A 65383-nucleotide genomic window follows, 5' to 3' on the forward strand; every position below is an offset into this window, starting at 1 on the left:
GCGTAGGGGTACCGAAATCGAGGTACGATATACCAAAAAATGTGGGGTTTCGGTTAAACTGTGTTTATTCTAAAACTTCTCAATATTTTCAGCTAAAACCTTGGATATCACCGTGTTTAAGACAGATCTATCTGTGTTTAAAATTTAAAAAAAAATCGATTGACCCATGGTGACATGAGTGGTCGAAATCGTAAGGAATGATCCCCTATTAAGAACTTGCCTCTTTCGACTTCAGCGTACAACTGGGCAAGAGACAAAAGCCGACATTAAGTTAAGAGTAGAAAAAATGGATACAAAGGGGTGACTTCTTTTATTCCCGCAACTGGTCAAAAGCCTTTATCAAAAGTCGATATTGACAAATACTTAACCATGACATCTGGAATCACTTGGAAGAAATTTGACAGGTATCGTACATGCAAAACGAGATTGTGGGTGGTGATTTATGACGACGAAATTTGGACAAATTCAATTTGTAATTGTCCACTATTTATGAAGGAACATATTTGCAAGCACGTAATTGGAATCGCGATTACAAGAAACCACTTCGTTGTTCCAGACGTAGGTAAAATGGTCTCGGTAGGAACAAAGCGAAAGCGTGGACGTCCCTCAAAATCTAAAAGCGATTTACTTGTAGAATAAATTAATTAAAAAAATCTTTTTGGTATATGTACACGTATAAAACCATTTTATTTAATAAGATGTGGCTTCATTCGATTAAACACGAAGGCCTTTTGGTAAAATGGAACAATAGCCCCGACACCCCCTTTGCCCCTTTCTCGACCCCCTTAAAGTACTTTTTAAGGAGATTCCAATGGTGCAAAAATTATTCCCCGCAAAGCATTATTTAAAATGTTAATTAAAAAATGTCCAAAGACTATACCTTGGCGGCTGACGACGCCGCGCACTCGTGTTGGATTTTAATACTTTTTGGATAACGTAAGACTGATGAATAAAAAGAAGGCTGAAATGCAAGATAATACTAACTTTTAAGGGTTGGGACTTTTCCCCGTATTTCAGCGCATTTAAGGCTTTTTTAATCATACTATGTCATATTATATGTCTTCTGTGTGATGTTGACTTATACAACGTCGAATGCATTCTAAGTAATGGCGCCTGACGGCGCCGCACACTCACTTCTTTCGAGCGCTGGGGGCGCGCGGCGCCTCCCCAACCCCATACTAAAAAAAGCTATGGGCCATCTATAACGCAACCTAGAGGACAGCACCAAGCCTGACGCAACAAGTATCGTCAACCCGATATTAATACAACTAACCTAACCTATTTTGCCCACCAAAACCCCTAAAATTCGTTGAAATACCGCGAAAATACCGAAAATAGTAAGTTAGTAATGTTTTGCATGTCCAAATTTTTCTTTTTCGTCATCAGCCCCACGTTATCCAAAACGCATTAAAATCTAGGAATTTAAAGAATCGTTGAATACGGTTTGGGAAATGTTTCTTTCCTACCTATATAGTAGCCCACCGTCATTTTAATCCTTTAACCCCACGTCTACTACAGCAGCATATTTCGAAAATATTGTGGTCCTACTGGCGCCATCAGCATATATCGCGAATATTGCAGTCCTACTGGCTCCATTACCACTCCCAATAAATAAAGAAAGGCTGATTTTCGACCGGGAAAAAACGAGTGAATTCTACGCCCCGAACCGTTCGGTTCGTACATCTTTAAATTAGAATATCTTCAAAATTAATTTTTTGTGGCTTATAATTTTTGTACCATTAGATTCCCCTTAATAAGTACGTTGGTATGATGTAACTAAAAAGTGGAAACTAGGTGGCGGGGCTATTGTTCAAAATAGCCAGCTTTTTCTTGTGAACATTAGGCATATTGAATTTAGTCCCATTCGATTGAAATGTTCAGGAAATTTCGATTAAACTTGAGGCCCATTAAATACAAGCCATTAAATATTAGTTTGAGCTACCTTGCCCACATTAAACCCTTCAATGTCAGAAAAATATTATTAATTTGAATTTAATGAAGAAAGTCATAACCATTTTAAAGGAAAGCTTAAAGTAAAAACCAATATGCAGTTTTTCCTCAAAATAGTTTGCTTGATGAAAAACAAGACTTTATGATATTTTCAGGTACAAATTAAAGCTCGACGAAGAAACCAATCGCTTTGGAAACTCCGAACGAGATTGAGAATGGAATATAATAGAACAATAGAAAATGAAATTACTCGAATAATTTTGTAAATCATCACAGCTATGTGATAGTAAAATAGTAATATAATAAAGTTGTTTTGCAATTTATTTTTATGTATCTACGGTTTTTCAAAATTAGTCGTTTAGCAATATTTAAATTTTTTGGTTTTCTTGACAAGCTAGAACATAAGCCATATTTAACTCTGAATAAATAATCCAGATAGCAGTACAAAATAAAGATATTAAATAGAAATTACTGCAAAAAATTGTTGTGACTCTAATATTGCTCTATACAAACCTGTATATCAGTGTGGGGTAAAATACTTTGTTTTCAGGATTATCTGCAATAAGATGATATGTTTAAGTTTTAACTTAGAAATGTTTTCAATAAAAATGTTCCAATTTAAGCTATTCTGAATAATTTATAAGCCAAGTAGCTCCGTAGAATTTAGCCCTCAACTAAAAATTTAAAATTAAAAATCCTGGTTGAATTAAGTTTACTAGGTTTATAGTTAAATTTTCCATACCAGTTTTATTTAATTTCCAGCCGACCATCCTTTGATTTTCGCGGGTAGCACTTACTGTACTATATAAGTGCTCAAAATATACTGTTTGGAATTTGGTTTCCGGTTAAATTCCTTCTCAAAATTTGGAACCAGCGCATAGATGGCGGTAACACTTTTTTAATCGTAACACGCCGGTTTAGTAAGAGAACGGTATATAAAGGGTGTTCGAAATTTCGCGTTGCAGGCATTTTTATCGAAATCCATTTACTATAGAAGACTGAAATTTACAAGATTTACTTGGTACGTAGAGCAGGCGCTATTTCGTAAATTTCAGAAAAATCGCAAACATTTTCAAGGTTTTAAAAAAATTCCGATAGGTGCTAGTTGAAAAGTTTCAATACGAATCTGGTTAAGCATACTCGAACACCTACTAGTAACGTTGGTTCAGCCGGAAAAGGCCAAAATATCACTTTCAAATTGACTTCTCTCGAGCGCTCTAGATCGCTCTGATCAACATTTTATAATCCATTTGCGTGCTCGGCTCTGCTCAGATAAAGTTTCCTGATTCCATTTCCAGCTTTTCGAGCTCCGAGATCGCCCAAAACCGATCTGCCGATTTCAACAGATCAACGGATCGAGATCGGAGAAAATTTTTGCGTGTTCCATTTATATATTTTGCAAAATGGCAGACCAAGACGCGAAAATTGAAATCACTAGCAGACGCAAAACAACAAACGGCGGAATATGATAATGGGATGTTCCATTTCCGGTTTTACTCTAGTCGATTGGTGCGAGATCTATGACGTCAGAGACAGATTCGAAGCAAATCGCGAGCAATCAAATGGAAAATGCTATTAGATATGAGATCTTGGAGAAAAACAAGTTGGTAGAAGGAGGCAATAGCTATTTTGTCATAAAACTAAGCATAATGGTCTGTTCTTGATAATGATTGTTTGAAAAAATTAAATTGAGGTTGAGTTTTGAAATAATAAAATATTTAAGATTACCTTGATCATAGAATAGCTCCACCGTGAAGGCACGCTGATAGCGAGAGTAAGGCATACTAGAATTGCATTAACATCTTGAAGAATTAGTTAAAATAAGTAAGGGTATCACTTCAAATACTACCTGAAATAATAATCAGTGTTCGTAGTAAACAGTAAAGAAACCACTACTTTAGAATCGAGGTTTTAAGGGGTAATTCATAAAATTTGAACGCCAAATATGCGTTCATCGTTTCTTGCATACAACAAAAAAATATGATGCACGAAGCGAATTCATAAAACCAAAATATGCGATCCGCAAATTTGTTCCTTATAAAGGACAGTAACAGAAAGAAAAAATTAATGTAACGGATAGCTCGCTCACCGACACCTTCAATACTGGCAGAACGAACCGATTAGACAAACTGCTGACCTAAACGGCAGGCATTACGAACATGGCAAAAACCTTGCGGTCACGCACGATGATTACGGAAACCCCTAGGTGTCAAACTTCGACACGAGTCAGCAAACGCCTTGGAATTAACGTAATGACAATGATTCCTCATCACCCAAAACTGTTTTCCTGATCTCCCACGACCGAATGGATACCTTGCTCCTGGTCAACCTGCTCAATGATTCTCCGATCACTTGCGGTAACAGCCATCATTGGCTGAACGAAATTCTGGTGTGCTTTACCCAACATCACACTCAGATACCGATTTCAATTAACAAGTCAAGGCGTTGCAATAGACTAAAACGGCGTGGCTACATTTAAAAAACTCTTTCAAGGGTTCTATACGAAATTGCCCTAAGGGGAAGTCTACCTCAAACCTATTCGGGCTAGCGTAGGCTGGTCGAACACGATTTTAAGGGGGAACAAGTCTTCTTGCACACAAGAATTTTAATACCAAATCTCGATTAGGCCAAAACAATTTGTGTTGTAGATAAGACACGTTATCGGCTTTTCCCGTTTCGTTTTTTTAACAGGTTAATCGGGGGTATTCTGCAGACTTTCCTAGGAAAGTTGTGACACGCCTTCTTTCTTTCAACTTTCTTCTTGAGATTTCATTGGGCGCGAAATCACATGTCGCATTACGTCCCCAGGGACCGTACAAATTCGACCCCTTCGCTCCGATTGGTTGTCGTTACGTCATAGAATGACACCACGTGATTGTGAGGCAATAATCGCCATCTATTCGACTCCGAAGGACCAAGTTCAGTTTAGTTCCGCAGCCAGATTCAGTGGGCCCGTGGTTAAGAGTTCTCATAGGCTGAAGTGGTCGTGACGTATGCCTATTGTAATTGGCTACAGAAAATTGAAGGGGGAAAGATTTCCCCCGGGAATTTGCCGTTATCTCTGACGCAATTCCGGGGAAAAGAACTTTTAGCTTGGAGGCGCCTTCTGTCTTTGAGCGCGAAAACTAATATCATGAAATTTCGAACGGAAGTGAGTTTATCAAAAGGTCACGGTCAACCGGAAAGAGTGCTGAAGGTCACTTTAAATTTCAAAATGGCGTGTGAAGCTGTGGAAAAGGTCCCCCGAACGTGTGTGCTAGTGTCGTGTATAATTTGTAAAAATGTCGATAAAAATTATATGTAAACCGTAATTTACGCGATCTGGAAGTTGAAAAATTAGGTATGGAGTGCAAATTTTTACGAAGAAGGTATATTTGAAGGTTTCAGGTTACTGGAAGTCGTGCATTGGTGTAGGCCTGTAACCCTTGCCTTATTTTAAACAAATTAAGATCCTTTTTTGCAAGCCGAAGAGGTTTCATCTGCAAAAGTACGTAACTTGTTATAACGTATAATTCTTAGACTAATTAAGTACTTTTAGATATCATTCGTGACAATGTACAGCGATTCGATTCCAAAAATATGTATGAACATTTTCATGTTGAAAAGTAATTTTATTTTAACATTTGTAATAATGGTACTAAAATGTAGAAGGTAGCTTGATGGTTTGGGTTTCATACAATGGCCTCATCTCATTCGCTATGGAAGAAGGAAGAGGAAGAGTTTTTAGAAGTAATGGTAAAAAAGTTCATCGTCTAATAATAATAATTACACATTTTGAGACTTCTTTCTTGCAGAGTTACAAACTGCCAGAACAACAATTGACTTTTTGCGTGTCAATATCAAATCCTCCGCAGTAAATATTAACAAAGATGTATAAGAGAGGCGACTTATTCAGCATTTTCTTTGGTGCACAATGTTTTAGAAAATAACCAATTTTTTTTATGTTAGGAGTTGATAGGCTACTGATATCGTTATTTTTGTTGAGAATTGGTTCAAGTCTTCGATACGGATATTTTTAAACTTATTTTATCAAAAACAAGGCAGATGGCGCCACTTAACTTGATATCGGAAAAAAATCACTTAAATATTGGTTATAATAGTATTGTAAATTTTTAAAATCAGTATAGGTTAAATTACGATATCGGCTAACATTTATTTCTGTAATATTGCGGACAATTAAATTAATTGAACCCTTAATACTATGTTGAGTTGAAATATAACTAATTTACATAAATGTTGGTAGCATTTGGTTCTGTTGGTAGAAAATTCTTAATTCTGCAAATTGTTTCAAAAACCAATGTTTTGGCAATTAGGTTTAAAAAATTCACAATATTGCATAAGTATGTATTTTGGTAACGCAGCCCGGTGTATCTTTTGTAAAACGTTCGCATATGAATAGGTAGTGTCATACTTAAATAAATCTTATAGACGTAGGATATTATCAATTAAGTCACTGAAGAGAAACCTTTCCCGCTGTTAAATCGGTAGCATTAAAGTTTTTCAGTTTATTACTGATATTTTACGATGAATAACGTTAGAACCTGAACATTGCTTGAAAAAAACGTAACTCTTGGTTCATACAAACTTTCTAGGAAACTACGCCAACTACCCCGTATTTGAAAAAATAAAATAAAACTAAGCAAAATCTTATCAGTTAAGAGTCAAAAAATACACTTCATATATTTTTAAAATACTAATTGACATTTTAGATCTTCGTTGATTAATAGCAATATATATTATTTTTAAAGGAAATTCTAATAAAAATAATTCCAAATAATGATTATGTAAATAAACAGAGTTCAGCTGGTCATTTCTTTTATCTTAATGCTTTATAATCACATTCTGGACGAATTGCGAAAATTCAAACAATACTTAATACTATTTTACCAATTGAACAAGCCATAAGAATCTCCAGTTAATTGAGCCTCACCATCCATAAAATATGACTGGGAGCTATTGACACTCCTTACTCTAAAGAGCCTTTCGGTTAATTAAATTGTAGTGTCAATGGAGATTGAAACATTTATATCAATTGTAGCCCCAAGGAATTCCATTCCAATAACCTTGACATGGTTGCAACAGTTGAACGACTCGTAGATACTTTTAGAGCTCTGAACTGGCAAGTTTGCACCTTTACTTGCTTTATTGCTGTAAACAAGAAAAAGGTTGTCCTTTACCGTCATTTGTTAAAATAGGTATCTTCAAAGGAGAATGAGAAGTGGTCACTCTTTGAAAATGGTGAGACCAACAGGACTGTAAGAAGAAAATTGGTTACTTTTTCACATAGAGTTACGAAAAAGATGGACATCATACTTAAGCTCGTTGTATAACGTGACATTTTCTGTCTCGAAGCGTGTCAAGTTTTGATAGAATCAACAATGAAGTTGTTGGGTAATCACAAACCATCAAGCCACCTTCTAAATTTTGCGACCATTATTACAAAAGTTAAAATAAAAATTATTCTCAACATGAAAATGTTCGTACCAGCTCTTCGTGTATTGAGTAAATTCCATTCTTATCCATATCGCAGTACCTTGTCACGAACGATATCTAAAAGTACTTAATTAGTCTAAGAATTTAACGTTATAACAAGTGTACTTCTCTTACTTTTGCAGATGAAACCTCTTCGGCTTGCAAAAAAGGATCTTAATTTGTTTAAAATAAGGCAAGGGTTACAGGCCTACACCAAAGCACGACTTCCAGTAACCTGAAACCTTCAAATATACCTTCTTCGTAAAAATTTGCACTCCATACCTAATTTTTCAACGTCCAGATCGTGTAAATTACGGTTTACATATAATTTTTATCGACATTTTTACAAATTATACACGACACTAGCACACACGTTCGGTGGACCTTTTCCACAGCTTCACACGCCATTTTGAAATTTAAAGTGACCTTCAGCACTCTTTCCGGTTGACCGTGACCTTTTGATAAACTCACTTCCGTTCGAAATTTCATGATGTTAGTTTTCGCGCTCAAAGATAGAAGGCGCCTCCAAGCTAAAAGTTCTTTCGCCGGAATTGCGTCAGAGATAACGGCAAATTCCCGGGGGAAATCTTTCCCCTTCAATTTTCTGTAGCCAATTACAATAGGCATACGTCACGACCACTTCAGCCTATGAGAACTCTTAACCACGGGCCCACTGAATCTGGCTGCGGAACTAAACTGAACTTGGTCCTTCGGAGTCGAATAGATGGCAATTATTGCCTCACAATCACGTGGTGTCATTCTATGACGTAACGACAACCAATCGGAGCGAAGGGGTCGAATTTGTACGGTCCCTGGGGACGTAATGCGACATGTGATTTCGCGCCCAATGAAATCTCAAGAAGAAAGTTGAAAGAAAGAAGGCGTGTCACAACTTTCCTAGGAAAGTCTGCAGAATACCCCCGTATATGTTAAATGTAAATAAGATATTCTTTTTAGTTATTGCTAATCTTTGTTTACTATTTTTTAACCTAGTATATATATATCCGCTTATGGCGTTTATTGTGTGTCATTATATTATGTCATTCCATCTTGTACCGTATTCATTATTAATATGTTTTAATTAATAAACGTTTGTTAATTTAATTAATGTATTATGACTTCTTATTAGTTCGTCAGTTTAGTGTAGTGTAGGCTTTGCTGTCATTATTGGTTCTTAAAAACTCTAATAGGCTATGGGCCCAGCACGCTTCCACTGCGCCACAACAACACTAATGGATTAGTCTACTGCCTGCTGTATCCGGTATCCTGATCCCAGTTACCATCACCGTAATCCGTGTCCTGGTCAACAGTTCCCGAAAGTAACCATGGATAGTCTACTTCGCCAAGACATTGTAAAGCTATATGGTTCGGAGAATTGGAGGAGTTTGAAACGACAAATAGTCGACATCCTCACCGTACGAGACGTTTACGAGATACGGCCTGGTGAATGGGTTGAACCCACGGGGCCGTTGTTATCAGCAATAGCAGAAGAGAAGTCTGAATACACCTTAAACAAGAAAAAATACCGAGTGGCATTCATTACAGTCCGGGGTATCATCTGGTCAGCCTTGTCCAAGAAGGTCCAAAACATTATTACAAATTGCGAGACACCAAAGGAGATGTGGGACAAACTACTTGAAATTTTCGAGCAGAAGTCGTCTAACCGTCTGCGTAAGCTTCTGGCGCAACTTATGCGAACTACGAAGTCACCAGACGTCGACATGGCCACCCACATTGCCCAGTTGTGTTCTCTCTGGACAGACATCTTGTCAACGGCACAGACAGAGAAGAACGTAACATTCGACGACTGCATCCTTATTGCCTGCATCTTCGAGTCTCTACCTCAGGATGAGTATCGAGAATTCGGTATGCTCTGGGACACGCTGCCAACAGAAAAACAGACGGTCGCAGAATTGGAACGTCTGTTGATTGGCCGTGAAACTCGAGAAAGGTGACGCTTTCCGAGATTCCTCTGGTCCGATGGCGAAACGCAATACCGGAAGTCATCACGGTCACTCATCAAATGAGACGAAAGGCATGAGACGTAAGCGAAAATGCACCAATTGCCAAAAGACTGTCGAGGAAAAAAAAGAGCTCCTAGAAAGACGAACGTTGATGGAAGTAATCGCACCAGCATTGGGGGTCTGATTACAGCAAACGGTCTCGTTGCTTGCTCATCATCTGAAGCAGCATGGTACTTTGACTCGGGTGCTACACAGCATATCACGAACGACGCCACGAAGTTCCTAAATTTCCGCAAGTTCGCTACTCCAGCGACTCTTCAGATTGGAAACAAGACGCAGATGACAGCGGATGGTGAAGGAGACATAAGGATTCAGTTCCGGATCGGAAAGAAACTCTATCAAGAGGTCGTCCACAATGTCTGGCACATCGGTGACTTTGCGTGCAACGTTTTCTCGCTGAAAAGCGCAATGAAGAGAAACAAGAATCGGGAGTTCAAGGTCACAGACAATTCTTGTGGTCTCTATGAAGTCGTCGGAGGCAAAAGGAACCTCGAGAGTCTGTATCGTCAGGGTATCAAAGTCGAGCAACCATGGCCAATCCCACAGTTGCTGACTGGAACTGGGTTAAAAGAATCTTTCGATATCTCAGAGGGACCACAACACTTGGCCTCCTATTCAAGGCAGGCGACTCCATGACGACAAACCCTTACAGCGACGCTGACTATGCTGGCTGCGAAAAGACGAGACGTTCAACGTCTGCAGTCGTATGCTTAATTGGTACAACTCCCGTCATTTGGGCGAGCAATAAGCAACAATCCGTTGCCCTATCAACCACAGAGGCCGAGCTGGTAGCTGCCAGTGAAGCAGTGAAAGATGTCGTCTGGCTTGAACGGGTTAAGTCAATCCTGGGTGTCATAGACGATAATGTCCCGACACTTCGAGTCGACAACGCAGGAGGCATCAAACTCATAAAACTCCAGAGTTTCACCGCCAAACGAAACATATATCAGTATTCGTCAATACTACGTTCGTGAACTGGTTGAAGAGGGCATCATCAACGTCATGTATATCCCAAGTGAAGAACAACTAGCGGACATATTCACCAAGTCTCTATCCGCAGAAGTTTTCATGCGTCTTCGTCAAAAACTCAGCCTACGTCACCTTGATAAAGTCTTCATCGAGGGCGAGTGTTGAAGATAAGAAAGGTTATCAGCTTTTCCTGCTTCGTTTTTTTAACAGGTTAAAATGTTAAATGTAAATAAGATATTCTTTTTAATTATATATACATGTATATCCGCCTATGGCGTTTTATTGTGTGTTATTATATTCTGTCATTCCATCTTGTACAGTATTCATTATTATTATGTTTTAATTAATAAACGTTTGTTATTTCAATTAATATATTATGACTTCTTACTAGTTCGTCGGTTTAGTGTAGTGTACGCTTTGCTGTCATTATTGGTTCTTAAAAACTCCAACAAAAGTTCCAATACGCTCAAAACATGGTAACGAACACTCAAACAGAAAGAATAATTCTAGAGATCGAAGAAAAGGCTAATTTTACTGGCACTTCCTTCAGTCAGCCTGGTTCCAATAAAAGTACGGGAACGAGAGGAAACGCGTCCTGGAAAAAGAAAGAAAACAAATGCTACAAAAACGATTTGGTTTGCCCACCATCCGAACAAATTCCTTAAAAATTGGGTTTTCTTTCCAATCCAAAAATTATCTATAGCAAGTTTAGATCTAGTTTAATAGCCAAATCTATCTCCACATCATAAAGAGACCCGAGGACCACCATATTACCAACCTCACCAGCTCTTAAGGAATAAATTACGTTAATCATATAATTATAATTGTAAAAGGAAAAAATAATGGGCTTGAAACGCCTGAAAGAGACCGTTCCCCTTTCATAATCCAATCGAGGACTGTATCCAATTGACATTCGAGATCTATTCTTAAGGAATTTCCCGTTCAAGGTTTATCGTCCTGTAAGAGGGCTGCTACTTATGTCCGTTGTACTCGCATCAACGCCAATACGACATGGGCGGCGAAGATGAAATATCGCCAAGACTGGTACAATTGATATCAGAGATTTTATTGCATCATAGATGGTCTGCATGTTCAAGACCAAATGAAAGGCGGCATCCTTCGTGTGGCCCAGGTATTTTATTCGCTGTAAGGCAAGTTGTATCTTCTTTGAACTGAAGGTCGGGTCATTTGCACGAGTAGTCTGTAAAACCAGTGTAAATAAATCATTATGACTCGGAATACCCTTTGCTGCGAGTACGGAGTCATTAGTTGCGATGTAGGAGTTCTTAAATTTATCCAACGGAAAAAGTAATGACATTACTTGTTGGAATAGCTCGGAGACGGTACAGATTCCATAAGATAGTCGTAGAAATCAAAAACTACCAAATAGGGTTGGACATGTATAGAGGAATGAGCTTTCCTGCGTCAGCTCAATTTGCCCAATAGCATTCTTGGCATCCAAGACTGAGAAGACAGTGCAGCCGTTCGTCTAAAAAGATGTCCTGAGCCGTTGGTGATATGCTGATGGACTACCTTGGGAGAAGCTGATGAGTACTCGTCGACAAAGGTCTGGTGTTTAGGGTAGCAAGGGTTTGGAGTGTGTTGCAGTTTCACCGTTTGCTTTTTATTAACAATATCTGTTTATTTTACCATTTGGCAATCATATTTTTATAAAACAATTTAGAATCCCTAATTTCCAAAAACATTAGAAATTCAACGGGAAACCTATTTTTTCCAATAGGATTGATAGGATTTACTTTCAAATTTGTTTTCAGTGGTGAAGGCAATGAGGGGGTTTCCGTTTGTCCACCCTTTTGTGTAACTTTGGCTGTACTAATTTAACCCCCTTCTCGACCCCTCTCAAGTATTTTACATAGTTTGAACCCCTCTTTTAACCATTTCTGGCTACGCCCCTGAAGGTACTAAGATTAATAGGTTTTCCATTTGTTTTGCTTACTGGAGTTGAATAGAAATTATACTCAATACTTCTTTCCATAAAACCCTCAGCTATTTTCTTGCCTACCTGCCGAACATTGCTGCCAGAACTTTAACAACAGCTTTGGCAGTATAAAGAAAAACCAGTAGTAAGTCCAGTTGTGGTAACACAAACTCTAAATTTGACATTGATAGGGATGTTTTGGAAATTTCTATTGGAAACCAATGGGGATCCTATATGTCCTTTAATAGAAAGAACCCTACAATGTATATTTAATAGGAATTAAATCAAATGCGGACCCATTAGTCCCTAACAGTCCCTTATTGTCTAGCACGCTGTGTTGTCTATTGGAAATGAATAGAAACGAAATTCAATTGGGATGCTATCAGTTCCATATCGATGAGCGCACCATTTTACCTATTGGAAATGAACAGTAATGAAATCTTTTTGGGATCCAATAGTGACCTCCACAGTCTTTTATCGTGTTATTGATTAGGAATGAATATGACCAAATTCCAAATGGGATCCAATGGAAATTCTAGGCTTGAGCTGCAATTGATTACCCATTGGGATCAAACTCCAATCAATACCCTATAGCCCTTCTCAATGAGGGAAAATTATATACTACATTTCATCGAGGTAAAGTTTCATGTTACCTATTGGAGAACATATACAGGATGTTTTTGTTTGCTCGAAAAAGTGATTTTTTTCAAAAACTATGTTTTCTACAAAGTTGCAATTTGTACTGCACATTATACGTGCCGGGGGACACTTTCTACCAAAATTGCATCTAATTCTAAAAATAATTTCACGTTTTTTGAAAATTTAAATTTTAACCGCTAGGTGCTATGCGACAATTGTCAATGAGAAAATTGTAGAGCGTCACCGAAAACGTACAAATAGCGTTGGCGCGAAAAAAATAGACGTCTTTTTCACTGACAAAATACGACTTGAAAAAGTGACAAGTTGGGCAAGCTAAAATAACTTTTTTTGAATTCCTTTGGGAGAGTAGTGTAACTTTATGAAAGTCAGAAATTTGTTAATCAGGTGTTTATAGCAATAAACACCGCTAAAAAATCAAGGAGACAATGGCAAAGAAATTAAATTAATTAATTAAATTATTAATGGCTATTGAAATTACGTAAGATCTGGCGACCTTGCTGGCCAATGTGTAGAACCGTTTCACCCTATTCATCGTTTTGAAATACAGTATTTCACATTTCGGGGGTCATGAGGCGTGGCACTCTTTTTGAAACCACAATCTGGCTCATTTAGCTATTGACTTTTCCTATTAGTTTTTTAATCTAATAGGCCTGTGTTTGCATCTAGTCGAATTCGAAACCTATTTTAACCCTGATAGGCGATAAAATAAATAGACCACAGGTTTAAAGGTCAGTAAAAACCTTAAATTCATTTATTATTTAAACAACTGTAATACAAACTGTTTAACATTATTGTCGTAATCAATCTTAACAATCATGCCTCAATATTCTAGAGCTGATCGTACTGAACTAGTGTCCATTTACTACGCGGAAGGTGGAAGAAATCTACGACGAGTGAGTGAGATCTTTGAGTAACTAGATCCAGATAGAAGACCATCCATAACTACCGTAAGGCGAGCTGTAAATGACTTTCACCAGTGTGGTAACGTACAACCTCGATATCGTGGGCCTGGTCAGCGGGATTTGGACTTTGAAAACATCGTTTTAGCCTATTTTTCCGCATACCCACGTAGTAGTTGTGCCGCGGCGAGTAAGGATTTGGCTTGCAGTAAAACTCGCATTTGGGAAATTTTATATAGACATAAGTACCATCCTTACAGAGCAACGCTTCACCACAGTTTACGAGATGGAGACGCTCAACAACGGCTGAATTTTTGCAACTGGCTGCTAAATTCCGTGCACGACGACCCACAATTCCTCCGCAACATGCTATTCTCGGATGAATCTTCGTTTGCAAGAGACGGCCCTTACAATCACCAAAATAATCATGTTTGAGAAGACACAAATCCACACTGGGGATATGAACACCGTCACCGATTTCAATTTGGGCGCTTGAATGTTTGGCTTGGTCTTGTTGGAAACCGGTTAATTGGTCCAGTATTCTTACCGCAAAATCTAAATGGCCAGAGTTATTTAGATTTCTTGAGAAATGAGCTAGAACAACCACTAGACGAACTGCCGTTGGCGAAACGTGCAAGACTGTGGTTTCAGCAAGATGGTGCCCCGCCTCATTAATACAGAGCCGTGAGAGATTACCTAAACAACGAATTTCCACAACGCTGGATAGGGAGAAACGGTCCCGTACACTGGCCAGCAAGGTCGCCCGATCTGACTCCGTTGGATTTCTTTCTTTGGGGCTTCGTCAAGGACAAGGTGTACGCCACTTCGGTTGAGACCCTGGAAGAGCTGCGTCAACGAATTGTAAGCGCTTGCCGCCGGGAAGTAACCCCGGAAATGATTCAAGCCGCCTTCGACAATATGATTGTTCGCGCCCAAGCCTGCATCGCAGCCGAAAATGGTATTTTCAAAACGTACCTTTAAATTTTTTAGATAAATAAAATGTCTTTGTTTTTTTCAAAAAATTTGCATTTTTCATCATACGATTTTTTTTTATTTTTTAAAAATAGAGCTAATCCTACGAAATTAAATCGTGTAATACCTTCTTCGCCATTGTCTCCTCGATTTTTCAGCGGTGTTTATTGCTATAAACACCTGATTAACAAATTTCTGTATTTCATAAAGTTACACTACTCTCCCAATGGAATTAAAAAAAAGTTATTTTAGCTTGCCCAACTTGTCACTTTTTCAAGTCGTATTTTTTCAGTGAAAAATATGTTTTTTTTTTCGCGCTAACGCTATTTGTATGTTTTCGGTGACGCTCTACAATTTTCTCTTTGACAATTTTCTTATAGCACCTAGCGGTTAAAATTTCAAAAAACGTGAAATTATTTTTAGAATTAGATGCAATTTTGGTAGAAAGTGTCCCCCAGCACGTATAAGGTACAGTACAAATTTCAATTTTTTAGAAAACATAGTTTTTGAAAAAAATTACTTTTTCGAGCAAAAAGCACCCTGTATTGCATAATATAATAGTTAATAACAATTATCATTAATTTGGAATATGATTTTGAGTAAAATAGTTTTTATCACGCCTTATCTAGAAGCCACAATCGTTACAATATTAATACCAATTGAAGGAAAATGTATACTTGAGAATTAAATTAAATAAAAAACATTTCTCAAAAATAATTTATGGGCGGATTGTATTTTAAAGTTTAAGTCAAAAATACTAAACTTCGTGTATCCTTCATGCTCTATCCTAATTGGTTTCAACAGTCCATATATCTTAAATAGCTCACTTTTTTGCTTTAAAAATTAACCATATTAAGTTATCTAATTCACTCAGGCACCATGATTACATTTTGGTCACAAAATTATTAAGTAAGACGATAAAAGAGTCGAGTTCACTGCGATATTGTTGTAACTGTTGGTTCTTTTTGACTAGAAGATCCTGAGTATGATACAAATCCTCTTCAAGATGCGAGGCTGTGTGTTCCTCAAGTTGATGACACAATCCAGAGAGTTGAGCTTGTCTCTCATCATACCTAATAGTTAAAAAAAATCAAACTTTAATTAATACTGTAAATTAATCGTGCTTTTTCTTCGAAAAAATACGCTCAACTCGTGTAATTTATAAGAATTTGCTTCCCTGTTGATGATCAGGCTTCTCTACTAGGTTCAGTGATGATGGTTCATAAGAATAACCTCAACCCGGACTGCATCAATTTGGATGACCCATCTGACACCCATTCTACCACTTTTGTTATGTATCTATTGTCAATAAATGTACTACAAACTTTTTTTACCTATAATGGTTCCAGAGGTATTAAAAGCCTAAACTTATGGATCCTTGTTTGCCTATTTTGATCTACTGCTACTGAATTAGGACACTGGCATGGTTGGATAAAGGGAACTATTAAGTGTCATTGATGGGAAATCTATGTTTCATGAAGACTTAAATTTGGCATTTTATTAAAACCCCCTTTGATTACTAACAGCAGGGTCATTCCACACATAACCGGTCAGGTGAAATGAGGCGTCATACAATTGGTGTTAGTTTTCTATATCTAACCATACCAGTGCCGCACTGCTGGGTCATTCCACACAGAATGGGTCAACGAGTTAATATGTATCAACAGATTTCAAAGAAAATTGGCACAAATGATACTATGCCAATACAAACACTGCATAAAGTGATTTCTCAAAATATTTTACGGTTAATGTTTTATTTCAAATTTTCTTACACCCCAGAAAAATCACTCTTGAAGGCTCATATTGGTATCCTCCGGAAAATGACTAGTAAACAGCTCATTTCATTTGATTCCTTAGAGTCGAAAATTAATTTAAAAAAATACAAAATTTCAGTACTTAAAAAAAACATTTATTCGGTATGGTATAACGAGCATCGTTTATCTTAAAGTAAGCGTCGGCTCGATGTGTACTAGCTATTTTTCAACAGATGTGGCTAGCTTCGACATAAAAACAAGATGGTTTAGCTAAAGTTTTACCCAAAAGGAGGGACATAAAAGTACCCCTCACTTTGATTGGCTTTTTTTTGTAAACTTGACGATAACTTAAATTAGTATTTTTAACAATATATTTTATATGGGATATAAAATTATGTTAAAGTCCACAAAGTTGTCTATGTATAATATTCTACAATGCTTCTCTGACGACGTTATCGTTTCGCACCACGCTCTCAAGTAAAGTCGTTTTTTCGAAGAATCGGATAGATTCATTGCCATCTCTAATAACAATGACCTAATCACAATATAGTTGGCAATGATAGAGCCGAGTTGTTTTAAATTCCTTTTGAATAATTCTTGTATGTACTTAAGGCAATATCTGCAAGTCTTACGGGCCGGAGTGGGGGCTTTGGGGAAATATAAGCTAAGTGACGTCACATTCGGAGACCAATTAGGCAACCGATAAGGTACACGATCAAAACGAGGTCCATATATTAGCCATTTGTATATACAAGGTGAAATTATAAAGAAAGTGGGGCCATACGTCATATAAGACTGATGACGTCATCACCCAAAACCACCAATAAGCAACCTCTAAGGTACAAAGCTGAAAATAGCGCCATTCGATAGCTCTGAACCTGTTCTTTCAGAAACATATCAGTCTTACGACATAAATGGGGGCAAACGGCGTATAAGACTGATTTTGTCACACCCCACCCATTAAAATGAATTTAACGCGCCGTGCCCGGAATAGCCCGGAACTTGCGTGAAGATACTTAGGGAAAAAGTATCTCGTGTCGTTTCTACTATACCAGAAGACGCTGATTACGAATATATGGGTTTAAGCACTCTAAATTGTGTTTTTGATTAGAAATTCGGCGTTTCAAAATGCTTGCAAAGAGTATTTACCAATTTAGTTTTTCAGATAGTATACCGTTATCAATTTAATTGTATGAAAACGACTTAAATAATTGAAAAATGCAAAATACAACTCATTTATATACTGCACACAAATAATTCGTACACGCTTAAACCGATTTAAAATGCATTTGGAATATCGAAGTTCCAGCCATCGGGCTTATTTCGACGTTAAGCAAAAAATCTGTTTCACATTTCGTTGTCGCTATCGTCGCTGCTACTCACTTCTATGTTCAATTCGTCTTCTAACTCCGTATCGGTACTATCAAATGTCACAGCTTCTAGATTCGGGGGGACTTGTTCGCTGTCAAACCATTTTGGGTTAAATAGACCACGTTCCAAATTCCATCCGTGACGAAGGGGGTCCTCAGATAAAGCAATTGCTTCCGTAGCTCTATTCCATAGCCCACAAACAAAGATTGTGCGCAGGCTTCCCGCCAGCAATAGGCACAAGTGAGCACGTGCCTACGTTGAAAAAGTGTAGGCCTACTTGGGGGCCTCCAAATTTTTAAAAAGGTGCCTATGACTGGGCCTCCAAAATCGAAATAAACTTTCAGTTCGTAAGATTTTTACATTTGGGCCTTCTAAAAATGCTTATTTAGAAAGCAGGTTTCTTTGCCAATTTCAAGAGGGTTAGAATGAATGACCGCGATTCCAGATTTTTCCCTTAAAAACTTGATCTTTTGAATCGACTGAAATACTACATGCTATGCAGAAAGGTGCACCTGACACCTGTTTGCCGTGGTGTCAGTGAGAAGCTACAACACACTATGTTACACCGATAAGCAACAAACACAGCACCCCACAAAAGGATAACGCAAAAGTCGCGCATTTCCTTTTTCAAGACTACTAAGCTATTACAAACAGTCTTTTTCAAGACACATTGGATTTTGAGGTGTTGAAGGATAAACCAGAATTTTTGGCCAAGATTCAACTTTAGAGAGATCCTGTTGTAACTCGGCGTTAGATGTGTTTGTACTAAGAATTTTGATAAGTTTTGTGTCATCTGCAAAGAGACTGGGGAAAGAATGGTCGACAGCTGAAGGTAAACTATTGATGTATATTGCAAATAAGAATGGTTAACATTAGGAGCGCACAGCTATGAAATTAGATATAAGAAAGGTATAAATCATTCTAACGCCGATGGACTAAGTCGTTTACCTTTATTATCAAAACCAATAACACCACCAATACCATCCGAGTATGTCTTCGCAATTAGCCAACTCAATCAAGGACCTCTCGACTGAAGAAACAGCAAAAGACCATATTTTTAAGCAAATCTACAAATTTGTTCAACAAGGGTGGCCAAACAAATTAGAAGAATATTTCAAGCCATACTGGAAGAGAAGATATGACTTGACTATTCATGAAGGAGTCTTATTAGCTACCGATCAGATGTCATACCGAAAACTTGCCAAGAAGTTATTCTGGATGAACTGCATAGTTCACACCAGGGAATGGTGCAAACAAAGCGATTAGCCAGGAGCAAAGTTTGGTGGCCAGAATTGAACACCAACATTGAGGACAGAATTAGAGCACGTTCAAGTTGTTAGCAAAATGCAACCATGCCAAAGGCTGAATACTTGAAGTGGCCCGAGGAGATCCAACCGTGGACTCGTGTCCATATAGACTTTGCCAGACCGGTAAATGGGAAATATTTATTAATATTAGTGGACTCTACCTCGAAATGGATGGAAATCGGAGTCACTTCAACAACCAGTTCAGCCGTAGTCATCACATTCTTACGATAAAATTTGGCACGTTATGGAATTATGAAGACCTTGGTGAGTGATAATGCCTGTAATATCATCGGTTTTTTAAATTTAAAAAGAAAACACGCGGGATTCGTTACGTGGCTCGCGCTACGCTTTTGAAATAAAAATAGGATAATTAAAAACGGTTCGGGCCTAACATTTGTAACGGAAGGCAATAAAATCTCTTAAGCTAACCGAATCAAAAAGTTTCATTTATTAATATATCGTAAGACACTACAATGCCACTTGTTTCACAAGTAACGAGTTTCAAATCTTCACGCAGAATAACGGCTTCAAGCATTTGACTATTGCACCGTATCACCCTGCTTCAAATGGTCAGGCTGAAAGGGTGGTGCGTACCGTGTAGACATCATTAAAAAAAAATAGATGGTACTTCTAACTCTGCCATTGATGACGAAGGTTAAAAAAAATTCTCAAATGGATCTCTCGACGTAAGACTAGCAAGATTTCTCATAAACTATCGCCGCACTCCGCAAATTAGTGGTAAATCTCCAGCGGAAATCATGTTTGGAAGAGAAATCCGCACCAAACTTGACATGGTCCATCCAACGAACTTTAAAGAGGAGAGAGGTAATGAGAATATCAACATCGATAAACCTATAATTGAAATGCTAGAAGTAAATAATAATAGCGATAAAACCATTAGTAAAAATTAGTGATGTTACCTATAAGTTTCATCCTAATCAAAAAGTCTTTGTAAAAAACTATGGTAAGGGAGAAAAATGGATAGAGGGAACTGTAAAAAATCTATCGGAAATATGATGTATGGGATTGATATTGGGAGAGGTATTATTAGAAAACATCAGAACCAATTGAGACTAAGGAGTGAGAAGTTATTAAAACCAACCGTGTCTGAGATATCAAAAACTGGAGCCAGTAAAATGAATCCAAATCCAGATGCAGGGTACAGATCAGTATTACAACCACTGATCCAGAGTCATCAACAACCACCGATCCAGAGTCATCAACAACCACCGATCCAGAGTCATCAGCAACCACCAATCCAGAGTCATCAGCAACCACCAATCCTGAGTCCTGACAATGAATCTCCAAGCTGGAGTAGCAAATCATCACCAAGTCGATCACCGAGTCGCAATCCTATCTTATTACCACGACAAAACTCGAGACCAGAGCAACAGCCTACCACAAGCATCTCTATTCCTAGTGTAGCCACATCATCAGAAGGAGCCCGATCAAGGATACTTATTAGACAAGATTTCGACAAAGAGCCTCAGTCGAGTAGACACAGACCACACGTACGAAGATCCAGTCGAAGACGTAAATCAATTAAAAGACTTAATTTATGAACTGAAATGTTTAATCGTTAATGTAGTTAAAATACACTATAATCAGTCTATTTAAAAAAGAGGTGATGTTATGAACTATAATAGCCAGGGGGCGCCACTGGGTGGGGAAGCTGAGGGAGCTCTAGTTTTATGACCACCTAAACAGTGGTCTACCGGCTGCCGACATGTTCGGTACTCTTACTTAAAACTTCATATGTAAAAATCATCATCATCATGGAAATAAATCTTATAGCTTCAATAGAGAGTGTTTAATTAACAAGAACAAACACACCAGATTGATTAAATCTAGATTAGATTTTTTAATCACGATTACCCTGATTTAATCATTTTACTATGATTAAGACGCAGCCAAAATGGAAGTGACCTGCCCCTCGGAAAAATCTAATCGACGAATGTCATTCCTTGATTAAAATGCCTATAAAAAAATCCATTGCAGGGGAAACTTTTAGAAATCATGTCAAAATTTAAAAACAATCGTTAAAAGTCAGGAAATTTTTTAAATAAACATTATAGATGGGGCCTCTAAATCAGGCTGGGCCTATGTGCAGAAACTTCTTGGCGGGGCTACTGATTGTGCGCAATAGCTTTTGCTTCAACACGGCTTTACAGGGGGGAAAAGTACTTTCGTCAGTGTCTTTGATCATAGAGAGAGGTGCTCCAGATTTAGGTTTGTAGGTTTTTATGAATTTTTGAAACCTTGCCTCATTTATATTACTCATTTATGAAAACCATGTATATCACAAACATATTTTTCCAAAGTCGCCGACGTTTCATCAGATACAAAATCGGAAATCCCAAAGACGAGAATGTGTTTTGAAATTCTTCGTTTTCCTCTAAAATCTTCAAAGGCTGAATTTTGCCTTTTCTCGAAAACGACGCTGTGTAGTCACACCCGCTGAAGCGGTGAAATCCAGGAAGCGAGTTAGACAGAGTAAGTCCCAGTTTCTCAAATAAAGCGCTGACGTTGACGTATCTTAAAGTGTTTTTGGTTTGGAGTCCCACTTCCATAAAAACATGAACGCACTCTTTCAAATGTGTGTAGTTCCCGAGAAGAATGATTAAAACGTCAGTATCGTTAGACCGAACAACCACGTTGCATGGCTCAAAGCACGTCATCGATATGTGATACAACAAGCGAGTATCGGCTTCTTCGTGGCAGCACGTAAACTTTGTATCTTCTCTGCATTGTGTTTTTCCGTTTAAAGAAGAATAAACGTAACATTTCTCCTGGTTCGTCACGTATATCGTTTTGGTTCCTAAAACATGCGCGAAGTCATCTGACATCCAAACACTGATCAGAAAATTATCTAACTCTTCCTTAAATTGATCGCTTCTTAATGATCCTACAAAGTCAGAGGGTCTTTTCATGTCTGTTCCACTAATGTTCCATCTTTGCGCTCTACAGGCGGATGAAGTAGCGGCTCGCTTGTCTCTTTCACAATCTTTAATTGAAGGTGAAATGGTTCGATCAAAGATGACGTGAATTTCTCGTCCTGCCAGCTTGCATAGTTTAACTAATATGGTTCTAGCAACACCGCCGAATGTAAGGGGTAGGTCGACCAAGGTATGAAGAAAGAACATACCATCGACAAAAGTGTAGTCAATGGTACGTGGTGTCAAAGACGTAATTCGACTCTCCAGATTTCGTAAGAGGACCGACTTCTCTGTACAATTCATTCTTCCATCTACGTGAACGAGAGATAGTGGAACCGGGGTAAGCGGGTACGATAGAACTAGCTCCAAGTCAATCTTGTGTTCGATGGCCAAATATAGAAGTCTTCCTAATAGATCTCTTTCCATTTTCGCTTCCACCATTTTGCCGTCCTTCTGTATTTTTTAATATTTACTTCCTTCCGAAGCAAACGTACTAGTTTCAATTCGTTTAATAGGTCGATCGAATCGTGCTGGGTCTTCCACGCATTCACTTATAAACTTCTGACGTGCTTCTTTTCCCGTTTGGAAAACGTTCAATAGAAATTTCGAAGTTTTATCTGAAGTAGACTTTCCCGTGCTAATGTTATAGAGTTTAGTTTTACCGTGCTGCTGTTCAAATGGATTTAAGCATTGGTCAATTTTTAATAAAATGAGATCTATTTGTTGTTGGTTCTTCGTTACATTATTGGGACGTAGCTCTGGGCTAACTTCTTCTTTCCTTTGCAACCCAAGTTCATCAAACAAATTACTCAAAATTTGGGTTATCATGAAGTGACTTTGGGTCCATCGCTGTCTTGCAGATATCGAGTTCGTAAATGCCGATATTCCGGTCAATCCGTTCGCGGCATCCGCGTTGACTGTTTGTTCCAACGTCAGGTCGATAGCTGACCTGGGAAAGTTTTTGCTAGTTCGACGAATTGAGAGCGCTCCATTTTCAAACTGATTTGTGATCCCTGGGTGCGTTTCTTCCATTTTGATCAAGTTGTCTTCTCCATCTCGCGTAGTTCGGTTGATTGAAAGTAAAAAACAGGGTTGACATTTCACCTATACAGTGCGTGAACAATTTAGAATTTCCCGTGTGAACGCTACGAGATAACTTCAAATAAAGACGAATCATTTTGATGTACAAGAACCAGTACTGCGCCTTCTTTCCATGCTCTCCTTTTTCGGTCTTCTCACAGTAGCCTGCGTATTCATTTATCATGTTTCTAAGGTTTCCCGTTAGTTCTTCTAAGTCAAAGTTTGAATGCAAATAGTACAGCCTCGTTACGTCATGCGCAATATCGTCAGCTATTTCGTACGTCGAACAAAATTGTCGAAAATGGAGAATTTGAAGGGACGTTGCTAGTAGTAAATGACCCCTTTTACATCTATTGTAGTGTAATCCTCCAATAAAGCCATTCAAAGAACCGTCTGCAAGTATTCCAGACTCTCCCAAAATATGAGTCCCGCCAGATTGAATGTTGCATGCGATCAAAAGCCAAATCAAAATGCAGCACCGGTGACAGCCTAGGCTTATTGTCCTTCAGGTGTAGATTTAAATCTTCCCTATAACCAGGCCAATTAGTTCGCTTGGGAGGCTGGGATTGCGAAGTTCGGTATTAACCTGAACCAGTTTCAACCTGATAGTGTAGCAAATGTGTCTGTGATCCGATAATGACGGTTCACTTGACACATGCCAATCAGAGACTAGAGCTGTGACGTTTTCTGTACACAGCGTAAGATCAATGACCTCACTTCTGTAAGTTCTGTTAAGAGTAACAAAAGTTGGTTCATTGTTCCTATTAAGAATATGAAGTTTAGTTCAGATGACATGATGAGCATTCGCAACACAACCGATTATGAGTTTCTTTTCCAACCGCTCACAGTGGTTGACCACTTGAGTCACCTCCTCTGATGGTAAGGGCAGAGCATCATCGTAAGGGAAGTAAGCAGATGCCAGGGTGAGTTCCTCATTCCCATCAATAGTAGAGGAGATGATTTTAACCACGGCGGTGTCCCTAGAGTGGTAGATTGAGAGCGGAAGGGCATGAGTGTCCTTGCGTACCAATACAATAGCTCTAGATGAAACATAATTACAGTCATAATAGACATAACCTGCACAGTTGAGACCAAGGATTTTAACTTTGGCAATCCAAGTTTTTGAATAGGTGCAACGTCAATTTGCTCCTTAGCAAGCCTTCGACAGAATACGGCGGAGGCTGCCTTACAGTGATAGTGATTTATCTGTACCATCTTTATACTCATAGCGACGGACCTAGTTTGGAGGTTGATCGGTGTTCCTGCCCATTCCAGCGGTGAGTGTGAAAACCACACCACTCCCGCTGGTTAGATTGGTTCTACCAGTCTTCCCCACTGATGTTCCATCTACTTGAGCCTCCATATCCCGGACCTCTTCGGGGTCCGATAGTTTGAATAATTTAAGGTCCTCTGTCAACGTATCCTCTTCCGAGGTATCGCTTAATAGAGGCTCTAAGTCTTCTAGTCTTTTGAAACTAGCGAGTCGTAAGACTCGGGTACTATACAGATGTGGGATTAACCACATCCTCTGCAATACTAACAGCTTTAGATTTGTTTCGGCGACAAATCCTGCCTCCTTGATGGCGTTGACAGACTCACCATCCATTTGGAAAATCCAACGGATGAAGTCGGTTCCTCGGCCTTTCCAAGAACCTTCCAACAGTTAGTGTTTAACGCCCCGTTGAAGACGCCTTTGAAGGACTTAAAGGTCCTTCGTCCCTTGTTCGGAGAACAACCTTCTAAGGTTTCGGCAGGTCACACGCTTTTTTTACAAAAAGCCTCATTCCCCGAAAAATCTGTTCGTTGAGGTCAAACTACTGGCATAGAGGAAGAGGGTTACCCGAAGGTATCCCATCTAAGCTCTTCAGAACCCCAAGCTGAATGGTGCCCATCTCCTCCACAGTTATGCAGTTCGAGGGATAGCCATCTTTAATCGAACCGATAGCTCCACTGAAGGTCAGATCTTTGGACCTTTTGGCAGCCTGCTGTTGGTAGCAGCACAAAAGAGAGAGCTAATAAGTTATTTTCAATCATATCTGACACATGCGCGCAACTAGGTTTCCCTTTGTAGTTATTTTGAAAGTGCGGTTACTGAAACTCGCTTATTACAATTGAGCGAAGCCTCAAATTTATATGGAGTGCTGTTGAGGAGTAACTAACAATTCACAGGCCAAACCACTAATAACAGAATCTTCCCCCTCTATATCTACTGGTGATGATTCTAAAAATGGATTATTGGTTTGTGCATGAACTCCTTAACATTTTAACACAAAGTAGTTAACAAAATTTTGTACACAATTCCTAAAATTAAATATGGAACACACAATAATGAAAGTAACATAAAAAGCAACAATATCAGTTTACAGTTCCAGTAGCGCATGCCATGACTTAATTAATAGCCGGAAATATTTATTTTTCTGCAAATAAACTTACATTTTTTCCAGTTCTTCGATCTTCTTTTCCAGTAAGACAAACAAATGAATTTCCTATGAAAGATGGAATTATAAAAATTAGTTTTGTCCATAATAGTATTAAAAAGAGAATACAACACGCATAGGAATTCATATCCAAATTATACACAGACGGTTTTAAATACACATTCCCTATACACTTTGTACATCAGCCTATATTATATTTTTTTGCAAATAAGTGCAGTGATCGAAGTTAGCTAGAAGAATATTATTTTTTTACATGAAATCATTTAGGGATAAGTCTAAGATTGTGTGAGGAGTATCAGTTGGTGTAAAAACCCTTAAATATGAAGCCTTTCACCAATTATGTAACAGAGTAAGGGAGTAACATATATTTTCTACCATAACATAAATTATCAATTATTTTAACTTACAGTCGCAATATAGTACTTGTTTTTCTAGTATAATTAGTTTTCCAGAGGTAAAACTTTAAAAAAGGCTAAATTTTGAAAGGAATTTAGTAATTTTACGGATTATAGTGCTATTATAATTGAGGGGGCGTTCTGAGTATTTGTTACAGAATTTAGGGGGTGGGGTGATGGGAGGTGTTGAAAAAGTAGATTTTTGGTTGCATAATTTGCAAATGGCATGTGTTCATTGGCTAGGGATAACATCATCTTTATTGAGGATATCTTTCTAGGCAAGTGCTAGTTATTTTACATAAAGGCGTCCACTACTAGTTCAATTAAAATAAATAGTATTTCTAAACATACAAATTTTGCTTTTCATTTTGATTTATACATAATGTTTTAGATAGTTCCTAAATGTTTGAGAAATATAATTTATTTAGATCACGTTTAAAGTTATTTAAGTCTTTTAATGCCCTTAAATCATTCGGTAAAGAAAGCACCTCTATATGATATTATTTTCTTGGAAGTATTGGAGTCTTGCAACGAAATAAAACAGATAGTAACTTGCTGCAAACTGCACCTCTTGTATTAAAGAGGTGTACTTACGCAGGTTATTGAAACAATGTGGAAATATAGAATGGTGTCAATCCTTCAAGAGCTTTAAAAACTAAGCAGGTCAAATGTAATTTTCTTTTTGACTCCAGAAAATGTCAATAGTTGTGTATGGACATATTTTGTTATACTAGTATTATTTTCCCCAAAAGAGTTCTGAAGTACTTGCCATTTGTCTGGCTGCGAATTATCGGCAGTTTCATATAATACAAAATGAGAGCTACGGAGGTCTTGTACCATAGGTTTAAAATGGGCATAGGTATACTGGGTGTTACGGGGAACTAGGTCATAAATTATAGAGCGTATTCTTTGGGTCCTACTGAATTGAAAATGTCTATTGATCATGGGTCCTAAAGCGTTTCGTTTCCAAAATCTGCCGTCAGAACACAAAAAAATATTTAAAAGTTATGTCCTGCATTCTGCCTTGATCCCAATTGTTTTCAGTTGTTACCCATTTGTTTTTTCCTGGGAATAGATAAATTAGTATCAAAAGTGCATTATGAAATCGGAAGTAGGCTACGTGTACTAGTGAATTTAATAATAATTAAGTTCTTTGAAAACGTCAACGCAGTTACAAATAACGATGTTAATTGAAATTGGATCTTTTTCATAATTTGACATTTAAGGTACAAGTATGAAAAGTAATAAAATAACAGAAACGGTTAAAAATGACCGCATCGGGCTCTGATACAGGCATGAGCCCGTCGTACGAAAGATTGTCGAACCCATTCGAAGATTCCGGGCGCGTTACCAATAGTGTCACAGTCGTAAATTATTCTTTGGCGCATGACGTCAATGTCGCGGACTTCAGATTTGTACACGAGGTCCTTGAGTTGTCCCCAATGAAAAAACTCGGGATAATTTAAATCCGGAGAGCGAGCTGGTCACGGAACTGGCCCCCCTCGACCAATGCACCCCAAAGGAAAGGTCCTTTCAAGGTGGTCCCTTACGTGCCTACTAAAATGTGATGGACCTCAGTCATGCAAAAAACACATTTGGGCTCGCGTTGCTAATAGCATGTCGTCCAATAACTCGGGTAAGATGTCTTGCAGAAAACGCAAATTCGCTAAAGCCATTTAACTGAGGCGGAAGAAAATAAGATCTCCCACAATGCCACACCAGACATTTACGCTAAATTGCTCTTGGTGTGTTTTAACCGAGGGGTGCGTCACTTCGAGGAATCTCGTACGGACTTTGATAGCAAACAAACGCCCTCATCATGGCCCAACAAAAGGCTTCACCATGGGAGGTCTGCCAGAGAACCCATCCTCGCACAGCTGAGGGCTAGAGTGACCTTATTTTTCCACTGCAACTACCATCGCCGATAAGGTTATCAAATGACAGATATGGAGCGAACCCAACACCCGGGCTCAGCAATCACGGACAACACCAGTCACCCCAGAGGGACCAAGCATAGGGGCCGATGCGTGCTGACGCGTGAACCCAGAGATCAGGCCCGACAGCCGGAAACGACACCAGTGACCCCATTAAGGACAATCCGGATAGGAACAGTGGGACCCGAGGGGTACTAGTTCCAGGATCATCGTCGAAAATAGTCTTTTGGGGACGACTCAATGACCTCGTGTACAAAACGGTCCACGACATTGACGACCTACGCCAAAAATAATTGACGGCTGTAACACTATTCGTAACACACCCGGAATCTTCTAACGAGTTCAAAAGTCTTTCGTACAGAGAGCTCATTATTGTATCAGAGCCCCCAAGGCGGTCGTTTTAAACAGTTTCTGTAATTTAATTACTTTTCATACTTGTACCTTGAATGTCAAATTATTAAAAAGATCCAATTTCAATTAACATCATTATTTGTAACTGCGTTGACATTATCAAAGACCTTAATTATTATTCAAATCACTAGTACACGTAAGGAAATAATGCATTTTTGATACTTATTTATCTAATCTCATATAAAACAAATGGGTAATAACGAAAAACAATTGGGCTCAAGGCAGAATACAGGACTTCACTTGTAAGATGGTTTTTGTGTTTTGACGTCAGATTTCCGAGGGCCTATAAATTTGAAACGAAACGCTTTAGGACCCATGTTCATTTGACGTTTTCATTTCAGTAGGACCCAAAGAATAAGCCCTATAATTTACGACAAAGTCTCCCGTAACACCCGGTATATGATAGGACACGTCATAAGATCGACATCGGTGAATTTATTTTGAGTATTATGCCTTCATTGGGTTTCTTTTCCTGGGTCTTTGAAGTTCGTGATTGCTAAACTTATTTTCTTCATGTTTAGTTTATGTACAGGTTAAGTTAAGATAAGATTAATACAATGTTAGGGTCTTATCGTTGGTTTTTTGCTTAAGTTTTTTTTTATCAATGAACGAGTTGAGTTTACGCGAACACATACAGCCCAACGGGAGAAGTACTTCAACTCCTGGATTTTCCTCTGCGGCTATTTGGAACAATCGCCCCGCCACATGTTTCCCACTTTTTAGTTCCACCTTACCAACGTACTTATTAAGGGGAACTTAATGGTGCAAAAATTATTAGCCGCAAATAATTAATTATAAAGATACACTAATTTTAAAGATGTACGAACCAGACGGTTCGGGGCGTAGAAACGGTAGAATTCCCTCCGCGGCGAAGAGAGCTCGCCGTCGCGCCGTTTTTGCCCTTTCGGAAATTAGCGGCCTTTACTGATTTTGAGTCGTGATAGAAATATGCTACTGTAGTAGACGTGGGGTCTAGGGATTAAAATGACGGTGCCCGAAACAAAAAGAAACATTTCACGAAACGTATTCATTTTCCGCTAACCATGCCCGATACCGGCTCAAAGCGTAGTTCCGCAAGTACGGAAGATATTTTTAACAATAGGTATTTTTGGTCTTTGTTTATTTTTTAAGGTGTATTATTTGTCAAGGATTACAGTAATTCAAAAAGTTTTAACCGCAATTTATTATTTAGAAAGATATGATAAATATAAAATTGTTGCTGTCAGCAATTTTTACCTCGTAGAATACGAAATATTTCGAGATTTTCTAGGGAAATACGAGATTTTTGTACATGTTGGATAAGGTAGGACTAATGACGAATTACATTTAACGACAAGATATTAAAAAAATTTTAAAAGTGTCCAAACCGAAAATGTGTGTTTTTTGACGGCGAATTTAATTCGCTAGATACTAGGGGGAAGTCCTATTTTGCATAATTTTGCAAAACTAGTGCGAACTGGCCAATTTCAAGACCTATTTTGCGGAAAGAATATTTTGCATACTTTTGCAAAACTAGTTCGAACTGGCAATTTTCAAGAAAAGCGCCCCCTCCTATATATTTGTTTTGATTGTGCTATAATATAGTACTTATCGCAAGGAATGTATTGCCCTTAGAAATTTTTTTCGGAAATGAATACTTAAGCAGATATGGTTAATTTAATATTATATACTTGATGCGTAAGGCTTGGTACTGTCCTCTAGGTCGCGTTATAGATGGCCCATGACTTTTTTTAGTATGGGGTTGGGGAGGCGCCGCGCGCCTCCAGCGCTCAAGCGAAGTGGGTGCGCGGCGCCGTCAGGCGCCAATGTATAGTCTTTGGGCAATTTTTAAATAACTTTATAAATAAAGCTTTGCACCATTGGAATCTCCTTAAAAGTACTTAAAGGGGGTCGAGAAATGGGAGCAAAGCGAGTGGCGGGGCTATTGTTCCAATTAACCTCACCTGCTAACAGACAATTTGCAAATTTAAAATACATTAGCAGCTTTGTGAACTTCTCACCTTGACTGCTATGTGGTTCTATGCTAGCTGAAAAGGCTAATTTGGAAATGTTGCTAAGTTAATTTTCATGTGAAAAAATCCCATTTTAAACTCGTACTAGTAGATTAAACCCATATAAGCGTTTCTAAAGAAGGCCTCAACATTTCAGAAATGGATGGAAAATGATGTAACAGAGCTTGGGTAGAATTTGCAAAGCAGTGAGGGTAGCAGCCATTTTGTCACAAAATATTCCCTTTTTCCTACCCCACACTTATGGTTTATTAGTTTATTGAAAATGTGGCAAATAATGTACTATATATTTTTTACCCTTATAATTGGCCCCTTAAAACCACTTATTCTTATCTCCCATTATTAGCTACTGATCTGGGTGTTTTTTTTAAATGGGGTTTATATGGTAAGAAATTTCTAGTCAGATTTCATAAAAACGGTGTGTTGCTTATGGCGTTTTCCATTGGAGTCCTCTGAGCGCTCCTAAATATAAAACGTGTTCCATTGGGACAAAAAGGGCAACTCCAAAAAGGAGGCACGTCTTCTATTGGCACTGTTGCTCCCTCGCGGTTTGATCCGAGCTGCCCAAACTTGAGGGACGGGGCAACCAAAAAAGAGCAAGTGACTCCGAGAAAAATTCGTATTCCATTGGAAGGGCTGGAAGTCTAGTCCTCCGAGCACCTAGCGGAGTTCTCCGTGGTAGAGCGATGACGTAGAAGGTCAATCCGGATCACGCTCGGAGCAGTCCCAATGGAAAACGCCATAAGTTGTAGATATTTCCCTTGGTTATTTTTCGTTCATTTAAACCTTACCATGTTATATATTTTATAAATGATTTTTTGTCTCTCCTTCTATTTTAACAAACCTATACCCAAATGATCCTTAGAGAAAGAAAATGACTGTATTGATAGTGAGGGTGGGGTAGCAAGGAAAAGGTGTGACTATGTTTTAGGTGAAATTTTGACAATGTGATGAATTCTTACAATGTTTTTAGTTAAAACTACTTACATTTGGTTTCCCGCTAAGCTGACCAATAATTTTCCCATTCAAACGTTCAATTTTCGATTGAAGATATTTGTTTTCTTTAATAACATCTTCCAATCTCAGATTGCTTTGCAATACTTTTTCTTCGAGAATTTTTATTTTAATTCTTTGAGAATCCAGAATTTCCATAAAATTTTGAAAATCGTTGTGAGAGTAATTGCCATTTGTAGTACATGTAATATCCATCAGATCAAATTTAGATTTAAAAATTTTCATCTGTAAAACACATTAAAATGCGGAATTACATTTCAAGAGTACAATTATTTCTAAGCAAGTTCCAAAAGCGCCTTTGGAGATTGAACACACAGTTTATATGAGGTACATTCAAGTATAAAGAACAACAAACATCATCATAACAAATTTTTTCAAAAGTTAGTGTGAGCAGAAGTATATATCTCGGTATCTTGCAGGTCCCATTGATTTTTAAAAAATGTTTAGGAAAAATAGTGTGGGTTGAAAACTGTCATATTGGTTTTCTAATACTATTTCATCCTGAAAATATGGTTTATCAATATTGAAATATCCCTATGCAGTATAATTTTTAAAATTTTCATCGTTAAGCTAAGTAATAGACTAGGTAAATTTTGAGCCACGATGTGGTTTACACATTCGCAATTTCATCAAGCCTGTAAAAGTACAAGTTTTAATATAAATAAATGCATTAATTCTTTGTGTAAGTGTTTAACCCAAAAAAGTAGTATATATGATATTCCACATTTTCACTGTGTCTAATAAGTGTGGCAGCCAAATAAAGAACAGAGAACCACTGTTGTACACTAAAAACATTATTTAAAAAGGCTATGCTATGGCCGTTTCGGCGCTAAAACTGGCATCGTCGTCAGGCAAAACTAATCTAGATACAATTTTTGGCCGAGAGTTATTGAGAGAAACAGAGTAAACATGGTTCGAGTGTAGGCACAAGAATAACAACATTACATTTTATACCAAAGCAATATTCCCCTGGTTAAGTAACTGTACATAGTGCATAGCAATCTCCTGGGCGGGGCCACAAATGTTGTTAATAAGTCGATTAGCAATTTTTAATTTTACAATTTCTATAGACTCTCTAATGTTCAATTTTATTGGGTTGTTTTCTCTAGAAATTAGTTTTGCATTGTTGGTGTCTATAGTGTGTGAAACCCCCCGAACATGTTCAACAATGGTCTTGGGCCTTTTTAATCTAAGATCCGCATTGTGTTCCTTTAATCTGGCCGATAGGCAACGTTTCGTTTGGCCTACATAGCCCATTGAGCAACTGCATGACAGTAAGTAGATTTCACTCTGGTCAGCCTTATCTACTGTGTCTTTTCTAGTTGGCAAATAATTTCCAATCTTGCTAATGCTGGGTTTGAAAATCAGTTTTACGTGATTATTTTTACACAGGTGGCCTATTTTTTCCGTGAGTTTGCTATAGGGTAATATTATGAAGTTGTCCTTCTTATCAAACGGTTTGAGTTTGGTGTGGTTCAAGGTTTCGGTTTTATTTTGTACAAAATAAATGATCTTATTGATCATTTAGTCCCCAGATTCTACCAATCGCCAAAAATACATAAAGAAGTACTAAAGTTTAGACCTATTGTCCCGAACATCAACTCTTCATCGGAACGCATCCCAAAATACATCGGAACGCATCGCAAAATACATCGTCAAACGCTTCGGATATTTAGTAAATAAACACAAATATACTTTAAAAAATTCTAAAGAACTTATACAAGATCTAAAGAAATCGGGTATAAATTGCAACGATACATTAGTATCGTTTGATGTAGTGTCACTCTTTACATCAGTTCCGGTTGACCAAGCACTGGAAGTGTTCAAATTAAGACTGAGGGAGGAAAGAATCAATTAACTCGAGATAGATGAAATTTTTATGTTAACTAATCTAGTGGTGTCAAGAACGTTTTTTCAAGTGAAGGGAAAATTCTATACGCAGAACCAGGGCCTATCAATGGGTTCGAGCCTCTCCCCTTTTCTTTGTGAGTTATTTTTAAATAACCTAGAAACTAAAGCCTTAATAATTCTCCGTTTCTGGAGGCGATATGTGGACGATGTTCTAGCTAAATGGAAACATAGTCTAAGCGATTTAAATGTATTCCTCGACTACTTAAACTCACAAAACCTTAATATAAAATTCACAGTAGAAGTGGAGTTAGGGGGGAAAATTCCATTCTTAGATACTCTAATCCAGAAGAACGACACATCGTTTACCACGACTGTCTATAGAAAACCTTTTGCTATTGTAGCACCACCACACTACAAATCCACACATCCCTTTTCTCAGAAAAAATCTGCTTTTCTCTCATACGTTGAAAGAGCGTTAAACAATTGTAGCGAACAATTGGAATATAAACACGAAATTAATTTGATTAGAATGGTAGCACTTAATATGGGTTTTGATTTAAATTTCATCAATAAGATCATTTATTTTGTACAAAATAAAGCCAAAACCTTGAACCATACCAAACTCAAACCGTTTGATAAGAAGGACAACTTCATAATATTACCCTATAGCAAACTCACGGAAAAAATAGGCCACCTGTGTAAAAATAATCACGTAAAAACGATTTTCAAAAGAATTAGCAAAATTGGAAATTATTTACCAACTAGAAAAGACACAGTAGATAAGGCTGACCAGAGTGGAATCTATTTACTGTCATGCAGTTGCTCAATGGGCTATGTAGGCCAAACGAAACGTTGCCTATCGGCCAGATTAAAGGAACACAATGCAGATCTTAGATTAAAAAGGCCCAAGGCCATTGTTGAACATGTTCGGGGGGTTTCACACACTATAGACACCAACAATGCAAAACTAATTTCTAAAGAAAACAACCCAATAAAATTGAACATTAGAGAGTCTATAGAAATTGTAAAATTAAAAATTGCTAATCGACTTATTAACAACATTGATGGCCCCGCCCAGGAGATTGCTATGCACTATGTACAGTTACTTAACCAGGGGAATATTGCTTTGGTATAAAATGTAATGTTGTTATTCTTGTGCCTACACTCGAACCATCCCTTACCAAAAAATAAGTTGGTTTTTAGTTGGTATTTAGTTGGTTTTCACATTTAAGTTGGTTTTTAGTTGGTATTTAGTAGGTTTTCACATTTAAGTTGGTTTTAAGTTGGTTTTAAGTAGGTTCAAGTTGCCAGCATATTTTAATAAACTATTTAAAGAGGTAATAAGTTGTTTTTAAGTTGTTTTTAAGTTGGCTGGAAAATACTCATTTTTTGAAGTTGGTTTTAAGTTGGTTTTTAGTGGTCAGATAATTACTTATAATTTTTAAGTAGGTTATAAGTTGGCTTTAAGTGGTCTTTATTAAGAGGTCTTTTTAAGTAAGTTTTAAGTTGGTTTTAAGTGGTCTTTATTAAGAAAGCTTTTAGTTGGTTTTAAGTTGGTGTAAAGTGGTTTTTAAGTAGGTTTTTAGTTGGTATTTAGTTGGCATTTGTTCCAAATACGAACTTAAAACCAACTTAAAAAGTTACAAGACCACTTATTTTTTGGTAAGGGATGTTTACTCTGTTTCTCTCAATAACTCTCGGCCAAAAATTGTATCTAGTTTTAGCGCCTAAACGGCCGTAGCATAGCCATTTTTAATAAAGTTTTTATTGTACAACAGTGGTTCTCTGTTCTTTATTTGGTTATAACATGTACAAGTTAGTCCTAAAACATATTTAAGTGTGGTAGTTTTAAGAAAATTTCATCTTTATGTCATTTAACGATGTTACAAGTTATATCTTTCCCTGAAAGGCGTGCATTTTGAACTTCTGGAGCTACACTTAATACATAATTCACCCGAATAAGATGAAAAGAAAATCTCTTTTATGCGTTATTGTTCAAAGTTTAATGATTTATCCAAAGTTTTATATTACTAATGTATATTTCAAAACTTCATACATTCTTAATTTGCTCAGTAGAAAATTGAGGAAAATACCACTCAGGTTGAATGAGGTAATTATTGTAAGAGGTTAATAAAAATATAACCTTTTGTAATGCACATTTTATGTACGCATTGTTAAATCTAGGAGCAACAAACACAACACCCCACACAAGGAGAACGCAACCCGTCAAAAGTCGTGGATTTTCTAGTGTACGTTTTTCATTGGCTAGACGCTTTAGCGCCTGCTGCCGTCGGAAGGGGAAAATTCGGATATTGTCTCCCCCCCCCCGCCCGTAAAACGTTCAGCGTAAAGGCTCGTGACGCTCGTCCAATGAAATTCGTACACAACCCTCTGTTAGCGTGTTTAAAGGCTAGCTGCCCTTACCAAAAAATAAGTGGTCTTGTAACTTTTTAAGTTGGTTTTAAGTTCGTATTTGGAACAAATGCCAACTAAATACCAACTAAAAACCTACTTAAAAACCACTTTACGCCAACTTAAAACCAACTAAAAGCTTTCTTAATAAAGACCACTTAAAACCAACTTAAAACTTACTTAAAAAGACCTCTTAATAAAGACCACTTAAAGCCAACTTATAACCTACTTAAAAATTATAAGTAATTATCTGACCACTAAAAATCAACTTAAAACCAACTTCAAAAAATGAGTATTTTCCAGCCAACTTAAAAACAACTTAAAAACAACTTATTACCTCTTTAAATAGTTTATTAAAATATGCTGGCAACTTGAACCTACTTAAAACCAACTTAAATGTGAAAACCTACTAAATACCAACTAAAAACCAACTTAAATGTGAAAACCAACTAAATACCAACTAAAAACCAACTTATTTTTTGGTAAGGGTGCGTTCTCCTTGTGTTTGTTGCTCCTAGGTTAAATACTAGTTTCATTAAATCGAGGAAACAGCAATGATATTCTACTTTTTATTGCAAACCTGGGTGTTAAGATTAAGTATTCCCTTCTCTAGCTAACTAACAACTGAATCCAATTATCCTCCTTTGCTCTCCCTTTCTGAACTAAATTCTGCCAACTCCTCTCAATACCAGCACCAACTCCACACAATAGGTTGCCCTTGTCCTTACACTTTCACTAATTGAAAACTCTATCTTCTAATTGAATACATAACAGCTTAGAATAAAAAAATATGACATCATTGGTAAAAGCTTGCATGACACTGCAATTAATTGATAAATTTGGCAGCTAACATCTTTTACTGTTCACACTACTTATTTAAAACTAAGTGTTTATGGTACGTTGTAAAAAAAGGTCATAACCATATTTTTAATTTCTGTATCCTTGTAAAATTTGCAAGCATCATCAAAAGGCAATCTTGTCTGTACTGCCACATCCTTAACCATCACTATGTCTTGTCCACACCCAACTAAAAAAAAACAAAAAATTATACTCGGAATAATTAGTCATTAGGAAGTCACTGGTTCAGTTTGTACAATACTTTAAGAAGTAAAATAATCCATACTAAAAACAAATTTAGTTTGAATTGAGTTTAGTTCCAATGGGCCCTTCAATTACCTCCAATTTATAGATGATATTTTACTGTGTAAAATATTAATTTGTCTAAAATAGTATTTTACATAATGTGTCATGAAATAATTATAACTTTTAAATAAAATTATAATTACCAGTTTGGGTAATAACCACTGATGAAATGTCACTTGTATTCATAACATGGCATTTTTCCTCTAATTCATGAACCACTTTGGCATATGCTTGCTAGAAAAGAAAATGGAAAATTCTGGTCTCATAGATGGAATTGTAGAACGTCGTAGACAATAAAGGAATTTAATTAACAGAGTAGCTTCAAACAATAAATTCAGAGTTAATAATAATAATTATTATGTGTAGTTTTTTAAATTAAATTAACTGATGGGCAAAATTGGGGGAAAAACTCTTTTAAAGTGGACAGACAGACAGAGGAGTTACATCAGGAGTTACATAGGCATGCCAACTAATTCTAAATGATTTCTGAAACTTGAGAGCCACTTAACAACATGCAAAAGTTTCCTTTTTTTAAGTAAAAATTAAGTGTTAGTTGGGGATATAAGGCCCTGTAAACTAGAAAAAAAGTATAACCTGTTGCTATTAGTCCCATCAAAGTATGATAGGAACAGTGGCGGATACAAGTGTCAGAATTTATGTACCCTTAAGATTTAAACCACACCACAGAGGTCTATCAGTGGCGGATACAGAAAAAACTCAAGGGGGGGAGGGGACGCTAAAAGACATAGTGAGCAATGGGTGTAATAACAAATCATCAAGTCACATGGCGAGGGCGCCCCCCCCCCCCCCCATATGTATCCGCCACTAGGTCGGAAAACCTCATAGGTCTATAATGCAATGATTTATTTGTGTGTTAAACCTTAGATCTAATGAATTAGCTCTGGGGTGAACAAGTTTCTGATCCTAAAGATCGCCTTGAAATCATTATTCTCAAAATAGAGATCGCCATGTTTAGAGTAGTTATTTTTAACTATAAATTTTTTTATTATGTTTTAGGGTCATTTTGAAGGTTTAAATTAACAAAGTCAGGATTGTAATTTACTAAAGTTTGCTCATTTGGTAAGCCTGACTTAGCTGGAAACAATTCAGAATTAAAATGTAATTTCATTGGCCAGCACTATATTCTCAGTATCCATGTTATTTCTCTGAAGGAAGAAATAAATATACAATTGTTGAGCTGTATTTCCACTATTAACTACTCGCTATTACTTCCATGACTTAGATCAAAAGACTTTTAACAAGAACGAATTTATGTCCATGCTCGTATACTTTTCAGTAGCTTTACAACATTTACAATGTAGAGATGTGTGAGGTTTTTTTTAATGACCTACGTCCAAATCCTGTATGGGCTGGGTCAGTATTTCTTTATCAAAATTTTTGAAACGTATTATATTATATGGCAATACAAAATATTTCATTTCATTTGTTAAAAGATTTAATTATTGAAAAGTTTAGTTCATCACTTTTAAAAAAAAATGTGTAGATAAATGTAATTATACAAAATTATGTGGTAGATACATATGTAGACATAGTTAGCACTTCATGTATCAATCAAGGTTTTTTAGGATCTATAAAGTTCTTGTTATAACCTACTTTTAAAGCATCATGATGGTCTTGGAGAGACCTAACAACATCAACAAACTGTTGATCTCTGTTTTTCATCTCAACAAAAATTTCTTTAATTTCAGTTTCAAAGGAAGTTAAAACCTGAAAATTAAATAGAATCAGTATTGATTTTGATTGAAATCGTGTTTTTATTTAAACCATGCTAAACATAATCACTTAAATGCTCAAAAGTATATGCCTCAGTATAACATCTCAGTGGGAACACAGCATGACTAAAAAATTTAATAATTAAGCTATAATTAACGCCAAAATACACCATTTAACAAATTAGTAAAAGTAAATAAATATTATCATGCAGAATCGTTGTTGAAGTTCTGTAGCATCACAATTGGAATTTTCCCATACCTCCCCAAAGTTACACTTTAAAAACCTGCCTCTTTTTTAAGATGTGCTTTGGTTTAAATTTTACAAAAACGTTTTATATGTAAATGACTATATTTAGAAGATCCACGAACATAATGGTCATATTTTCCAACAGCACGAAAAAGAGGGAGATGATCATAGGCATGATCTTTAATAGAGTTGGAAGACAAAATTTAAAGAAACCAGATTGATTTAATTGACTTCAAGCATTAAGGGGATTGGGAGCAGTGTTGAGAATTGTCTTAATATAGTCACCTTCAGTAAGTGTAAATAAATTTATTTTTTGCCCATATCAATCATTTAACTTGAAAAACATTCTTACTGGATTAGGAACTTTTTGAATAATGCTGAGTTTGTTGGTCATGTCTGAATTAAGATTCTGCAACACAGAAACTTTCTTTTTTTCCTCTAAAATTTCTTTTTCTAGATGAGCTATTTTAAGTTGAAGAACTTTGTGTGAAGCTGTAGCTATTTTTAACGAATTCTACAAAAGTGGAATCATTAATAAGTAATTAAATCATTACCAATTTGTAATTTTCAAAAAAAACTAAAAACTATTCATTAGGTTTGATGAATTACCCTGAAGAAGTATCCACAAAACAAATAAACATGTGGGCAAATGCTGAATCTAATAATTAAAGAATTTAGAAGTTTATGATCAAAGAGATCAAAGTTTCACAACAAATTTAATTTGGCTAGGAAATCACTCCCTCAATATTAGGGGTCAAGGCAATTTCACCAAAAATGACCAAGGCGTAACTAGCAAACTACTGGACTGATCTTCAAGAAAATTTCAGAATCGTGTTTTATCATCAAAAATAACCCAAGAAAGAAGTTTTCAGGGTTATCTAAAAATATAAGGTGCCCAAGGTGATAAAATCTGTCGTGGAATTACCCAAAGGTTAGATTTACGATAATTAGGAAACTTCTAAATAGCTCTTGATTTCTGCTACAAATTGCTGGAAAACAAAACTAAATTCATAAAAATTCAGAATGTTAACAAAATCACAAAAAAGTTAGGCCTACATCAAGAATGAATTCAGGTACCCAAGAATGTTGGACCTCATACCATACTTTTAGGTGCTATGGAAACTATACAACCTTGAACCATTTTATTTTCGGGTCAAATCTGGAGTACGGGTACATGAAAATGGAGCCGTCACGGAACTTCGGAAGCATGCTGCTTTAAAACAGAAAGCCAAATCTAGTCAAACAATCCAACCAAACGTTAAATATATACGAGACATAAGTGGATCAGAGTTACTAGAACAGATGAATATTTTTTAAATTGATGATAAGTTTTAAAATCAAAACTAAACGTTGCATTCCTAAAACATTGACGTGAAACGCTCAGTCCTAGCTCTGTTGTGCAAATAATGACTCTGAAGGGATTCATTATAACATTTGGTTAACTTCTTTCTATACATCGTATCTGTTTTTCTGAAGAAAGAATTCCGTAACAATGGTCATGCAAAATATGGCTATTTGACAAGCTGAAATCAACATATCATTATTTCAGTAAAATTAACAATCAAAATTTATTTTACCTTCAAAGCTACGGTTATCCACCTTAAGCCTTGGTTCCGCAACTTGAGGAAAATATACTTAACCAGTTCTCGAGGTAATTATAGAAAAGCTACCTTCTCGACTATTATTTAAAACTAAACTGGTATTCAAATTAAATTTCTTACAAATATTTCAACCAAACTAGGATACAATTCACATTTGGCCCAATTTGGGCCAGAGATGCTGAATAACTTGGAAAAGATCGGGCCACTGGAATAACGTGGAACCGGAATAACGTGGAATCTGAATAACGTGGAAAATGTTAAAACCAGAATAACGTGGAAACTGAATAACGTGGAATCGGAATAACGTGGAAACTGAATAATGTGCAAAATGTTAAAACAGGAATAACGTGGAAAGTAGTTTAAGTTGCATATGCCTAAAAGTAGGCTTAAATACTAAACTTACCCTTTTAATTTCTAAGAGCACTATTTCTATTGATTATACAGACTTTTAACTAATCATTTTTTCTTTATGCTTTTCTCCTTCATGTCCCATAATACGCGAGGACTTAACGATTTTATTTAGTTCTTAAAGAAAATAAACAACATGAGAAAATATAAGGTCATGTTCGCGTGCTGGCAAGAAACCTTAATTAATTGTGCTCCAATTACCCGGCCACCTGAATTAATGGCTTCAAAAGTCGCTTGATGACTTAGCCCTAAGGTAGTGCCTTGGGTATTAGCCTAGCCTAGCTGAGCTGAGCTTTACTATTAAAGTTCCAAATCCTTATATTAATATTTTATGTTGTTTTACAAACAACAGAGCTGGTATATTGTAGGTGTCAGTTATGACTTAATTTCTTTTTAATAATAAAGGAATTTTGGTATCTGACATTGTCCAAGGTTTTCTACAAAGAATCAATTTACTTTATAATTGTTATTTCTCTCAAGTAGACTATGAGGCTGTAAAAATGACTGAGTTAGGAAGGAATGATATAGAGGATATTAATCCTCATAACTTTATTGTCGTTAGTGACTTCAATTGTACATTGAATCCTAAAATAGATAGATACACTCCTTTAAGAAAAATTGAAATATTTCATATCATTGGTAATTTTATCAAACAATATGTTTAAAATTTGGAGTTGAGCAGCTAAATTAAATTAAATTAATGCTGCCATTATCTTTATATTCCTATTCCACGTTATTCCAGTTTTAACATTTTCCACGTTTTTCCAGTTTAAACATTTTCCACTTTATTAATTTTCCACGTTATTCCGGTTTTAACATTTTCAACGTTATTCAGGTTCCACGTAATTCCATTACATTTTCACGTAATTAAAAAATAAATGTCAGAGAGCGCTGCGTGATTAAAAAAGCAGACGAATTTTAACAACAAAGTATGCTAGGGTGGTACCAGAGGCTGAAGCTATGGTTCAACATTCTTGGGTACCTGAATTCATTCTTAGTCATTATACAAATAGTCTGAACTACAGATTTTTTATAAAATTGCATGTGCATTATTATTATTATTATTATTATTAATGAAGGGGTGAAGGGCTAAGGAAATGCCCGTTCGCGCACGTCGACCAGAGGTCCATTGTGCAAACCCGAACCTTAAGACTTAAAAAGTCCAATATCCGACACAAAATGGAGAATCCTCTTGGCCGGCATATTATAGAAATCAGAAGTTTCCAGTTGATGCATACCAAGATGCTCGAATCTTTGGGCTGCGTAGTAATCGCACCTACAAAGCACATGAGAGGCGGTTTCCTCCTCAGCCTGACAGGCCCTACAGATTGGATCATCACTGATTCCAATCAGGTGAATATGTCTGTTAAGGAGACAATGACCTGTTAGTAGGCCAACGACCAACCTGATATTAGATTTGGAGAGCGAGAGCAGCTCTTTGGCTCTCTGCCTAGAGGGGCCCGAGATAAACTCTTTAGCCTGCCTTTGGCCATCCATCTCAGTCATGGAGTTAGAGATAAGGCCGCGAACTATGCTAGAGGGGATAGGAACGGCAGGTTCCGGACCAAAGAACTCAGCCTCTGCCCCTTTCTTGGCTCTGACATCGGCCCTCTCATTACCATAGTACCCCCGATGGCCAGGAACCCAATAGAGCTGAACTTTATTGTTGGTGCCTAGCTCCGAGAGGAGGTTTAAACAGCTATAAACCAGTTTTGAAGAGACCTGAAACTGGTTGAGAGCCTTAAGGGCTGCTTGACTATCCGAATAAATTTGGATAACCTTGCCATGAAGCTTCTTTTTAAGACAAAAATCAACACAGAAGCAGATAGCGGCAATTTCCGCCTGAAAAACACTAGCATAGACACGAAGGCTTTCAAAGAAGCCGAGATTGCTAGTAAGACAATACATTACCGAACCAGGTTCAGAGTGGGTCTTAGACCCATCGGTAAACCAGACGATTTCTCCTCTGGCCCCGAGGGTACTAAGATTGGCCCACTCTGTACGGCTTGGAAAATAAGTATTGAAGGACTTACTAAAATGTAGCTTCATAGTCATCATATCAGAACCCATGAGATAGACAGGTAACTGACATGAAATTTCCCGAAAGATCTTGGTGTGGCTATTATCCCAAGTATTCGCCTTCCACCAACCATTCTGGTTGAGCCTGTAGGCTCCCATAGCAGCAGCTTCCTCTATGAAAAGATGAAGAGGAAGAATGTTCAGGAGAATTTCTAGAGAAGCACTTGGGGCTGTTCTCATAGCTCCTGTGATGCTAACACAAGCCAGCCGCTGTAGGGTGCGCAGATCGCTCTGCACAGTCTTAATTCGGACTCTTGGCCACCAGACCAATGCAGCATAAGAGAGCAATGGTCTGATGATCATGGTGTACAGCCAGAAGACCACTTTAGGGCTAAGCCCCCATGACCTGCTAACTGCACTTCTGGTCCTCCAAAGTAACATCTTGGCCTTCTTAACTATAGAGTCAAGATGGGGCTTCCATGTTAGTTTGTTGTCAAGAATAACACCGAGGTACTTCACCTCCGTGCTTTCGCTCAAAATAGTCCCAAATAAAGAGATATTATTAAAAGAGTTTTGCAGCCTTTTACGAGTAAAAGGAACAAGAACCGTTTTATTAGGATTAACCATAAGATCAACTTCCCTGCACCAGTTTTCCACTGATGCAAGAGCCCTTCTTACTAAATCGCTAATAGTGTTGGGGAACTTTCCCGTAAAGATGATGGCGATATCGTCGGCATAGCCGAAGCAGCGGCACCCATCCCTGTCTAGCCTCACCAAAAGTTCATCCACAACCAGGCACCACAGCAGAGGTGATAGAACACCACCTTGCGGGCAACCACGGCTGGTGGTGACCATAAGGGATTCACCGAGCAGGGAGGATACCACCACACGATTTGTCAGCATAGCTTTGAGCCAAAGACACAGAGTGTTATTAATGCCAAAGCGCTTAGCAGCCTTCATGATGACTGCGCTGGACACCTTATCAAAAGCGCCCTCAATATCAAGGAACACTGCTAATGCTATTTCCTTAAAGTTAATAGCCCTTTCAATGCAATTGGTTATGCCATGAAGGGCAGTCTCAGTAGATTTGCCTTTTTGGTAGGCATACTGAGCCGTCGAGAGAGGTGTATGAGAAATAACCTCTCCCCTAATACCAATTTCTCCAAAATCTTTAGAAAAAAGGAAGTCAAACTGATTGGCCTAAAGGCCTTAGCCTCGAGATAGTTAGATTTCCCTGGCTTCGGGATAAAGATTACCCTGGAAAGTTTCCAGGTGCTGGGAATATATCCAAGGGCAATACAAGCCCTATAGATTCTACTCAGCATTGGGCAGATAATGTCAATGCCCTCCTGCAACAGAATGGGAAGTATCCCATCTGGCCCCGGAGACTTATAGGGCTTAAAAGACTTTATAGCCCAAATAAGTCTCGAGTGCGTGACAATTTTATTCGCCACCGCCCAGTCCTCCCTTTTGGTACGTGCAATCCTAATAGGAAGGGGGTCAGAATCAGTACTGTTCGTAATTCTGGAGTTGGGAAAGTGTACATCTAACATATGAGTTAGAGTCTTCTTACCCGACGAAGAATGACTGCCATCTTTCAACTTAATAGTGTCTTATCGTTGGCCATAATTTTCATTAACTTTGCCGTACTAGGAATATCAGAGATATTCTCACAGAAATTCCTCCACGAGTCCCTCTTGGCCTCACGGATGGCCTTATGGTACTCAGTGAGGGTTTGCTTGTAGGCAACCCAATCACCCGACCTCTTAGCTTTGTTAAAAAGCCTCCTAGATTCTTTGCGAAGCCTGCCAATCTCATGGTTCCACCAAGGAACTAGCCTTGGCTGGTTGGTAGACTTCACCGGACAGTTACGGTGGTAGGAGTCGATAATGGCATGTTGCATTGCATGTGCATGTACAGCTGTGCTAAAATTTTACGCTTGTAAGTTTGATTTTCACAGTAATTTTGGTGCAGTAAATTTTAATTCTGTACCTCAGTTATCCCTTAGCATAATGGTACAGTCCCGATCAAACATTTCTGGCAGTTTTCTCTTGGCAGCCATTTTGTTTCTATTTTAGGTAGAGTGCCAAATGAGGGCTTCTATGATATAATGAAAGAATACCCTCACGAGAATTATGTGCATTAAAAATTAATGCCCAACCACCGTTAAAGCGCAAGCAAAGTCGGAAATAGCCAAACCCCTCCAAAATGACGTCCTGAAAAAAAGAATAAAATTTGTCGTGTCTACGCTTGTGTGAAGCGTCATAATAATCGGAAACTAATTCTGGTTTCATTTTTAAAATCGGATTTGTGGTTGTTAAGTTACTGAAGAAATAGTGATGACGGAAAACATGAAAATTAACCATATTTTAATTTTTAAGTGAAACAAAGCAAGCGTGAAAGTAGTATTTAAAATAATATCGCTCAAGACCATGACATTTTTTGCTTCACCCCAAATACTGAAGTCAAAAGCTCATAGAATTGTGTATGATAAAAGTTGCACTTCTAATTAAGGGAATTAGCTAAAGTATAGAATTGAGTAAATTAGACTCTTTTGGTTGAATTCGCCCATTTTTGGGTAAATAAGAGCTAATTAAAGAAAATTCCAGTGAATAAGGGTAATATTAAGGAAATGTGTAAAATGATATTAAAATTTGTTAAATCCAAGATTATTGAGTTAAATTAAACTGAATTGGTTAAATGATAATAAATGTGGATAAATGCAAATAAATTAAGATATTATTATAAAGTAAAGTTGGTTAATTGATACTAAACTGGAAAAACTCAATTAAATTGGGTAAATCTTAAAAACATTTGGGTAAATGTTAATAAATGTGGGTAAATTCGAAGAAAATTGGGTAAATGCAGGTAAATGTTAATAAAATTAGGTAACTGAGAAAAAAATTGGGTAAATGCGAATAATAATAATAATAATAATAATAATATTCAGCTAGGCTAAAATTGGATAAGTGTGAGCCAATGCGAATAACTGTGGGTAGATACTTATATTTTTTAATAGCTTATATCTTGATTTAGTGGCGGATAACTGGTTTTTAGTGATCTATTATTTCTAAGTAATATATAACTTATTTTTTATTGTTTTTAGTGGCGTATAAAGAGGTTTAGTGATGTAGAATTTGTTTTACTCAGATTTAAATAATTTAAAATTTTTAGTTTTTTGTTAAATTTTACTCACATATTTTGTAAGAAAAGCAATTTTTTTTTTCAAATACATTTATTTTCACTGCATATTATTTTAGAGAGGGTATTCTTTCATAGAAGCACTCATTCGGCTCTCTACCCAAAATAGAAACAAAATGGCTGCCAAGAGAAAATGGCCAGAAACCTTTGATCGGGACTGTACATGTACTACTATTTTTGTCAAAATCTGTGTTACGTGCTTGGAATTTTTGGGCAAATTTGTTAAAATTTTGAAATCTCACTAACATTTGGTATCTTGCTCTTCACTTTTGCATCTTATTGAATGGTATATCAAGAGTTATTTAGAAGTGTTTTAAAATTGTTAATTAAAGTTATGTTTTACGCTGTTGGCTTGCGTGGCATGAAGAACTTTGTCACCTTATTAAAAGCCATTAAAACTTGCTATTAGATGTATTATTAATACATTTAAGAAATGTTATACTTGAAATTTCTATGTGTAACCCTAAGATCAAACGTTTAGTGCGAATCGTCTTAATAGTTTTCGATATGTTCAACAAAACCCCATTAGTACAAAAATTAGGCTTAACAAGTAGTGCTAGTGTCGCCCGTAAGAAAAATAGGAGGAGTACATATAGAGGGCCCTTTCCATTGTCGAACACTCCATACCCAGGCTCCATTGAGTTAGGTCATGCGATTAATTTCTGTGGTTTAACATTTTAATGTATAAAATGTAGCGCTAGCCAATTTTTGTTATAAAATTAAGCCAGGTTAAGTTATGAATATGCAACCAACACTACTCCATGGACCCAGATATCCCATACCCATGAGCGTTACAATGTTTGGAGCTGCAAAATTATTTTTCAGAAAGTGAATAATATTGAAAAATTCTGGTTTCATAGCAGCTTAATAATCTTCCCCAAAATTTAAATTTTGGGCAGTCATTGTGGTCACACCTGCCATATTATAAAAATTTTATTACAATTGCTTAACTCATGCTGCGATATGAGTTGATATGATATGGAAGTGATTATGTACTTATTGAACAGTTTCATGCCTATAATTTTATGAGTAGAACCCACAAATCTTAATTCTAGAAAACAGTTTTTCGTATATATTTTCTCATTATAATAATATCAACAGTTCCTTACATTTTCATGAGACAAGTCATCTAAATTTTCCTTTAAACTTTTAACTTCATTTCTTGCTTCACTCAGCGCCAAGGATAACTTCTTATTTTCCTAATAAAAATTATACACTAGGCCTAATCATATCAAATTTATTTTTAAGAAAACAGATAAAAGATCTGAAATTAAATGTGAAAAGTAAAAATACAAATGGTAAGAGTAAATAAGAAGATAAAAAAAATGTGCTGTCAGGGCTGTGTGGAAACCATTCTGCTAATTTAGTATCACATGCCTTTTCTATTGAAATTTCCAAAGGGAGTGTTGGCACACCCTAATAGCATGCTCGTAGGTTATTTTCCATTAGCTGAAGGAATTTTCCCCCTGCACCTCCCTGTGTGCTATAAACTACTGGACTGATGGATATATTGTTCTCAGAAAATTGACAAGAGGCTACAATGCTCAATAAATTTAAATGGAACATTTTTTTACTCCATCTTTGAGTAACAGAGTCTACAGGAGCAATGTATCGGTTGGGTGGTAGATGTCACCAATAACTGGCAGCCCTCAAAGGTATTTCCTATTCTAGGCTAGGCTAATACCCAAATTAGCCTAGCTGATTATTATTATATTATCATAGTGATACTTTTATTGCCATTAATTCAAGTGGCCAAGTTACAATGCTCTCTATGCTAAGCAAGCCAACAGCTCCCTACACTAACAATTACGGTTAACCTCAAAAAGTTTTAATAGAAAGGGGAAACAAAAGAAGTCGGGCCAAACCCTTTAACCAGAGGGGAGAGATCTTGCAAACTCAACACAAGGAGTTGTTCTGTGTGCCACAAACTGGGATGGAATCCGGCTCCTCTTTCTGTGAGGCAAAAGTGGCAGTGCTAACCATTCCACCAGCTCACTTGCTAATTTTTCTCTACCACATAGCTTAGGATTTAAGAAACTGAACTCTCCACTCATTTGGTACTCTTATAGGCTTTATTACTTCAAAACTCCAATGGAGCTAAAATGGATAATTAATTTTTGGGGAATGACCAGTGTAGCATTTCCGGCCACATAGCTTAGTTTCCAATAGAGCGCAAAATAATGTTTCTTTACATTGGGTGGAGTTGTTTCTAGTTTAAATTTATTTGAGCTACTTACCAATAATTTTACAACTACTTAAGCAGTTCACAGACTTTAAAGCAAGTGTCGGCTCTAGTATAATTGCGTTATTTATCGACAGTTGTCGCCACTGTGCAAATTTAAACAAGTTGATTAGGCACATTACCCAGCACAATTTACCTATATGGCGTGGCCCAAAAGCATGCTTTTAGCTCATTGGGTATTGGTAATAATGTATCAGAAGGATTATTTGTAATCATGTGCTCAGTCGACCTCGCTTGGATTGGCTTTTCGGCAAACACGTAATTTTCGACTTGAAAATAAACGATAAAACGTTTTTGAAAGTTGATACTAGGTGGAAGCACCTTCCCGGCAATCTGAGCAACCATAGCCATCTTTGATACATAGACGCAATCAAAAATAACGTAGGCAATGATAGAGCCGACACTTGCTTTAATATAGATTTTGATTTATACCTGATTCTCAGCGTGATAAATTTCACTCGGATTTGAGACATCTTTTCTTAACTCTAGTTGTTCTACTTTCCCTCTGTACAATAAAGAGAGTTAAAAAAAATATTATTTGATAAGGTACAACAAGAATCATAGTTAAAAAAAAGAAATAAGACCATTTTTGAAAACCCATAAACCCATGCCAGAAATTCACAGAGGTTTTCAACAAAATTTTTTGATAAACGTGCTGTTTATGAAGGGTTAAAATTTGTCTTTTAGACATAGGATTTGTACTTTCATATCTATTGAATGGAAAATTTCAGGTTTTTAAAACATAAATATTGTATAGGAGTTTTGGAAGCATGATCCCTCTGGGTTGTTTCCAAAATTTATGTTTGCTGGGTACTTTGTTAAAAAAATAACAAGTTTTGGAAAGGTACATGAAAATCTGTCACCCTAGTTACATAAAAAACGCCGAAGTCTAGCTGTTAACAAATGATTTATCCCTTTAACTTACTTTAAAATGGTCAGTTGGAAGTCAGCCCTTTGTTTCTCAGTTCTTAAAAGGGATTCTGAAGTTTTTGTTGAAACTTTTAACTTTTTAACTTCATCTGATAACTTCTCATTCTCTTTCTCATAAGCTTTCATTAATGATTCCAAATGCTGATGATCCCTTTTTAACTTTTGAAATCGAGTTTGCATCAAATTGGATTTGATACTTTTATCCGGTTGAAATTCTTTGGTTGACTCATTTGAAGCACTAAGGTCCAATCTTTTTGATTTGACGCTGCTAACTGGCAATTTTTTACCACCTTTGGGCTTAAGGCTTTTAGCAGGCATCTCTTGCAAAAGCCTTGTAGAAATGATGCGTCTTTCAGATTTTCCTGAATTTGGCTTTGTAGAAGATCCTAGAGAGCTCCTTGATTTGTTAAATGAGTTTAAACTCTTTCTGGCAATTTCAGGAGCAAAATGTTTATCTCCCTTTGCCGAATGACTACATTCAGAAACACTTTCTGCTAATAAACTAAATTCATCATTATTTGCTGCACTTTTAAATCTAGGAACTTGGATTTCAATTTTCTTAGGGTTATCACTTTTTGTGATTGCTAGCTTGGAGTTTGAACTCTCAGCAATTTTCTTGGTAATAGTACCATTTTGTTTTATGTGTACCATTTCACCAAAACCATTTTCAGCTTCTATAGGTAAGTAACTTACTCTATTTGCAATAACATTAGATGTTTCACTAATTACACTTTCTTTACACTCGACCTTATCGATATTTTCAAAGGATTTTGGTTTACTTTTAATAAAAGATCTTAGATCTACTTCTACAGAATCTACAGTTCCTAAACCAGACTTGGTTGTACTGTGTTCTAATTTCAAAGAGTTGCCAATAATATTTTTCGTTTCAGACTCTTTTAAATTAATAAATTGTTTGGTTTGCGCAAAAACGCAGGTGCTTTCTTCTTGATCAGCAAGTGGTGGAGAACTATTAATTTCAACAGCCAATTTAGTATCGGATACTTTGGGTAAGTCATAAACAATGTCACAAATATTATTCGAATTTTCTTTCTCAGACTCATCGTCATCTTCCTTACCAGACTCATAGCTATTGTCCTTCTCAGACTCATTGCTATCTTCTTTCTCAGACTCATAACTATATTCCATCTCAGACTCATTTATATCTTTCTTCTCAGACTCATTTCTATCTACTTTCTCAGACTCATTTCTATCTTCCTTCTCAGACTCATTGCTAATTTCATCTGTCGATTCAAATTTTTCAGAATATCGATCACTTGAAGATTCTGTTATCTTTGTATCCGACATGGCTTCTGTTACTTCCGTAATATTGGATAGAACCCTTTCAAGAGGCCATTTAGTTTCAATATCACCTTCTATCGCTTCCTCAATTTCATTATCACTATCATCACTCCTCAAGGTTTTGTTAAACTGAGCAACATTATAGTCATAACTTTTTGCTAAAAGGTTAAAGAAAATTCAATATTATAACTACCGTGAGGTATATCAAAAAATATCTCAGAAAACACATGGAATACCAAAGGCCCCAAGTCCCTAATGTAATTTAAATAAAATGGATGACATTGTATGTAATTTGAAATTCTATTGGCTAGTATCATAATTAGTGGAAAAAGTCACAGAATTGCTAAACCACTATGCATATCCAAATATTCCTTATCATACACATATTAACCTAACAAATCTCATTCTTAAGTTTCGGTGTGGCCTCAGTTAGCATGTGTCTTATTTTGATAAGCATATCCATACCGTCTATTTCTTCAGCTTGAGCTATGATTGATATTTCAGACTTTGAATCAACATCAACTGATAATTGATGCTTCATTTTAAGCCATGATTTTTCACCAGTTGAATTACCATTACTCTTTGCCTTTCTGTCTTCAAACTTTGATTGACCTTTCCTTGCTTCAACTTTGGGGTAAAACTGTTTTTCTTCATCAGATTCAGTTGAAGAAAATGACTATAAATACATAAAAGTTAACAATATGACGAATCTCTTTAAGAATACTACATAATAAATACTAATAATATTGTTATCTTTCTTGTATATAAGTTAAAATGCAGTAGTATTTAATTTAAGTAGTACTTAAATTAAATATTGTTAAGGAAATTTCAGCCTGTTTCATTTAAGGATGTGCTAACTTGATGGTATCAGATATAATATTTATGAAATCAGCTGCTCTACACAATGACATTTTTTACATTATTATACCTCAGGAGTTAAAAAATCCTAACTCACAGGGGTTAAATATTGATAATAATAATCAGCAGTGGCATAAGCTCCTTTCAATCTATGGGCTGGATGCTGGCTAAAAGCTAACATGCACTTGATCACCCAACCTAATCTTAATCTGGCCCTGAACCTTAAAAGGCCCATTAATTGTTGCGCACTATAGAAATAAGGAGAATGAACATACGTACCTCATCCATAAATTTTCGAAATTCATCATTTAGTGCTTTTGAAGTGAATGTTTTCTCAAGATCAGAAGAAAGCCCAGATATGGCTGGTGATGAGTCTGAAGACGTACTGGCCATTTCAAGTCTAGTGTTTTTCTAGTAAAATATTTTTAAATTTATTGTAACTGAAAGAATAATACATGTAATATAATAATTACTCTTTGAGTAATATAAATAAATGCAAATTCATAAAATTTTGGGAAAATTTATAAATATTTATGAAAAATTTATAAAGATTTGTGAAAAATTTATAATTTTTTTTAAATTCAATAAATTAGTGTAAATTTGGGTAAGCTTTAGTAAATAAGTGTAAAATTTTTAAACTAAAATAAGTTGGTTACAATAGTGTAACGTGGATAAAATTGGATCAAGTTCTCTAAATTGGTTAAATATTGGAAAAGTCATGTAAATTAGTATAATTGGATACAATCATTTTATTTTCATAATTTTGCAAAAATTAGTGTAAACTTTCATAGTTTTGCCATGGCAACCAAAAATGTTTTTGGCCACTAAAATAGAAGACTTTTTTATAAAAAACAAAAGGTGGTTAAATTAGGGTGTATATAAAATGGGTAAATACAAGTGATTTTAAAAAAATTCACAAAATTTTAAGAAATTGACAAAATGAATGTGAATTGCCTAAATTTGGGTAAAATTTAAGAAAATACAGGCTAAATGATGTAAATTTTGTAAATTTTTGAAAAATTTATAGAGATTTGTGTAAACTTTATAAGAATTTTTTAAATAAATTGTTGTAATTTATCAATAAAAGCAGGTGTAGTAGACACACGATTTACATTCTATAATATTCTAACGAAAAAAAGAAGCTATAATACCTTTCTAGGGTTTGGTATGTAACTCCTGAAAAACCATTAGAAATATTGTTTTTACATCATTTTACCAAAATTTGCCTGAATTTAAACAATTTTACCAAACTTTAGACAAATTTTTGCAAAATAATGAAACTAAAACGATTGTTTCCAATTTTACTAATTTACACAACTTTTTCCAATATTAATCCAACTTAGAGAACTTGATCCAATTTCATCTAATATAGTTACACTATTGTATCCAATTTATTTTAATTTACCAATTTTACATGCACTTCCTAAAGTTAACCCAAAATTACACTAACTTATTGAATTTGGCAAAATAATAAAAATAATAATTATAATCTAGGCTAATACCCAAGGCACCACCTTAGGCCCAAGTCATCTATTGACTTTTAATGGCTTAAACAGGTGACTGGGTTACAATGCATAGGAGGGTAGTGTCAAGCCCTTCATGCAACACGAGCCAACAGATCCCTAACACTAAATATTACCGTTAACCTCTACAAGTTTTTATGGAAAGGGGAAACTGATTAACCCATGGGGAGAGAACTTGCAAACTCAACGCAGAAGTAGTAGTTTCAAGTTTTCACAAAGTGCCACAAGCTGGGATCAAACCCGTGGTTGGAAAAAAAACATGTTTTTTTGGTTTAAACCAGGTTTTTGGTTTCAATTAGTTTTTCTTAAACACTGTTTCATATTACTTTTAATCTATTTCTCGCTTTTGTTTAGCCGTCCATACATATTTTAAATCAACTAAAAATTAATATGAGTATTCATACAAGTCTCACAGGACCAGAACAAATATTTAGTTTTAGTTCCATTTTTTACAAGTCTCACCAGGACGAAATTTTAGTTTTAGTTTCATTTTTGATTTTGTATAGTTGCAGGGTGACCAGGAAAATTCCTTGAAATTTTTCAAGCGAATTAAAGGAAAATATAGGAAAAACCATTAGCAAAAATAAGGATTCTTATCTAAAAACAGTTTATAAAATAAAGTGAAATATAGGATGAAGAAGGGTACACGACGATAATGTTTTCGGGTTATATACTACATGAGAAAACCTAAGGAATTTATAGGAAAGTATTGAAAATATAGGAAATGTTGTCACTTTGTAAATGTTTTATAAATGTAATTATTTTGGTAAGAAAATACACAAACATTTTGGAATGATTTTTAGTTAATTAAAAAAAATTATTAGTATTATTTTTTTAAATCAATTGGTTTAAACCAGCCAACCCTGATAGAATCCAGCTCCTCTTGCTGCGAGGCAAAAGCACTATCCACTTCACCACACTTGCAAACTATAATAAAAAAAATTAAATGTTATTAGATGACTTTGCGTAGAATTTAGAGGAGTGGAATATTTTAGTATTGTTTCCATATTTATTCAATACTGGTTTACCCCAGAATTTATCAAATTTTCACAAAATTTTATGAATTTGTAACTTTCCCAAAAATATACTATTATATTATTATTATTATTAAATTAACCCAATTTTGGATAGTTCAAGTAAAGTTGTCCCATTTATCACTAGCATTTACCCAATTTAATTATACCCAAATTTAACTACCTTTGGTTTTTTTTGTCAAAAACGTTTCCATGCCAAAACTAAAGCATGTAACAATATTTCCCTTTGGGGCTTTTTAAATTTAATGAAACTCTACCATGAATATATCTAGCTATGAATATCTAACCCTACGATATAGCCCTTCTATCATGTCGATTTGATTTGGGTGGAAACTTTCGAGACCAGTGACGCGTTTTCAGCCAATCAGGAGACTGAAAGAAATGACGGCATGCTCCACACTCGGTCGGAGCAGATGTGATTGATCGCGTGACTAGATAAGCCCAACCCAAATTTTAGCGGTAGGTTAGAGAGACTATTGCTATTGTATATTCATAGCTAGATATATTCATGACTCTACTTAACTCCCGAGTTAAAATAAAATTGCTGAGTTACACCTCGGGTAGTCTCCTTGTTAGCTTATGTTTTATGACAATGTTAAAACAAATCATACTTTTGAGTGATTATGTTACATATGGTTTCACTGACAAACGAAATTTAATTATGTAATGGAAATTGGAAATGGTTATTCCAAAATTTATAGAATGGTGTACAAAACACCAGGCTAAATTTAACCATAGCTACTGCTATTTTTTTTTTATAAAAAATGCATACAAAGGTTGTATGGTATTACTTACGAATAGTACAATGTAAAATTTACTGTGGAAAATAAGGCTTACGAGTAGCATTGAATATCTTCAGCCAATGGAAGTATGGTTAATAACAAATTACCGCTAAGAAAAATATGCCTGTAAAAAGGACCCGTCGGCGGTCTTTTTAGCCCCCACCCCCTTCAACAGCATATATATATTTATAAATTTCATTTGATTCATTATGTAGTTATGTATGTGTTTAATGTTATGAAGGTTAATTTGGCCACATATATGAGTAATGTTCTGTTATGTCGGGAGGGTTTAACCCTATAACATCATTCCTGGGGTATGACTGCCACTTATTGGGAGACCCTGGAGCCTCATTTTCATGGTGTTCTACATGAAACAGATAGCAATGAATCATACCTTTTGAAAAGAAAGTAACTGAAAAATTGTGGGAAATCTTGGTGTTGATGCTGGCTGTCGCAATAGGAATTTACCAGGAGCTAAAGTAACATCATGGACTAATTAACAATTAGTCCATGGTAACATCATACTTCAATTTCAGTGTTTACCATATGATGCATTGCCAAGTAGTGCTAGTTTTATTTTGCGATTTATTTCAACAAAAATTGTTGTGTTTATTTAATTAGTAAAGATCTTTTTTCCCAAGACCAAATGTCACATTCAAACACAAAGAAACGGTGTTTTTGTTATTTTCGGTAGTTGTTTATACCGGTGCCCACTAATTATAGGCTTTGCCTCTGTGATCGCCTGCTTGTCGAAATAAATATTATTATTATTATTATTTCTTAGATTCGAAATGGGTTCCAAACATTTAGCAGAAAACAGAGCACACTATTCCGCCAAGGTTGTTTATATTGAGTGCGGGAAATCTGCTCGAATCTTTCGTTTGAATAGTTTATCTCTCGAACCAAAGATAATATAGGGCCTCCGTAGGCCCCTACTAAAAAGCGTACCAGCATACCGGAATACCGGGCATACCATTAGCCAAGATAGGAGCGAACTTGGCCAGAAATTATCCCAGCTTATACAAATCGGCCTGCTTCGCTCTTATCTTAGCTAATGGTATGCCCATAACAGCACGAGCATACCATTAGCTAAGATAAGAGCGAACTTGGCCAGCTTATACGAATCGATTTACTTTCATTATCGCGCCAGGTTTTGAATGTTTATCGATTTTATCGACAGTTTAAAACAGTTTAAATTGTTTTTAACTTCATTTTCGCGCAAGATTTTGAAAGATTATTCATTTTACCGACATTTTTATACAGTTTAAAATAAAACTTGATATTAAATTGTTTTTACTTCCTTTCCGAGTACTTTTCAATGGGCATACCTGTGCTTAGAGGGGCATACTTTCGCCAAAGGGATATATTTTCATGCAAACGTCATATTTAAATGTTTTTCCTTCATTTCCCACTACTTTTCAATGGGCATACCTGCGCTTAGAGGGGGCATACTAGCGCCAAAGGGATGGAACTTCATTCAAACCTCATCGTATCGCATTCATAAGTTAAGGGGAAGCATTGTGAAATTTTAAAAAATGCGACGTATTTGCGCCTGTGTATCTAGAGTTTGATAGCTCAAATTGTTAAGCACTTTTCGGTTTGGTATTCACGAGGTCTTGTTCTAAAAGTCCTGCGAACCAAATTTTGATATCGCTAATGGGTATTAAGATAATTGTACCTAAATATGGCTCACACAAAACACTGTTTATCTCGCAAATGGCTAAAATGTACTTGACTTGAAAAATTCGAATAGCACACCTGCCGAGAGAAATCGCATACCAACAAGCCGTCGCGTGGAACTCGTCTCAAAGTGATCCCATCCTATGTTAACTTTATTTCGTATCGTTTTCACAAGGTTAGGGCAATTTTCGAAATCGCATACCAACAAGCCGTCGCGTGGAACTCGTCTCCAAATGTGGCCAGCCAATTTTTAATATTTATAACATTAAATATGCATTGTACATTTTTATTAAATAAAATCTTTTTTAAATTGGTAAAATACCTAAAAAAAATTCTTTTTTGAAGCCATCGACTCTTCTCTCGATTAATGCCAGATATTCAAGAGACCCCTTCACACTTTTGGTAAGCACCTGAGCTAGGTGACGTCATTATATCTGGTGACGTTAAACTCTTGGCAGAACCACTCTTTAGGCTCTGATTGGCTGAGATCTGGCTATCGTCTGCCACGGCGTTTGGTCCATTTGCCAGTTGCACGGCAGCATTCTAGTTACCTATGAGATTTCTATGCATACAACTGACATACTTTCTGCATACACGTGGCCCTAAATGGGTTAGAGTGTGCAATAACTGGTGGCTTTACCGGGGAGTCGGGGTCCGGCTCTTGTAACCCATAAGGACGGTGGCGCACTGGGATATGTTAGCTCTGATCAAATGGTCCTATCTCCGCCTCCGACTTCGGTCCGGTTTGGGCTGGATACTGAACTTCGGTTCAGGCTAACGGAGAGGGTCCGGGCAAACTGGTTGCCTCGCCGGATTGGGTAGCCTGCTGTGGGGCGGCGGGCCTCCGTATGAGGGCACGGCGGACCCATCTCCCGGCCTTTTGAACTCCCACCGGGATCTCCGGTGCCAGCTGTGCCGGGTTATGCGGGCTGCTGTGTGCTCGTCGTTCCCCTTTAGGAGCTCTCTCCAAAGGGTTTGGCTCTTTACCTTCATAGGTAGGGTGTCGGCTGGAGTTGCTACTGCATCCACTCTTAATCCCACTGCTGTGTGCGAAGTGGGGATTGGTCCACCCGTTGCTGCACCTTCTGCTGGGTTGAGTGGCTTGCGTCAAAGGTGCGACCATCAGTAGTAGGGTTCTTCTACCCATGCTGGATTTGTCACCTGTCCGGGCTAGGGGGACGCTGGCGTAGGGCACTATATGATAAGCCTCCGGTGGTATGGTCTCTGTTACTAGGTACACCGGGCTATAAATTCTGACACACTGCATACACGTGGCATACTTTATGCATAAATCTGGCATACTTCATGCATACACCTGACATACTTCATCCATACCTAAAACATGACATGGTGAATATGTATGAAATATATGGTGCATAAGTGTGCTATTCCTGATGTTTAATTGTGTCACACCAGGTGCATAACTGTGTCACACATGGTACCTTATTTAATATAATTCATTTGTTCGTGGTCACATGCATGTTTGTTTGGAAACCGGATGAGTTCTAGGGTTAGTAACGGAATTAAATTAGTTGGCAGCGTCTCGATCATGCGAGGATTGATTGTTTATTCGTTCCGTAACGAGTTCCAATGTATTAAGGGTTGTTATAGCTGATTTATACGGCCCGTAGAGAAACAAGAAAATATAATCGTTTAAGTAATAGTAAGTGTAGAAATCTGATGTATTGCGTTGCTTGAAGGGCTTGCTACCGACCTTATACGCAATTTAACCAAGCCACAGGAATTATTGCCACTAAAATTAGCTAGATGACTTGGGCCTAATTTCTAATCCACATAGCAGCTGTTCTAATTAAGCTACAGAGTTGCGAATTGTGTCGTTTTAATAGGCTATGTATGCCCTTTCCAACGATATACACCATATATGCATTTGTTTAAAAACATATTTTTAAAATTTCAAATTATTTTTTTAAATTGCATCATCAAAATTTAAAAAACTAATACAGTCAATAGTTGGTATCTACGTTAAATGATTGACCAAATTTCAAAGTGGGAGGTTCATGGGTTCATAGTTAAACAATATTTAAAAAAAGAGTTTTTTTTTAAAATGATAGCCCGAACAGCTGCTATGGGGATTAGAAATAAGGCCATCTAGCTAATTTTAGTGGCAATAATTCCTGTGGCTTGGTTAAATTGCGTATAAGGTCGGTGGCAAGCCCTTCAAGCAACGCGATGCATCAGCTCCCTACACTTACTATTACTTAAACGATTCTATTTTCTTGTTTCTCTACGGGCCGTAAAAATCAGCTATAGCAACCCTTAATACATTGGCACTCGTTGCGGAACGAATAAACAATCAATCCTTTCATGATCAAGACGTTACCAAGTAATTTAATTCCGTTACTTACCCTAGAAATCCTCCGGTTTCCAAACAAACATGCATATAAATATGACGTTTGCATGAAAATCCATCCCTTTGGCGCAAGTATGCCCCCTCTAAGCGCAAATATGCCCATTAAAAAGTAGTGGGAAATGAAGAAAAATCATTTAAATATAACGTTTGCATGAATTTCCATCTCTTTGGCGCAGGTATGCCTCCTCTAAGCGCAGGTATGCCCATTGAAAAGTACTCGGAAAGGAAGTAAAAACAATTTAATATCAAGTTTTATTATTGAAATTGAATTAAATCATTTTAAAGTAATTTAAACTGAATAAAAATGTCGGTAAAATGAATATTCTTTCAAAATCTTGCGCGAAAATGAAGTTAAAGGGGCTCCAAAGTTCGTGGCAAAATGTGTGTAAAGTCAATCATGGACTAATAGTCCATGAGTCAGTAAAGTGCGAAATTTAAGGTTGACTTTGCCAAGGCAGAGTGAGGGCAGACTTGTAAATAGTGTATATTTTTAAGAGAGTCCAAATAATCGTGATCGGGTAAATTAAAAGGCTCATAAATATTATCACTATTAATGGAACCATCGCTAAACTGGTCGTCGATATGCGTAGTTACTTGATTTGAGTGGGAGTTGGAGTTATAAAATCAGATTTTGCGATTTTCGACAATGAGGACGACGCTCTTTTTTACTAAGCCATAAATTAATTGATTCCGAAGGGTTGAACATTTTAATTGATGGTCCTAATTATTTTATAGTCATAGCTGTATTTAGATTTACTTTGTTCAAATTAGACCTTTTCCTAGACTAAATCCTCTTTCCGCGGCGGCCGAACTAGGACAAATTAAAGGGACTGGAAAGGGAGGTTTTAAAAAACGTCATACCCAAAAAAATTGGGACCCTCGTTTATTTTATGGTTTTCCCGCTCTTGGAGTTTGGCGCTGGGGAGTTTGTTTTGAAAGTAGGTCGTTTATTCTTACGCTATAGCGCTACGCCTCTAGCCGGATACTGACAAACATTGTGAGTGATCTCGGAATAGATAATTTTTTTAATTTTTTCTTAATATTAATATGAATGAAATCAAAGTTAGTAATAAGCGAAAAAGCGATGGAACTAAAATAAAACTACTTGGCGAATGGAATAGATGGGAAAATATGAAACAACAATGGTTGAGTACGAATGTTTTGAAAAATCAACCACCAAAAACTAGGCCTAATGAAATAGGATGTGATCAATCATGGGCCAAATAATGATAAATCATTATTTGGCCCATGGATCAATCTAGCGTTTTCTTGCAAAATTCTATGAAAATAGTTAATAACTGTAAGAATATCGAATATCCTAAAAGAATATATCGTGCGAATGAATTTTTCGTTCAACATTTACTCCATACACATGACTTATTCTGTAAACAATGCTACGTTGAAAATGAACAGTTCAATCCAGAAGACAACGTTTTACATTTTGACCAAAGAGACGTAGGTACTCAATGTAATTTAGACTTTGAGAATGAACCAGAAAACATTCTGCCCAGAAATGGTATCGGAGATGGAACTAATGCTTTGTACCTTGACCATTCTTTTGGGTGTGATTATGAACAAAGTAGTACTACACCACCAAAAAATGCCAAGATATATACAAGTACTCCAAAAATAAACCACTATCGTGCAAAGCTAATTAAAACGTTATACAGGCCTCGTGAGCTTTTAAACATATCCGAAACTTCGGATTTACCAACCGATAGTAAAACAAATTCACCAGTGAAGGAAAGGTTCGTATTAAATTTATAAATTCAATTAAAATCTATAATTTCAGTCATATATTTGCAATTTAAATTACAGTGAAATTTTTGGAAATGAAAATACAGATTGGCAAATGATGGTGCAACGTGAGGTGGGATACTCGAGTCTTACAATGAATACCGAAGATGCTGTCACGACCACCCCAAACATTCCATCATTTCAAATTGATAACAGTTTAAGGTAGGTGATTGCCATTTATCAACAGTGATATTTGTAATGGCTCGAAAATGGTATTTCTATTTTATTAGAGCGTGCTTTGGGGATTCTGATCAAGGACCGGACACATCAGAGAAGAATTTTCGTGATTTTTCACTCCAGGAATCTGACCCGGAAGAAGAGAAAAAATTGTCATCATTATGTATGGTTGAAACGGAAAGAATTATATCTTTAGTGAAGCAATCTAATGGCAACACCTGTTCATATGAAAACTGTGGTGCTAGTTTAGTGTATAATCATTACTTTAAAGGATTTGGAGTACTGTTCATAGTGATTTTAATCTAAAGTTCTCCTCATGTGTTCTCTATTCGGGTAGCTCGTTTACTAAGGTAATTCACCTTTAATTTTCAGGGCTAATTAACATTGCTACTTTGATTAATTATTAATTTAGTTACGTATTTATTTTTTTAAGTTGGAAACATTTATGAAATTATTGGACCTAAAGGCTATTAGTCATGTAACACTTTACAAACTACATGACCAATTTTGCTATCCGGCTGTGGTTCAATTCTGGGATTCGATGCAGGTATCGGTACTCTCCCAGTGCAAAGATCCCATTATAGTCGCTTTGGACGCGAGAAATGATTGGTAAATAATTTATTTTATTATTTTATTTTTAGAAACTAATATTTTTGGTATTATTATTTAGCCCGGGCTTCTGCGCCAAATTTTGTACCTACACAGCTATCGACGCAAAAACCAATAAAATAATTGCCATAGTATTTTGTGAAAAGAGCGAGACCGACAACAAAAGCGTCAATATGGAACCCCTTTGTTTTCGTAAAATAATGAAACTACTTCAAGAACATTGTACGATATCTGAAGTGGTAACTGACGCACATGTCCAAATTAAGTCAATCATGAGTGAGTTTTAATGAAATATTACGTAAAAGAAATTTATATATTTAACTTGTTCTGTTTCTTCATTAATAGGGAAAGAATTTCCTGCAATTAAACACTCGCACGACATATGGCATGTAGCCAAGAATTTAAGAAAAAAATTGAACAAGGTATAATGTATTAATTGTGCATCTGTAGAACTGTATGAACAGTGTAATTAGTTTGATGTATTTCTAGGCTAGCAAGGAAAAAGGTTGTAGTGCAATAGGTGACTGGATAGACTCGATTATCAACCACTTTTGGTGGTCTGCAGGAAACTGCCAACAGGATTCAGATCTGATGAAGGTGATTCAGGATTCAACATAATACTAAATAAAAAAACTAAAATTTTAAATTAAAACAATTTAGGAACTTTGGTCTACAATGCTACATCACGTCACTAATGAACATGATTGGGGTATGGGTTCGTGTTATCATGAGGACCTTACTGAGGAAGATAGGAATAAATCCTGGCTAGATTACGAGAGTGCTGCATATGACAAACTAGTGTCTATTATTTTGGATAAAACCTTTCTACATAGTCAAGAGGGGCAAAATGTTATTTTGGAGAACTAGAAGTGCAGTTAGCAAGACCTGGGGCTTAAGCCCCAGGACTGTGTACTGGCTGTACACCATGATCATCAGACCTATCCTGTCTTATGCAGCTGTGGTCTGGTGGCCAAGGGTTACTTTAAGGACTGTGCAGTTTGATCTGCGCACTCTGCAAAGGCTGGCTTGTGTCGGCATTACAGGAGCCATGAGAACAGCCCCAAGCGCTTCTCTGGAAATACTCCTGAATATGCTTCCTCTGCACCTTTTTATTGAGGAAGCTGCCCTTTTAGGTGCCTATAGGCTTAACCAAAATGGCTGGTGGAAGGCTAATAATTGGGAGCATAGCCACACCAAGCTCTTCCGAGATATGTCCAATCAGATGCCGATTTTAACAATGGGCTCTGATCTGATGGTTACTAAACTCCACTTTAGTAAACCTTTTGAGGTCAACTTCCCTAGCCGTGCGGAGTGGAGTCACTTGACCCTCGGTACCAGAGGAGAGATCGTCTGGTTCACTGATGGGTCTAAGACACACTATGGCACTGGTGCGGGGATGTATTGCCTTACTAATAATTTTGGCTTTTATGAAAGTCTAGGGATACACACTAGTGTATTCCAGGCTGAAATTTTTGCAATTTGCTCCTGTGTTGCTCACTGTTTACATCAGGGGTATCATGGGAAGGTTATCCAGATTTATTCAGATAGCCAGGCTGCTCTTAGAGCTCTCAGCCAGTATAGTATTCTTTCTAAACTGGTTTTTAGCTGCTTAGATCTCCTCTGCACTCTTGGGTTGCACAATAAAGTTCAACTTTGTTGGGTACCTGGGCATAAGGGGCATCTTGGGAATGAGAGGGCCGACGCCTTGGCCAAGGAAGGTGCGAGGGCTGGGTTCATTGGTCCAGAACCTGCTCTCCCCATCTCCCGAGGACTTGTACGCGGCTTAATCTCCAAGTTTATGTCGGATCGTCAACTCAGACAATGGTCTGAAATTGAGGGTCAAAGGCAGGCCAAAGAGTTCACTCTTGGCCCTTCTAGGGAGAGAGCTAGAGAATTACTCTCGCTCTCTAGGTCCAGTATTAGGATTGTTACTGGCCTACTAACAGGTCACTGCCATCTTAACAGACATTTAACGCTTATCGGGGTCAGTGATGACCCGATTTGCAGATCTTGTCTAGCTGAGGAGGAAACTGCCTCACATGTACTCTGTAGCTGCGATTACTATGCAGCCCAGAGGTTTGAGCATTTGGGTATGCATCGGTTGGAGACGTATGACGTCTCTAATATCACGGCCGGGCAGATTTTAAGCTTTATGTCGGCAATAGGACTTATTTAAGTCAACCAGTTTGGGGATGCACAATGGACCTTAGGTCGAAGTGTTTGGCTTGCCACCCCACTCAATAATAATAATAATAATAATTCTGCAAGATTTTCATTTTTATGAAAATTTTAGGTTGGCTGTTTAATTTTTATTTACATTTTAATATTTAGATAATTAGATAAATATATATAATATTTAGACATACAGGATCACTCGAATCATTTCACGCTCTCATTTTGAGTTACGCTTTGAAGAAGTTACCGTTTGGGTAATTATAAATTTTAATTATAAATAACTATGCTTAACCAGTAAATGTTTCCTTATTTATGGCTAGGTCAAAGGGCTATGTTGTAAGGAATCTTTTGGCAGCAATCGATTTTAATTCGAACGTATATAGACCACAAGCAACTACCAAAACGGGAACACTAAGGTTTCTTTTCTTTAGCTAAATAATTTTTAAAAATTACAATAATTTTAATTTGCAGGTATAAGAAAAAATGCTCAAAATTATCGTCAAACTCTTCCGCTGTCCCAGTCAAAATAGTTAAATGCATGAAACCATTTCAAGACTTGTTGGATTTGACCTTATCTAAGGAAGTTGTTAGGAAAGTTGATGACATTTTTCCTAAGGCAAATTGCCAGAAAACACCAGGCCTATCTAAAGACGAACTAATAATTCTACGAGAAGAAAAAGCCAGATTTTCCAGAAATCAATTTACATGCAGCGAACTATTATCTACAAATGAAGAATCCCAATTTCTACCAAAGAATTTTCATTGAAAAATAAAAGCTTGGAAGTGTTGTGAGATGTAAATAAAAATCAATATTACATATGCACAAGAACCATTTTTATTGATTTTCTAATTTTACCTAAATCAATGACCTTGGTTTTGGTTCGGTGGTGCAACAGCCACAAATCCCTTGTAATTTCTTCCAGGTGGATTTGGATAGACACTTCTTATTTTCAGCACAGAACAAGATGGGATAACTCTACGATTGTGCCTACCCATAGGGCCAATTTGCCACGCAATGTATTGCTTATAGCCAGCATGCCTATAGAAACGATTTGTATTCAAAGCCCGAACATTGATTGCATCACGACGAATATTCATTTGCAGACGTAATACTTCTCGATCTAAAATTAATCTTATGAAGTCCAAATGATCCGTAATACAACCTGTACCCCTAAATGTAAAATAAGGCAATTTCAATTTAACAATATTTATAATAAAAATCCATTCTCAATGTAAATACCTTGCATTGGTACAACATTGTTTTTCCACTGGTGAATCCATATCGCCACACTTTGTGCAGAAACACCAATCTGGTCCGTTTCCAGGATTAGGTTCTGGTTGCGGGTCAGGAGGTGGCTGACTAGTGGCTACTTGCTGATTATTTGGTGAAATGATAGCATCAGGCCCAGATTGACCAGAAAGGTCATTGTCGTTGCATTCTACTTCTTTATTCGGGTTAGCCTGCTCTGGCATGTGGTTTTCCAGTTTTATTCTCGGATTTTTATTCAGAATATCGCTCAAAATGAATGATAGCTGATTATGGGATAGTTTTGCTATTCTCTGTTTGTATAAATTTGCAATAAGATTTACTACAGGTTTTATATTAAGATTATTAAAGAAATCCAATACCTCAAAACTGTAATTTTCCTTTACTTTCTTCTTCTTGGTTTGTGGTTCAATATCGAGTGGTTTACCATTCATGCATATGGTTTTGCCTTTGCCACATGCGCACCAAGGCCCACATTTCTTATGGGTAT

General features: G+C 36.7%; 2 protein-coding genes and 2 long non-coding RNA genes across 5 annotated transcripts; 1 reads left to right on the forward strand and 3 right to left on the reverse strand.

Annotated features, from left to right (window-relative positions):
- The first annotated feature begins 5277 nt into the window (after window positions 1–5277).
- On the forward strand, window positions 5278–5993 carry LOC149955575 (uncharacterized). Of its 2 annotated transcripts, none has more exons than XR_016478131.1 (4): window positions 5278–5437; window positions 5489–5531; window positions 5599–5685; window positions 5745–5993. It is a non-coding gene; the product is annotated as an uncharacterized LOC149955575 (long non-coding RNA). The 2 variants fall into 2 exon arrangements; XR_016478132.1 differs by having other exon boundaries at window positions 5599–5679.
- A 942-nt stretch (window positions 5994–6935) lies between these two features.
- On the reverse strand, window positions 6936–7823 carry LOC149955576 (uncharacterized). Its single transcript, XR_016478133.1, has 4 exons — window positions 7558–7823; window positions 7435–7500; window positions 7264–7367; window positions 6936–7203 (listed from the first exon to the last, which is right to left on the reverse strand). It is a non-coding gene; the product is annotated as an uncharacterized LOC149955576 (long non-coding RNA).
- A 7697-nt stretch (window positions 7824–15520) lies between these two features.
- Window positions 15521–55602, reverse strand: LOC149955577 (uncharacterized). The gene is made up of 13 exons (XM_090165327.1): window positions 55361–55602; window positions 51758–51889; window positions 51086–51296; window positions 49317–50778; window positions 48824–48896; window positions 47259–47348; window positions 39273–39434; window positions 38555–38668; window positions 37084–37174; window positions 36718–36824; window positions 31508–31759; window positions 25767–25819; window positions 15521–15958 (listed from the first exon to the last, which is right to left on the reverse strand). The coding sequence occupies exons 1-13, from the start codon at window positions 55370–55372 to the stop codon at window positions 15769–15771; spliced, it is 2949 nt and encodes a 982-aa protein (XP_090021453.1). The 5' UTR covers window positions 55373–55602; the 3' UTR covers window positions 15521–15768.
- Window positions 20013–20842, reverse strand: LOC149955578 (uncharacterized). Its single transcript, XM_090164554.1, has 2 exons — window positions 20420–20842; window positions 20013–20183 (listed from the first exon to the last, which is right to left on the reverse strand). Exons 1-2 carry the CDS (start codon window positions 20641–20643, stop codon window positions 20030–20032), a joined length of 378 nt encoding a protein of 125 aa, XP_090020680.1. The 5' UTR covers window positions 20644–20842; the 3' UTR covers window positions 20013–20029.
- Window positions 55603–65383: the final 9781 nt, after the last annotated feature.

Source organism: Leiobunum rupestre, chromosome 2, assembly GCF_980474605.1.
Source record: "Leiobunum rupestre chromosome 2, qqLeiRupe1.1.hap1, whole genome shotgun sequence".
Lineage (NCBI taxonomy): Eukaryota > Metazoa > Arthropoda > Arachnida > Opiliones > Sclerosomatidae > Leiobunum > Leiobunum rupestre.

Bases quoted from the DNA above. Each gene is read 5' to 3' on its own strand.
- LOC149955578 (XM_090164554.1), bottom strand. From the start codon at position 20,643: ATGATTTGCTACTCCAGCTTGGAGATTCATTGTCAGGACTCAGGATTG. The intron at 20,184-20,419 runs GTTGGTTTTAAT...ATTTACTTCTAG, and splicing joins TTTTTGATATCTCAGACACG to CATTTCAATTATAGGTTTAT.
- LOC149955577 (XM_090165327.1), bottom strand. The intron at 47,349-48,823 runs GTATAAATCAAA...AATTTTTATTAG, and splicing joins TTTATCACGCTGAGAATCAG to GAAAATAAGAAGTTATCCTT. The intron at 39,435-47,258 runs GTAAGGAACTGT...CCACTTTTGTAG, and splicing joins ATGACTTGTCTCATGAAAAT to AATTCGTTAAAAATAGCTAC.